Source organism: Callorhinchus milii, unplaced genomic scaffold, assembly GCF_018977255.1.
Source record: "Callorhinchus milii isolate IMCB2004 unplaced genomic scaffold, IMCB_Cmil_1.0 Scaffold21, whole genome shotgun sequence".
In the NCBI taxonomy this organism is placed as follows: Eukaryota; Metazoa; Chordata; class Chondrichthyes; order Chimaeriformes; family Callorhinchidae; genus Callorhinchus; species Callorhinchus milii.
In genome coordinates, this window is record NW_024704762.1 from 7,438,283 (window position 1) to 7,508,218 (window position 69,936).

Consider the following 69,936-nt stretch of genomic DNA (forward strand, 5'->3'; position numbering starts at 1 on the left):
CACACACATTGCTATAATGTCTGTCTGGCTCAGTCAAAAGCACTCTCACCCCTAGGCCATAATGTTGTGGGTTGAAGCCCCACATCGGGACTTGAGCTCAACATCTAGGCCTGACTCTCCATTGCAGCGCTGGGGGTAGCCCTACCTTGCTGAAGGCTTCGTCTTTTGGATGAGACGTTAAACCGAGGTCCCACCCAAAATACACAGTCAATCCACTTTACAGTGGTAAGACACTATATCAAATGCAAGAATCATTATTATCATTGTAAATGGTATATCACACGTAAGGATTATTTGAAAGCTGAGCTTTATCAATTGCTGATTAAATAGTTAAAGCCTGGGCAATGTACAAAAGTCTACTCAGATGAGGTGAAGAGACTGACTTAGTGCAAAGGTATGGCATGCAGCCAGCGACCAGCTGCTGAAGTCTGCTTTGTGTACTTGCATTGAGAACATAGTTAAATACTTCACAGAAAATGAGGTTTATTGTTAACCACTAAATAAGAACAGACTGCCACGCTGTCCAGTGAGAGCGTAGCAGACGGTATCTCCTGAAGCAGAAACACTTTTTTCCAGGATAGACCCGTTCACCCTCACATCTGAAATTCCAAGAAAGATTATTTTTATACGTTGCCAACTATGTCAGCAATGTCCTGCATGTACAAGACGTGGAAGGCTAGGTTGCAAGGCTAGACTCAAGGGTTTTCAGACTCTAGAGTCCTGGTTATAGCTTGTCTGCGATCTACTCCAGCAGCAATCTTATTTACTTAGAAGTTGTTTGAGATCCTGTAACTGCAGTCCAGTCAGGGTATTTGGCCTAGTGTGTGTGTAGGTGGTGGGGAGTTAGTCGTGTAATGCTGACTCCCCACAGTTTCCCCTTTCTACCAGACAGACTGGTCTTCTGGAGGCAGTGAGTCGTGTCATAGTTGTGGCTGCATAGGGCTTCTTCTCACAGATATCTCAGCCAAGATACCATTATTCATGCACAAGCCTAGCCAGTCAGTATTTATCGCCTGATATCAATTTATGAGATGGTTGACTGGTGCGCCCGTTTCTTCCTCCCCTCACCCCACTACCACCAACATCCTAATGCAGTTTTCAGCAAATTGGGGTATGGAGAGCGCTGGAATATCTGCTGCAGTGGAGTCATGTAGTGTAGTGGTTAGAGCACTCACCTCGCAAGCAAGAGGACCCGGGTTCGATTCTCAGGCAAAACCTTAGTCAAGTTTGCTTACTCCACACTCCTCTGTTTACCTAGCAGTAAGTAGGAACCCAGTTGTTAGTCGATTTGATGGATCACTCTCCGTGGGTAACGATCCTTCCAAATGTATATTCATTTCTGTATATTTACGTTTACAATATTTATTTACAATAAATAATCTAAATAAATAATTTTGTTACTCATTGAACAACTGTTTGTGGGACACTGCTGTGTGCAACTGGCTGCCACGTTTCACCCACAAAATACAGTCAATTAACTTAGCAGTATGTAAGTGAAGCGCTTTGAGACTTTTCAAAGTCGTGATGAAGCGCTGTATCAAACGCAAGGATTATTATTATTATAAATCATCAGGAGCTAGCCGAAGGGCATTGAAGTGAACTGTGGGGCCCTCCCTTGCCCCTCAACTATCCTGGCTGAAATTTAACACAATATCGAGCTGGGATTAAACCTCAGGATCTTAGTTGTCATTCTGGTCTTTGTGTGTTGTGGTTTTTCTTATTTAATAGAAAACAAAGCAAGTGTTCTCTTTGAAACGAGAATTTAATTGATATACAGAAGAGTTAAAACAAATCTTTTGATCGCTTTCATTTGGTTCTCTGCAGAGCTCAGCCGTATCGGCGCATACATCAACATGTCAGAGTGAGTCAGTGTGTGTGTGCGGGTGTATGACTGCATCCAGTGGAGAATTTGTGGTCAGTTTCCCACTTGGTGCTTCCCCTAGCAATGGGATCCTACACAAGTTAGAATCTTTAAGTGATCATCCCGCTACTTAAACAGGAGAATCGGGGTAAAAGCTGCAAGTGAAGGTATTATTATTATGTGATTACAGTTTAAGTCACCTTGTGGAGGTAATGTCTTAATGGTTTTCAGTGATGCGTCGCCTAGACCAATAGCACTGACACTTTACATCTGAATATTTTGCCCACAAAATACTACCAATAATAATAATAATCCTTGCATCTGATATAGTGCCTTATCATATCATTGAGACATCTCAAAACGCAACGCAGAATATACTGTAAAGTGGAGTGACTGTGTGTTTTGTGGGCAAATATGGCAGCCAATGGCGCACAGCAGTGTCCCACAAACAGTCGTGAATTAGAGCGACCGTATATTTTGTAAAGGCTTTGAGACACCTGCTATTCAGTTCGCCCCTTGGACAAATTTTGCAATAACTCAGAGAGTTTAAAAAACCGAACGCAGTTCACGCACCAGAGCATCATTGACAGCCCGAGAGCCAGCACATTGGTGATGGACACTTTGGTACTTTCTCAGACCTACAGTGTGAGAACCTGGTTTGTACAGCTGTGAGAGACTGAGGGAGATCTCTGCTGTTGGTTGATATCCAGAAGCTTCCCGCTCCCCCCCCACTCACCCCCGTCCCTGCCTCTCCCCCAACGACCCAGGAGAGAAGGTGTGAACTCACATGTTCCTGCATGGGAAAAGGCTTGTTTCTCACAGAATCCTGTGCTGGGCTGCCTGTGTTTATTCAGGGCATTTAATGGGGCAATTTAGGGGTCATAACTCACAGAGTAAAGCTCTGCATTGCCAATGACAGAGCCCAGAGGCTGGGTCATTACAGGAATCTTTAGCTCACCAATCAAACCCTGCTCATGGCTTGTGTTAGTAAGAGACCACTTTCTGGAAGATAACTCTCGGTTAGATTTCTTTTAAAGGTTTTATGACTGTTGGGAGCTGGCCAAGAGATTAGAACTTCCAGGAATCTGTGGACTGACTAATAGGGACTGAGTAACAAACCATTTAATTCAGAAAATATCACTTCTTGCTGCTACTGAAGTGGTTTCATTGATTTATCTCTCCTGCGCCCACGATTTCCTTCTCAAGCAGCTTCCTATCTCTCCGATCTGCTCTTAACTCACTCCTCAAGCAGCTTCCTATCTCTCCCATCTGCTCAGCTGTCCTCTGTGCTACATTGGCTGACCGAGTCATCGGTCAAGGTTCCCCAAATCTCAGGAACTCCCTACCTCTATAGCTTTGCCTTGCCCCCCCTCTCTATCTGTCCTTAAATCCCACTTTAAAACCTACTTTTTGTCCCCCGCCCCCCACAAAAAAAAATTTGATCACTCAACCACGACTGTTTGCGGGACGCTGCTGTGCACAATTGGCTACCACATTTCGCCCACAAACTACAGTCAATCCACTTCACAATATATGCTGTGAAGCGTTTTGAGACGTCTCAACGACATAAAGCACTTTATCAAATGCAAGGATTATTATTACCTTTTCGACTGCATCTATGTTCACTTCCCTCTTCCCCCTTCTCCCTAGCTCAGCATCCAACCCCACCCTAACCCAGAGGTCACTGAGGCCAACTGTAATGACACATTGTGCCCCAGTCGGCAACTTAGCTCTGAGCAGGATATGAACTTGGGACCTTCCTGCTTCTGTGCATTTCGGTGCTGCGTTTACCCATTCAAGCGACCCCCCCAAAAAATGCCAGACTCAGCAAAAAAAAATCAAGCGAGGATCAAGGAGTTAACGATCTTCAGCCTCGTCTCTTGTTCATTACGTGAGAACAATGGCAGCTCCTGCCTGCAGTCTGGGCTCTGAGCTGAGACTGGAAGTCACGAGAACGTGGGAAGAGTCCGATTTCCTCCAGAGAGAGAGGGGGAGAATGCTGGGAAAGCCACGGAACTTCCTCCACAGCGCACCGTCCTAGCACCAACCCCATTGTGTCCCTCTCACTCTCTGGGAAGCTCAGATATCTCAGCAATTGAATTGTAGAAACAATTCTCCTTTGTCTCTGGTTACAAAGGGAGATTTGCCATGAATTCCTTTTTTTTAAATATACATACACACACATTTATATATGCCCTTGATTATATTTACGAGACAATAAGTGGTGGTGGCTCCATTTGGCAACGAACCAAGGAAAGGTCAAAACAAATTACTTCTAATTTACGCGAGAATCTTTTTGCATTTGCTTCAGTGCCTGGAATATGAAACCAAAATGTGTTTTATCTGGAGGATTGCTGGCCAAGACCCTGTGAGAAACTCTGGGATGCTTAACGTCAACCTTTCATGAGGAAGGGGTTTGAATGATGGTCACAGATGACATTACGTAGTTCACTGGTGTCATACCTCAGAGCATGTGCTGGCACTTGAAAAATAATAATAATAATAATCCTTGCATTTGATATAATGCCTTATCACATCTTGGAGACGTCTCAAAACACTTCACGGGATGCACTATAAAGTGGAGTGACTGTATGTTTGTGGGCGAAACGCAGCAGCCAATTGCGCCCAGCTAGCATGAGCCTTCATTCCAGTTAACCAGTTATTTTTGTCTTCCCTTGATCAGCCTATTAGATCATTCTATTAGATCAGCCATGAGGGGCTGAATGGCCTACTCCTGTCCCCGTGTTCCCTGGGGTCTGATTTCTCAGATACTTTGCCCAAATGGCCATTTGTAGCCAAAGCATTGACGACTGGCTCTATGGATTAGACTGTTGTTATTTGTCAGGGCTTCTGCATCTTACACATGAGGATAATAATAATAATCCTTGCGTTTGATATGGGATCAGCCTTGGCCATGATGTTGCCCCTCCCCACAAACAGTCAAATGTACTACCAACACTTACTGTCAAAGTGACACACGTGTAACATTCAAACCAGGTTCTGGGTCTGCTCAGTGCCTGTGAACCGTCCTTAGTGGTGACACTACAAGACTGTGTGACGGAAGCTTTGTTTAGTCGGCTTACAGATGCCTCCACATATACAATAGTGAGCTCTGAGACCTGAGATCAAAATCACAACCTCACATACATGATTTTACAGCACATCTGCAATTTGCAAAACGTCTCTGCCAAATAATGGTTAACAAATGATAATGGTGGGGAGAGAGGCTGAGTAAATTCTCCTCTACCACCCGCCTCTAGCCCATACACCTACCTCTCCCCTCCCATCTTCTCTCCCCCCCGTTTAAGGAATAATTAAAAAAAAGTTCCAGCAATAGCCTTCTCAGCCCCCACCTGTGTAATTTACCCCTCACCCCCATCAGTAAAACATTCCCCTCCTATCACCTACCGACCCTGGCTGCAGGATTTCACCACTTGACAATAAATTTGCTCTAATTTCAAAACCTCTGTTTTTTCATTGTTCTTCAATCGAGAGCGAATGACAAATGGGAGGATTTTGTTTTTCCCCAGAAAACTGATGCCCGACCCTCCCAGAGTCTGGCTCTTGCCCAGTGTTCCTCAGTCAGAGTTCACGTGGGAAAGGCTGTTCCTGGCCTCCGATCCACTTGTTTCCTGGAAGAGAGAAATCCCTGATTTTTTTCCATTTGTCAGAAAACTTGTGGAAGCCTCCTTCAAGATTTCAACCACTTGGTGATTGACCACTTAATGACCACCCCCCCCACACACACACACACGCCGCCTATTCAATGGGAAAGGCTGCCTAGAAAAATCAATTTGCGGAAAATCAGCCACTGGGAGAGGAAATCCCCGGCTGGTACTGGAAACTTTGCAAGAGGTCAAGTTCCATTTTTCCTGGAAATGCTCAGGATTAACCAGAGAAGCGGAAAATAAAACCACCTCTCCCCCCCCCCCCCTCCCCCCACACAAAGGTTTCTCCACCAGCTAACCTTGTGTAACATTAACCCGGTGCCTCCTCAGTAAGAAAACGACTTGTTCTTTTAATGAACATCATCACGTCAAAATGCCTTAAAGGTAATTATTGTCAAGTGTAGTGACTGTTTTTTCGAGAGAAATGTTGCAGCTTTTTTTTTTTGCATCAGTAAACTTTCTCAAACAGCGATCGAGTGAATGAATGATTGTTATGAATCAGACCTTTCACAGAGAGGTTGATGAGAATATGTTAAGAAATGAATCAAGCTCTGGATGAGCATCAGCATAAAGATCCGCGTGTGCCTATGTGTGAGCCTGACTGTAGATCAAGTGGATGGCAGCCAGTAGCGATGAGATTCCCATGGACCCTCACATGGTTCTGTCATGTCCGTTCCAATTAAAAGCCTTAGTTTTGTCACATTCGGCCGAACAGAGGTGTGGGTGACCAGAATCCAGCCTGTGCCTTCAGTGTGTGACGTCCGCTTTCCACTCTTTCCTGACTCGGAAGGAACATTTCACAACAGGGCGCTTACTGCAAAGAGACACAGAAAAGTACCGAAGCAACACTTAAATTAGATGTGGAAACTCTTGCATGTCTTTACTTCCCGTTTTCTCCTCCTCCACACATTTCAGAGTGCCTGCCATCCAGTGTTTGTGTGTATTCCCTGTGTCTACACTTGTGTGTTTACTGCATGATAACAACTTGCATTCGTATAGCACTGCTCACCCAGGAGAGTGTCCCAGAGCCTTACAGGCCCGCATGGGTATGCATGTGTGAAAGTGTGCATGTACCTGTGTACGTGTGTGCATATCTGGGGAGGGGCAGTGGGAATAAGAACAAAACCTGCCCCTCACTTCACCCATGTCCACCTACGTGCACATTTCAGCAAAGGTCAGTGAAAGATAACTAAGAGCAAGAGCGCTGGCTGATTCTTCCTCTCCCTAGCCTAAGGGAGCCAATTACAACCCTAATATTGCTTTGCGCTGATCCAGTGGACAGCTTCTTAATCCAAGCAGCAACCTCTTGTCGTTGTTTAAGAGATGAACAGACGTGCAATTTCTTTTTTTTTTTGCTGAGTTCGCAAAGAGCGACTATTATTGGCTAAGTCACCTGTTCCTCCCAATTAATAACAATAGTAGTAATATTAATCCTTGTGTTTGATATAGCGCCTTATCACAAATTAATACAATACAAAATTACGTCCCATGGTGCTTCACAGAATGTACTTAATATTGGCCCTCACCCACCACGACCGGCTCTCCCAATAACACCACAACACCCTTCCTCTGACCCCCCCCTCCCCCACACTGTCCTACTCCGCCTGCCCCTTCCCCCCGATCACTACTCAGGTCAGCTCCAGTTTCCTGTTTGCAGCCAGCGAATTCAATGAGAATTGACAGGCAGTGCATTAGACCAAGGCACATTGTACAATATGTTTTTTTTTCTGTTGACACACATAAATCAACACCGTGTTGCTGCATTTCCCGCTTCACATGTCAAGCAAAGTCCAAACCTCTGACACCAACTATAAACTTCAAAAGATGTCAGTGGCTCCAGAACAAGGTGACCCAGACCAGATTAACCCGGTGATAAGAGCCAACGGTTTCTGGAGTCAGAACAACCCCGGTCCCATCTGCCAAGTACACCGACCAACCTTGTATTTTAGGCTTGTTTCAGCCACGTTGAACATCTCACTTCAAACCCCCAACTTGCTACCTCACTCGCGAATCGGGAGCTTTCTGCGGTGAGTGAGTTTTTCTACATTAGGCTTATTTTCTCTCATATATTTTTTGCCCTTAGTGAAGGTGTTTCCACCATTGGTGGCCGTGCCTTCAGCCACTATGCCCCGAAGCTCTGGAACTCTCTCCCCCATTCCCTTGTCCTCTCACTCCCCACTTTCAAAAGCCGCCTAAAGACCTTCCTTTTTGATCGTGCTTACGGGCACCTCCCCCCCTCCCCGTGAGTCGCATGAACAATATTTTTGTGTTTCCCTTCCACGAATGTGTAATAGCATTAAGCGCAAGGCGCCTTTTTTTTTCACGTCGGAAGGACGTCTCAAACCCCTCGACACTGTCAGCCGGGCACCCGACCCGGTGGTGGGAGTCGATGGAAGTGGGGTTGGCAAGGGAGGGGAGAAGATGACCTTACAAAACATTGGGTTGAAAAACACTTCATAAATTTCAGCAGCTTCGGTGCAAAAAGCTCTGGCAGAAACAATTGCATTGTGAGCTCAGCACTTTGTACTGTATCTGTAACATTGTGCTGAGGGCGGGAAGCAGAAGCAAAATCTGGTTCCAGTTAATTTCTGCAACTTGGCAATGTTCAACCTTGTTTGTTACAGTCGGCAATCAGTTACCATATGTGTGTGTATACAGTGGGCAAATATGCATGTATATATATATGTATGTATGTATACACGTATATGTGTGGGTATATATGTTTGTGTAGGACTTCAGATCATCTGTTCGGGTGATGTTAAACATTCCACAGCACTTTGAAAAACAGAAAGGTAGTTAGTGTCTCTCCATGACCTGAGATAATTCTTCAGTGAAAACAGTCAATCAGTTTGTGGCTATTCGTGGGAGTGACTGTTCTGTCTGTCTATAAAACAGCCTCTGCACGTGACAAAAATAATCTGCGAAGTACTCAATAATAATAATATTACTTTGGGACGTTTTGACATTCTGGGTGTCATTTGAAACGTAGGATTATTTTAGGTGTGTGTTTCTTTGTGAGTGAGGCAATGCTTTCTGAAACTCTGACCTGCAGCCACTGATGTGCGAAGAGGTGAGATGGTCCAAGTTCCCTTCTCTTTCCCTACAAAATACAAGTACAGTGAGTTCCAGAATCCTTTGTTCCTCTCCAACCGCACAGTTTGCACATTACCCACCAATAAATTCCAACACTGGATCACCCTGTGCTTTTTTACTTGCTGCCATTCCCTTTAAATGTCAAGCCAACTTTACCATTAACTTGACTTAAGAGCTCAACATTCAGGGATATAATGCAGCAGCTAATAGGGTTTATAGAGACTTGTGGGGACGAACAACAAGAATAGCTTGCATTTATATCGCGCCCTTCACGCAGGGCAGTGTCTCGGGAAGAGTCCCAGAGGCAGCCAGAAGCTGAACGGTTCCTTGCTCCAATGCTCTACTTGTTAGTTTTCGCTGAAGGCTGGCTGCACTTTCCAAACAGAACACACTGCTGTTTGCTCTACGTGTGGACGGTAGGACTTGGCTCCTTTCCCTCCGCTCCCCTAACCCCTGCCTTCGTTTCCCCCTCCCCCCACCCGGAGTTAACCTAATGCTGCTGCGTTTGCCTACAAACAGACAGACAGTCACTCCATTTCACAGCAATTCCTGTGAAGTGCTTTGGGACGTCCTTCCGACGTGATAAGGCGCTATATCTGCTGCTACCTTCCTACTGGCTATGCACTGAATGCACACTTCAGAGGCTGCTAGAGACTAACAGTCACACTGAGGAATATCAGCTGAACCCGCCCACACCCAAAATCATTCTTGCTTCAAGGGTGATGTAACTAAAGGCTGCACTTTGAACAAGATAAAGCAAGGTGACTGATGGTAGCATCCGTGGGTCGTGATGACAGATGCCTCTCACCCACCTTGCGCTTCTGCAAGTACAATTCTAACAGGGAGGGGGTTAGATTTAATTTCTAATATTAATAATAATCCTTGCATTTGATGCAGCGCCTTATCACGTTGTCGAGACGTCTCAAAGCGCTTTGCAGAATACACTGCAAAGTGAATTGACTGTACATTATGTGGACGAAATGCAGCAGCCAATTGCGCACAGCAGTGTCCCACAAACAGAACTTGGGGGCCAGATTCCTCTTTGATTATAACAATCTGACAGAACAGGAACAACGGCTGATGGTAGGAAACAATACGGCTGATTTGCAATGTAATATTTGCCGTTTTCCAGGCAGGTAATAACAGGAAAGAAAGCACTTTCCACCAGACAAGCTCCCCCCATTCTAACTTGGCCTCCAGCCTGTTGCTGACACTGAGCTCGCCCACTACACATGAGCAGTTAGCGGCCTTCTTACTGCCAGCCGCTCAGGCTGCACGGAAAGAGGAAGAATTTGCAGATATCCGTACGCATACATTTTGCCTTGGGGTACACACACACACACACACACTCAGACTCTGCACCGTTGAAGCCAGTCAGTCACCATGGTTGCAGTGTTTTGAAAATGCAAAGAGGGACCTGGCAATGTGCCATCGCGTGACAGCGCCAATGGATTACAAGTGTTTCAACACGTGTTTTATAGCACCATAAGCAATCAGGTTCTTAATATGTTAGCCAGTGAACTAGTCCTAAGACGGTTTGCTTAATAAGTCTTCAGTGAAAGCACAGGCTGCAGAGGACAGAGATGGGAGATGGCTGGACAGGACGGAGCAGTCATCAGGAGTCTGTTGAAGTTCCAAGGCCACTGCTTCACATACTCCCCCTTCTCCTTTCACCCCACTCCCCTTACCACCCCTCCCCCCCCAACCACCCCCCCCTCCACCACCTCATAAAGCACTGACTCACGGCTGCTGCCTTGTATGAATCAGTCCGAGGTGGGAAAGGGTAGCTAGGATGTGTAATGGAATATCAAGCTGAGTGTGTGCGATTGGAGCTTGAAGATAACTCTCGGTGCCTATCTCTTTTTTTGGCCAGCCGGGTGGCTCGCACATGGGGAAACCCATCGCCGTGCTTAAGAGTCTCCAAACCAAGCTGAGAAACCACGCATCGTGGAATCTTGTAGCTCAGTGGTTAGAGCGCTCGCCTCGCAAGCGAGAGACCTGGGTTCGATTCCCGGCAGGGCGAAACCTTGGGCAAGTTTCCTTAGTACACATGTCTGATAATAATCCCTCAAGAAAAAAAAGCAATAATAAATTGGTCACTTCAATCCACGATGCCGCTGTGCGCAATTAGCTGCCACGTTTCACCCACAAATATACGGTCAATTCACTTTACAGTATATTCTGTGAAGCGCTTTGAGACGTCTAGAAGACGTGAAAAGCGCTATATCAAACGCAAGGATCATTATTATTAATAATGGAAAACACTGACTGTTTTATCCTCAGTCCATCAAGTCAGCGGTAAAATATCTATATTCAGTCCGAGTATGGAGAAGGGGATGTCCCTCATTCAGTATCTATTACAATTTCTCACCAGCCTCAGAAATGTCAAGTGCTTCTCTCGCTTTCGTTTTGTTCCTTGGTTTCCTTTCGTTACCGCACAGTGACAGCGGATTCTCTTTCCTAGCACTCGCTATGGGCTGTACGTAATAGGTATTTTCTCTGGTCCACCAACTGGCTGTGTAGGAGCCCAGGCATTGAGCTTCAGTCAGCAGGAGGTATCACCATGGGAAGCATCGCAACCTGACTCAGGCCTCACACACTCGCTGTTCATTCAGCAGGAGGTTCTTGGAGGGAGATCAGAAACCGGAACCCCATCTGATTTTAATCTGAATAGCACACTGAGGCACACCTCCCAATCCTCTCCTGACTCAGATTAATTACCAGCGTAGACTGGAGATTGCACCTTCCTTTATTAATAATAATAATAATACCTTAATAATAGTAATAATCCTTGCATTTGATATAGCGCCTTATCACTCCATCGAGACTTCTCAAAGCATTTCACAGGATTTACTGCAAAGTGTAGTGACTGTGTGTATTTTGTGGGCAAAACGTCCCACAAAGAGCCATGGAGTGAGTGATCATTTTTATTTGCGGAGAATTGTTGGCCAAGAAACTAGGAGAGAGAAACTCCCTTCTCTTTTCAAACAGTCCCTTAATGTTCACCTGCACAGGATTGTAATTATAGCATATAATTGTATTTTTCTGATGTCAGATGTGGTGACTGTTGAACTGGTTGCTGGCAGAGCTCAGAGCTCGTGGCTGTTACTGAGCAAACACAACACTGAACCAGATCCGTTTCCTTACCGTGACTCCGCAAAGTTAATGCCAAACCCTAGGTCTAACCTGTTGCTCTCTTTCCCCATGACTCAACACTCAATTTCTGTAGACAACCGTGGCTCTCAGTCAAATGTTTTCCAAAAAAAAATGTAAAAGTTTTGCTCGTGAATTTCACAGAAATTTTAAACTGCCATCGATTTTTGTCAGCAGTTCTTTCCCCGGTTCTCCCCTCCCCTCACCCCCGCTTCTTGCCTCCCCCGTCTCTGCGTTTCCCACTGCCTCTTTCCCCCACCCCCGGTTCCAGTGGTCAAGGAATATTTTTTTTAGTCATCCGAGTGTGTGACACATGCAGAAACCCGCCACTATGCACAAGAGTATTCAAACTAGATTGAGAGCTCCACATGTGCATTTACCACTCTAGGTCCTGCTGACAAGCTAGGCTGGGCTGTTCTGTTGTGTCACCAGTACTGACGTGGGAGTGTTGTGGATCCAGCTGGCTCAGGATCCAGACAACTGGGACTATCGCAGGGGGTTAGCTCGACTCTGATGCTCTGTTGATGAGCGTATTGATCTGCGGATCGCTTTTCCAATCCCTTTAAAAGTGGTCACTTCAGTCCTCGACTGTTTGTGGGACGCTGCTGTGCGCAATTGGCTGCCACGTTCGGCCCACAAATACATACACTCAATTCACTTTACAGTATATTCTGCGAAGCGCTTTGAGACGTCTCAAAGACGTGATAATGCGCTGCATCAAATGCACGGATTATTGTTATATCACCTTTGAGCCAGCTCAGACCTAAGGAGACTCTGCTTACCTCCCCCTCCCCCCTGCTTCCAGTAAGACAGTTGAGGAAATAGAAAGGGCAATAAAAATTGCAACTATTTCAAAGTTGAAACTGAGCTTCTAGAAAAATGTTGGTATGCTTGGCAGAGGGAGGATTCAGCTGAGTGAGTTCCAGTTCACCTCCCCAGCTAGGGAGTCCTGATCTGCACGGGGAGGGACATGAAATAGCTGACGTACCAATACGAAATGCTGTGCAGTCCAATTGAACAGTTAATTTCTGATGCTGTGCATTCCAGAAACCCTCGGATTCTTGTGACCCTAGGTTTTTTTTTGCCATGAGTACTTTTCCACGAAAGATGCTCTTTAGAAGGTTTATCTTTGTTTAAACTGATCAGATCATCAGTGCGAAACCCTAACCACTGAGTGATTTGAGGGGGGGGGGCTGGGAGTATCACATCAGCCACTGCTTTCTGCAGAACTAATCAGCATTTTGCTGATTATGTTGGTTTGCTTGAATATGTTGAAAGATTTTCTGACTATTGTAGTGCACGTGTTCAAAATCAAGTCACTGCAGCAGGACAGCGAAGAAAGGTCGAACTTGGGAAGTTTAATTGTGCAGATAACTGTATTACAAGATGTGAGTTGGTCGAGTTTAAAACAAAACTGCTTGAAGTACTTATCCAGCTCCCTTTTCAAATTATTTTATTTACTCTTTGCGATAGATAATAATAAACCTTGCTTTTAATATAGGGCCTTATCATGTTTTTGAGACGTCTCAAAGCACTTCTAGATGTATTCCCTTTACAGGTTCATTACTTTGTAACCGAACCTATCTCAGTTAGTATTGATAATAAGCATTACTTGGCTGGACAGAACATTGTCAATTTCCTAAACTGAAATGAATTTTACTCGCGTCAACTTCTCACGACCCCCAGGTAAATGCATCCCTTCGACTCCTAAATGATGTGTAAAAGGGTCACGTAAACCAGCTGTTCTCACTACGTTGTGAGAATAGCAAGTTGGTTGCACCGACCAGACATTTAGACCAAACGTGTATTGTATTTCAACTTTAAAATGGTTTTATTGTGTCACTGCAAATGCAACAAGAAAGAAAGAGCATACAAGAAGCTAGAGAAAAAAAAACACACAAAATCAACAAGAAACCGAGGCACTATTCATAAACAAAACGCCCAGTTAAAAGACAATCCGACACAAGTATAGATGTTAAGTTGAAAATTGCACAGTCCAGTCTAGCTCTTGATAAAGTTTTTTTTATATATAGTTCGAGATTCAATGCAAGTAAGCGACGTCTTGCACTGAAACATACGGTGTTCATTTCAGGTCGAGTCCTTGACACAGTTACAAGTCTCCTCCAATGGGTAAAAACAATGCCGACAAGCTTCCGCCTTCAAAACAGCTTGACTCTCTCTCTCTCTCTCTCTCTCTCTCCGCCCGCTTCACACTGTTAACATTTCCTTCAGTTCAGTGGGCTTAAGGGCTCCTTTTGTTTGCTTGGCTCCACAACTCCTTTCCAGTCCTCGTAGCCACGACCGCAGTCCACTCCAGACACGCTTTCACCTCTCAACTCTGCTCTGAATCAGATCCAGGTTCTAGCACAAACCACTCTCCCTCTGTCCCTCTGCTGCTCAGCTCCCCGTCAGTCTGAGCGCCCGAATCCACAGCCTTCTCAAATCAGCCTTGATTTTTTTTTCTTAGCTTTGCAAACAACGATATTTCAACCCCATTCGCAATCTCTGCTTCGTGGGTCATTTTTTTTTTTGTGTGTGAGGGAAAAAAAACACAGCACTCTTTTCCGTCTTCAGCGCTCTTGCAGACACACAATAGGGACCCACTGGTTCTTGCTTCTGCTTTCTTCGCAGTAGCTTCCTACTTCTTCCAGAGCGTCGCATTTCCAGGCATCGGTGTGAGAATTCTGCAAATAGACAAAGACAAAAAAAATTCCGACGTTACAAACACGTCACGGTAATCACCACGTCAGTTCCAGTCAGTCAAGTCACAAGGCAAACCAGCTTTTAACTGAGCACACTGTTCCACGCCTGCAAAACCATTAACCCATCAACCACCACCACTACTACTATTATTAAAACCTTCAACCCACCACTAAAATAAATCAATGTAAATTAATAATAAAGTATTGCGGCTTTGCTTTATTTCCCCTCAACCCGCTTCGTTTTATTCGGTATTAATAATAATTTGGTAATAATAATAATAATAATAATCCTTGCATTGGACATAACGCCTTATTGCCAGCGTTGCGACTTCCTCCAAGCGCTTCGCCGGAGTCTAAAATGCATTGGTCTCGAATTCATTTTGTGGGCGAACACCGCAAGACGTTTGAAATTTAAATAGGAAATTCTTTGGGTGTCTTTTTTTAAAAAAAAGATCATTTGCAGATCAAATGCAATTATTATTTATCGCAGTATGAGGATGATTTTTTTTTGTTTGCAACGATTGCATTAGAATTGCACCCCATAAGTAATAATAATAATAATAATTATCCTGCAAGCTAAGAGGACAGGGAGAGATTCTCACCGTGACAAGGATGCAATGCATGTCCCTGGGTTCAGAACCCTCTTCCCCGACCCCCAACAGCTCCTCCAAACGAGTGACTCCTCGCAACCGCACGATGTTGATGTCGTTATCGCAGCAGAAAGCCTGGATCAGGGTGAAGTGGATCTGCAAAGCGATGTCCCCTTCGTCCTCCTCATCAGCCGCCAGCAAACACAGCACAACACTGTCAGGATCTCTGCAGAGACAGGGTGGGTGGTGAGGAGAGATCTGTTAGACAACCATTCACTTTATTAATGATGGGTTGCAATTTGCTATTGCTTTTTTTTTTGCACTCCCTCTCTCTCCCTCTCTCTCTCTCTCTCCCTCTCTCCAAAGTTGCATAATACTTACACATTCATTAACTTGGCTGATTCGTACACCCCGACTGTGAGACAGTCCTGTCGTTGAGCAGCGACCAGCAATTCTTCCAAAGCTTGATCAATGGTCTGCATCCTGGAGAGAGAGAGAGAGAGAGGCAATGCATTAGAAATCCTGGTGAGATAACACTTGGAAACATACTCACACACACACAGCTTAAAAGCTGCAAACACTCCACACACACACTCCACACTCCACACACTGTGTGAGTTACCCCACACTGAACCAGTCTTAAACCCCAGTTTGCATCCATCCACCAAAATAAAATAAAAAAATACCCCTTTGGTCCAAAAGAAACAGCATCTTTTATCTTCCCCCCACAAAAAAAACACTCTTAACTTACTTTTTGCTTGTGTTGTCAGTCCCAGTGATTTCCTCCAGAGTCATGTTTGGGAGCAAGTAAATCCAAATAGGTTCTCTTCTTTTTTTCTTTGGAAAAAAATATTTTTTTTTAAAAAAAAGAGAGATGAGGAACAAAACAGACACGTTGAGTTCTCGTTGTGCAAAGGAAACAAGTGAGTAACAATCCCCAGTTCGAGAAGAGAAGAATCCAAAGGGTTTCTGGTGTGAGATCTGAAGCTTTGTATCTTTATCTGTAGTTTGAGTCAAAGCTGCATCTCCTTTTATACCTTCCAGACTGTGAACGCCCCCTCATTAGAAATTTACCCTGCAATTGGTTAAGGCATTGGTAATGTGTGTTAATTTATGCCTCCCCCCCCCCACACACACACCCACATACACACCCACACACATACACACTGTTACATGACTGCCTGTTTTGCCTTGACTGGGAAATTCCTTGTTTCTCTCTTTTTTTTCTTTTTTCGCAGAATCATCTTGGCCGGTGGGGTGAAGTTGGTGGTAGGGGAAGGTTTGCAGCTCGCGATACTGACTGAGCAGATAAACCTCCCCCACGCAGCCTTGCCAGTCCGGTCCCTGCAAATAACCCAATGGTTGTAATAATCTGTAATTGCATTTGATATCATTACGCCTCATCGCGTCTTCGGGACGTCTCAAAGCGACTGTGCATTTTGTGGGCAAACCGCGGCAGCCGATTGCGCACAACGGCGTCCCGCAAACAGTCGTGGGTTGAGTGACCAAATTGTAGTGATTATAATAGTCGTCCTTACGTTTCATACAGTGCCTTTCATGTCGGAGGGACACATCAAAGCGCTTCACAGGGATGTGCTGTAAAGTGTAGTGACTGGTGTTTTACAGGCTTAAGTTTGGGATGTGGTTTAAATGGCTTTCAAACATCCCAACCCACCTTCCCCCCCCCCAAAAAAAAACAACAACTATCTCCTTTGTGCTGATTCTAAGTGAGCCAGATTTTGTCTGGCAAGGCAGCAGCCAAAATGTCCTTTCTGCAACCCTAAACTGGAATGGTTGCTATCTGTATTGGGAATTTGAATGAGTGCTTTGCATTGGATTGCACAGATATTACCGCAGGGGAACATCCAGGCAGTGTTATTTTCCAGAATGTAACCTTGACTCGAAGCCACGCACATATTTTTAAACATTAAATAATGTTCCAAGATCCCCAAACCCATTCAGAAAGTTTTTTTTCTTCTCTCTCTCTCTCCCTTTGCGTTGATTGAACGAGACTGATAGCAGTGAGTCGATGTAAGTAGGAATAAACAGTAGCAATAATTCGCTGGGGGCTTTGATATTAAGGGGAAAGTAGGTGAAACTAAAATATTAAAACTTTTGCAATCGTTTCCTGGCAGGAGCCAGATACTTTTGCTACCTGTGGTACAAAGCGGTACTGGATGTACTTCAACCCTTTAACAGTACACAGTGTATGTTTGTTTGTTTCAGAAAGAAAAAACACAATGAGCTCGAAAAATAATCATTGGCTGTTTCTTTTATTCACAGCAGCTCTGGGTTCGGGTAAACTCCATCTGCTGTAGTATCTTAGAATCGCATCTGCCACATAAACAGAAACACATGCAAAGGACATTTCTTTTAAAAAGTTTGCAGGGAAGGGAATTATCCTTTCTGCAAAATCTACAGGGAGGGAAGGGAGAGGGAGGGAGAATAATTGGAATGACTTTAGTCAGAAAGGGAGTTATGTTTTTTTTTCTATGGTTTCGCCCACAAACCACACAGTCGATTCCCTTTACAAATATATTCTGCGAAGTGCCTTTGAGACGTCTCAACGCCGTGATAATGCACTATATCAAATGCAAGGATTATTATTATTATTATCGTGAACTCCCCATGTTGGCATTTGAATAAGCGGCTCTGTAATGCACACTGTCACATGTTGCACACTGTATGTTTACAACTTAAGTTACAAGTATAGGGTATCCTTACCCTTTAAAGTGTAAATCTGTAGGGGGCTAAATCACACAAAAGTTTCTGAAAGTTCCCACAGGAAATCTGACAAATTCCTATCATCTGTTGTATTTCTGATCTTGCACACAATTTAATTTACATCTTGTATTATATATCGTCCTGTTGCATATATATTGTATATATATTTATATAGCAAATGTTCTGCGCATTTTTGTAATCTGTAATAGGGCGAAACCTTGGGCAAGTTTCCTTACTCCACACAGAGCCTAATAATAATCCCTCCAAAGAAAAACAATAATAAATTGGTCATTTTCAATCTACGACTGTTTGTGGGACATTGCTGTGCGCAATTGGCTGCTGCGTTCGCCCACAAAATATACAGTCAATTCACTCTACAGTATATTCTGTGAAGCGCTTTGGGACGTCTAGAAGACATGAAAAGCGCTATATCAAGTGCAAGGATTATTATTATATTTATCTGTTATAATATATTCTGTGTACATATCTGTTACCGATATTCCGCATCTAGGTGTTCATTGTGCGCAAGGACTGTATATAAAAAAACTGTTTAGGTTTCACAGAGAACTCACAAGAAGCTCCAATAGCCGTTAAAGTGTTTGGACTCAGTTATAAACAAATTTCATAAGTCAATACAGTACAAAGGGAAACCGAAAACACGTATCAAACGCCGCCCCCTACTGGTCGAGGTCAACATTTGTCCCGCTATCAGCTCGTTGGTTCCATCTGGGGGTAAAGGGAAGAAAACCCCAAGGTTCTGGGTCACTGTTAGGGAAGCAGAGCGATGCGTTTTCTCAGGTGAATTTACCTGGAGGTGCGCTCAGATGTCTGCAACTCCATTCCGCGGCCAAAAGCATAGTTAGTGCAGAAGCGCAAATTGCCTGCGCCCACAGACAACCGCAACAACTTGCACTTAAGTAGCAGAGGAGCGTCCCAAAGTGCTTGAACCTTGGCAGAGCGTGCACGACGCCAAGCTGAGGGGGGGGGGATTGTAGGCATGGTTGAAGAGGAACGACCTGAAGATGGGGAAGGAGTGAGCAAGGCAGAGGGATACAGGGAGAGTAGGCAGTTTATATACAGGGTATACACTCTACAGAAACATTATGAAGCACTTTGAGATAATTCCTGACATTTATAGTTAAATGCAAGGATTGTTATTTTATTTTGCACTGCAGCAATAATGGTGTCTTATTCCCCCCACCCTCCTCCCTCCAAATCCCAGAGGTATCAAGGCCAATCGAAGCACCCTTACTGCTGTTCCTACTGAGAGCAAGCTAAAAGAATCGTACTTGTAATTAATGAAAGAGAGGAAGCAGCAATGCGTAAGATACCGGAACATACTATCAAAGAAGATTTCAAAATTATTTGGGGTCAGAAGGTACATATCGTGTGGCTTCCTGAAGGGTAGGCTGTGCTGAACCAATGCCTTGGAGCGTGTGGAGATAGTCCGGGTGAAGGTAATGTGGCTGATATCAAATATCTTGAATTTCACAGGCATTTTACAAAGTCCTTGACTGATAATAACTGTGTTCACTTCAGTTCCACCCTCCTGTAAACACAGGAAACTGTTGATAAACAGTCAAAGATGGTCAGCTTGTCTAATGGCTCAGTAGGTATGGTGTGCCACTGGCCTAAAGTTTCCTGCCTTGGTTCCTAGGTGGCATAATAATAATAATAATCCTTGTATTTGATACAGCGCTTTATCACATAGTTGAGGCGTCTCAAAGCGCTTCACAGAATACACTGTAAAGTGAATTGACTGCATATTTTGTGGACAAAATGTATCAACCACATGCTCAATTAAAGCAACAGGCAGGAGTGATAGTCACTGCAGTTTAAACATTAAGGTTTATGTTTTTATTTTGAGATGCATGAAATACTTTGTGCATCTGGATTCGTTTTCAATTTGACTCAATAATAACGCGGTTCTATCGCTCCTTCCTCTAGCAGCAATTGACCGGTTGGAGACCCCAGGTTTAATTTAGGCCATTGTTGGACAGGTTAGTTTTACCCTATTATATTGTATTTTTTTGTGTTGTATTGTATTGAAGCTTTCTTCTATTCTTGTTATCTGTGTAATTTACAAGCAGCAAACAGCACCACCTCATAGCCAGATGGTAGTACTGCAGCCAAATGTCCTGTTGTTTTTGATCAGCCAGGGTTTGGCACACATGGAAACCCATCACCAACCCATCACCACGCTTAGCAGTATCCCAACCAGTTACTGAAAGTTGTACATATTCATTGATATGTTGGGAGCGAGTGGGATTCAATTCAATTCAATTGATCAGACTGCTCCTTCCAGGCTTGCTGCCGAGCCAGGCTGGTTGGTCCTTCATTAACAGTGCCTTATGCCTTGCCGTACGTACTGTACACTGCCTGGTTCAGGAACCAGACCACCTCGGAGACTTGCCTTGATTCCACTATTCCATTGCCAGGCATGATTATCTTTAGCCAGCTCATCCCAGCCACATAGAGACACCTCTCCCTAAAACCCAGGACGTAGTGAGCGCTAATGATTCCCCTACAGTCTGAGTTAGTTGCCTCAAACCAGCAACATTTAGATCGCGATACCCTGTCTGACTGATTTGCTCTAACCTTTGCTCAGGTGTGACAATTGTAGCCCCGAACGGCTGCTTACAGCTGAGATGTGTAATTCTTAACATGAGGGAATGAAACAAAAACAACTTGCATTTTTAGGTGTTTTTTGCCCCCAAAATATGCAGTCAATTCACTTTGAAGTATATTCTGCGAAGGGCTTTGAGACATCTCGAAGACGTGATAACAACAACAAAATTACATTTGTATAGTGCCTTTCACGTCCTAAGGACATCCCAAGCCACTGAGGTGCTACATCAAATGCAAGGATTATTATATTTATTAGCAGGACCACAGGCCTCACCACAGGTGAAAGCTGGAAAGAAAACTTATTTTTTGACCATAATCACTGTAATTGTTCTGTTTTTCTACATGCTGAAGATAAGTGATTCAGGTCCAGGTGACTGAGAGGAAGGACAGACTGTTTCTCGGATACAAGGTCATTAGTGTTGTATTAGCTGTTGCTAGAAACGCTGTATTTTTATTTTCTGCTTGCAAAACAAGTAGTCACCAAGCCTCGACTGGCTAAGAGCTGGACTGCTTAGAAGCCACCAATGTTATTTCCCCCCCCCCCCCCCTTTGTATCTCCAGTGTTTGCCTCTTTTTTCCTTTCACCAGGGCAAGGATCTAAGGGTCCCATCTTGTGTCTCAACAAGTGTATCATCTTCCTGTGTGAGTCGCAGAAATCAGGTCCTGTTCAACTGTTCAGGTGGAGGTTGAGGATCCCGTGGGCTCGATTGGAAAAGAAAAGGGAGTTTCCTCTGGTGTCCCGCCGACAATTCTCCAGGTACCTCATTCCTTCTCATCTGTTTGTGGGACACTGCTGGGCCATATTTGCCCACAAATACACAGTCACTACACGTCACAGAAACCTCTGTGAAGCCCTCCGAGATGTTTTGATGACGTGTTAAGGCGCAGTATCAAATGCTGGGATAATTATTATTATTATGTATCTGTTTGGCTCAGTCTCACTAGGGATTTTACCTAAGTCGGGGGGATTTCATTTTATTTCCAAAGGGAGAATGAATTAAATTCATAGCTTGGAAGAGCTGAAGGTCCATACAGATTAGGAAGGTCCCAGGTTACAATCCACAGGACATGTTTCATTTGCTCATCTTAACTAGGGCACTAGTCAGGGGTACAAATTGGTCATAGTGTCCTTAAGAGCAAATCAGTCAGATCCCTATCCACTGATTCACTGAGGAGGAAAGTGTGAGTGTGGGCTGTGTTTGTGAACAAATTGTCTCTGATGTCCTCCTCTGTCAAACAGGATCAACAGCAACAACTTGCATTTAGAAAGAGTCCTTCACCCGGGGTAGTATCTTGGAGCACTTGACAGTGTCGGAGTCTGACCTCAAGCCAGGCAGAGAGGGAGAAGGGAGATGCCAAAATCACCTGCACCCCAACCCAAGTCAGCACCGCACCTTCATGATAACAGGCAGAGTCCTAACATTGCACTTGAATCCATATCTTCTGACCTGGTAGTTACAACACATCCATTTTTTGCAGTATACAGTATATGTATCTGCTTTATTATTCGGCCTCGAGATAGGATGCTGCGCCGTTTGCTGAGGTTGGCAGCACAGAACTATATGAACATTCCTGGCGTATGTTCGCTGTGTTCCTTGTTCTGGCAGCTTGTGCAGTTTAAAATCTAGAAACACAAAACGTTTTGAAATGTTCAGATAAATTATTCTATGAATGTATTTGAGCAACAACCATTTAATACTGCTGACTGATAAAGGATTTCACCATCTGACAGTATTGTATGTCTGTCTGTCTATGTATGTAGGTATGTATCTTTGTGAGTGAGAGCCACAATTGCAGTAGTTAGTAGCATTTGAAGGCTGTTGAAACCTGATATTCTTGTTCCATTTAGTGTATCAATAATAATATGACTAAAAGAGTCTGTAAGTCCTCTCTGGATTTTAAAGACCAGACCCTCCATACAAACTTCATACAAAGGCATCCTTTATAGCACAATGTGTTGATACCCAAAGACAACCTGACAGTGTTAATTAAACAAGCCCAGATTGTTGTGTACAGAGCGACCACCACCGACCAGAAGCAATACAACATCATGTTTCAGAGAACAGATCATTATTGCTTTCTAAGTACTCTGAACTCTATGCTTATTTTACACTGAAGGGAATTTGTACAAAAGAATTTCATGCAAACATATGGGAGGGCGAGGGGGGTGGGATGGGTGCCAATGTGAACTGTGTCTAAGACCATAAGATGCAGGAGCAGGAGTAGGCCATTTGGCCCCTCGAGCCTGTCCCGCCATTTAATAAGATCATGGCTGATCTTCTAACCTAATTCCATTTACCTGCCCAATCTCCATATCCCTTAATCCCTCTATCCTTTAGAAATCTATCAACCTCAGTCCTGCATATATTCAAGGACTGAGCATCTACATCCTTCTGGGGTAGAGAATTCCATAAACTCACTACTCTTTGAGTGAAGAAGTGTTTCCTCAACTCTGTTCGGAAGGGCTGTCCCTTAATCTTTAATTCTAGATTCTCCTACCAGGGGAAATAGTCTTGCACTGTCTACTCTATCAAACCCCATAAGAATCTTATATGTTTCTAGAAGATCACCCCTAATTCTTCTATATTCTAGAGAATATAGGCCTAGTTTGCTCAACCTATCCTCCTAGGTCAAACCCCTCATCCCAGGAACTAACTTAGTGAATCTACACTGCACCCCCTCTAAGGCGAGTGTGTCCTTTCTTAAATAAGGAGACCAAAACTGCACGTAATATTCTAGGTGCTGTCTCACCAAGACCTTATACAATTGCAGCAAGACTTCCCTACTCTTGTATTCTAACCCTTTTGCAATAAACGCCAACATGCCATTAGCCTTCCTAGTTGCTTGCTGTACCTGCAAACTAACTTTTTGTGACCTGTGTACAAGGACACTCAAATCCCTCTGAACACTAACACTATCTAGTCTCTCCCCTTCTAGAAAATAATCTGCTTTTCTGTTTTTACTACCTAGGTGAATAATTTAATTCTTCCCCACATTATATTCCATCTGTCACCTTCTTGCCCACTCACCTAGCCTATCTATATCCCTTTGCAATCTTTTTGTGTCATCCTCAGAGCTTGCTCTCCTACCTAGCTTAGTACCATCCGAGAATTTAGATATTTTAAGTTCTATGTCCTCGTCCAGATCATTGATATAGATTATAAATATTTGAGGCCAAGCACTGATCCTTGTGGCACTCCACTCATCACATCCCACCAATCTGAGAAGGACCCATTTATCCCTACTCTCTGTTTTCTTCCCGTTAGCCACTCTTCGATCCATGCTAATACATTGCCTTTAGTTCCATGTGCCCTAATCTTGTGTAGCAGCCTTTTATGTGGCACTTTGTCGAATGCCTTCTGAAAATCTAAATATACTACATCTACTGGTTTCCCCCCTATCTAATCTGCTAGTTACATCCTCAAAAAACTCTAAAAGATTTGTTAAGCATGACTTCCCTTTTGTAAAGCCATGTTGACTCTGCCTAATCATATTATGGTCCTAAGTACCCCACTACAACGTCCCTAATTAAGGATTCTAGAATTTTCCCTACCACCAAGGTCAGACTGACTGGTCTATAATTCGCCATCTTCTCTCTCCCACCCTTCCTAAATAGTGGTGTTACGTTTGCGACCTTCCAATCAATGGGAACCATTCCAGAATCCAAGATCAATTTTGCAAGATCAAAAACAAAGCATCTGCTATCTCTACAACCACCTCTTTTAAAACCCGAGGATGCAGGCCATCAGGTCCAGGGGGATTTATTGTTTTTTAATCCTATCAATGTTTCTAGTACTATTGCTTTACTAATGTTCATTTCTTTACGTTCCTCACTAATATTAGCCTTCAGATTCCCCTCTATTTTCGGTAAGTTTTCAGTGTCCTCTAACGTGACGACAGAAGCAAAATAATCATTTAATGACTCTGCCATTTCTTTATTCCCCATTGTAATTTATCCTGTCTCTGCCTGCAATGGACCCACATTCACTTTTGGTAGTCTCTTTCTCTTTATGTGCTTGTAAAAACTCTTACAATCTGTCTTTATGTTCCTAGCTAGTTTACTCTCATATTCCATTTTCTCCCTCTTAATCAGTTTCTTGGTTTTCCTTTGATGTTCTTTAAAGCCCTGCCAGTCCTCAGGTTTACTGCTCTTTTTGGCAGTATTATAGGACTTTTTTTNAATTTTATACTTTCCCTAACTTCTCTAGTTAGCCAAGGTTGAACCACTTTTCCCGTGTTTTTTTCCAATGGAATATGTGATCACTGGGAATTATGTATTATATCTTTAAACGCTTGTCATTGCTGGTCTACCGTCATATTTTTAAATCTAATTTCCTAGTCTATTTTAGCCAAATCTTCTCTCATACGACAAAATTCAACAACAACAAAATTACATTTATAGAGCGCCTTTGACGTCGGGAGGATGTCCCAAAGCACTGGAGGGATCATGTCCAAATTACTTGGAGGGATCATACCTGCAAAGTTGGCTTTATTTAGATTTAAAACCCTGGCTTCAGATTCAACCATATTACTCTCTAACTTAATGTTAAATTCCATCATGTAAGAGTCACTCTGCCCTAGAGGAGCCTTAGCTTTCAGATTACTGATTAGCCCTATTTCACTACACAAGACAAGATGCAGGATAGTGTTTGTGAATAAATCTTCTGTCACATCCTCCTCTGTCACGTAGGCTCACAGTTGTCCAAAGCACCTGGGTCGTGGCGATGCACCACATCCGAAATCAGCACCTTCAAGAGAACAGGAGGAGAAATAAGATAATAATAATAATAATCTTTGCATTTGATATAGCTAACACCTTATCACATAGTTGAGACATCTCAAAGCGCTTCACAGAACATACTGTGAAGTGAATTGACTGCATACTTTGTGGGCAAAACGCGGCAGCCAGTCACGCACAACAACAACAACTTGGATATATATATATATTTGTGTGTATATATATATATTTATGTGCACACAGCAGTGGCCCACAAACAGTTGTGGATTGAGCGATCAAATTATTATTATTATTACTTGGAGGGATTATTACCCCCGGAAAAGCTTCACAACAACTCGTGCTCACGCAGAGCCACTTGCAATGCATGCAAGTCTCAGAGCTGTATTGACATTACAACAAATGGCCTTCACATGTTTTACCCACAGTACGATCAGCCTTGTTGATAAAGCAAATCCAACAGATACTCACTGCTGCAAATCAGATTAAACCTGCTCCCTTTTCAGCTGCTTTTAGTCAAAATACCAAAGTCTCTGCTTTCTCCCTGTCATCTCACAAGCTGTGTATTTAAATTTTCTCCCCTCCCTCCGTCCCTCACACACAAAAACAATGAGTGTGTCATGAATGAGAGTAAATGTATCTCGCTTTATAATTTACTCATGTCAAATTAAACGAAGTTAGTTCTGTTTAAAAATAATCAATCTCCAATGTTTTACCACTGTCTCTTAGTTTTGGGAATAAGTGGTTTACTTCACACTAATTTGTTTTTTCCCCTATTTAAAGGTTGTATAACTCCTGCTGCTGTGGTTATAGACAGGGATAGAGAGAAAAACAGAAAGCAAGAGAGAGCACACTGGGCACGTGTTGGAACACATATTGCTCCTCAGAGAATTTAACATTAGCTCCACACGTGGCAATGTGTGTCAGACTGGCTAGGTTGCAAGCACTCTTGCCTCTGATTCAGAAGATTGTGGGTTCAAGCCCCACATCAGCTTCGAACTCACACAGTCTAAGCTGCCACTCCAATGCAGTGCTGGGGTGGGTGTTGCATTGTCAGAGGTGCCGTCCTTCGGATGAGATGATAAACCGAGCCCCTGCCCAGTCTGGCTGTTCAGGTGGACATTGAAGATCCCACATCACTACTCGAAAAGAGAAAGAGTTTCTCCTAGTGTTCTGGCCAACAATCCCCCAAATAAAATTGATCATTCACTTCATGGCTGTTTGTGGGACAATGCTGGGCGCAAACTGGCCGCTGGGTTCACCCACAAACTACGAAGTCACGGCACTTTACTTCTATATCCTATCAAGCACTTTGGGATGTCCTCATGCTGTGAAAGGCGCTAAACCAAATGTGAGGATTATTACTATTATGAATGGATACCCGCCGTGACATTGGCTGAAACAGAACCTTGTTACACAAGGAACCCTTGGGGTCGGAGGAGGGAATTTGCCTAACACATAGTTTTTATCAACTGTATATTACCAATAAAGGAGTAATAAAAAATTGCAATTTTTTTAGCAATAGTCGTGAGATAGGCTCCCAGTGACAGTCAGTCTCCCTTCAAATCTTTCTGTTACTACTACTAAGGTAGGTACCTACAGCCCTTCTGTTACCCATTCATTACAAGTAAAATGATTATTCATTTAGTCTTAAGTGCACTTAAACAGGCAGGTGCTGAACTCAGTCCCTGGTCTGTGCTAAATTAGCTAATCTCAGAGAAGGTAATCTTAAATTTTATGACCGAATTGTCCCAAGGCTAAAACAAAGAGTAATTTCAGGCTGCCAAGGTCATATAATTAATTAATCGCTGCAATGATCCACTCTCCTGAAAGTGTGGGTATAAGTGCTTGAATGTCAACATCTTGTATCCAACACTTCATTGGAGAGCAGATGGAGCCACAGACGTTAATATTAAAGCAAATATAGTAACATGGGCTCATTCATCATTCATCTTTCACAAGGACAGGTTGTTTGTGGCTCCTCTCACAGTAGCCTGACATGGTATCTATCCATTTAGTAGCAATGACAACCAACACAAACACATTGAGTGGCTTTGAAGCAACCCCAAACCTCAGTCTTATCTGGGAACAATCAGAAGGTTATTAATCCTTCACTGCATCACCTTGTCATTGAACCCTGTGGTGTCTGAGGCAGGTTAGATTTAACTCTTTGTGCACTCAATGTCTTCTGCAGCTTTTCTGTTTGTGAGTATTTTTCCTAAACTACAACATGATGTGAAATTGGTTGGCATGGATTATTGGATTTTGTGGTTAAGATCCTGCCTCACCTGATCTGGTATTCCAGCTGTTTAATAGTCACTGGGGACATGAAAGGTTTGTCTTCAACTTCTCTTGTTGGGACCCTGCATTACATTTACACTGAAATTCAACCCAAGTGTCAGTGCATGAATCATCCAATACTGCTGTCTGTCCTTTGTGGAATGTGGATTCTTTTGTAGGTATTGCAATAAACTCATATACAAAATAATGAGCCTGTCCATTGAGAAAAGGATTGAACAGCAGGGTGTGCAGTGTTGGGGAAATTGTAATGAGTTGGATGGCATTTGAGTAAAGTTGGAGTTGGATGGAGTTTAGATGGGAGTTTAGATGAAGTTGGATGGAGTTTGGATGGAGTTGGATGGAATTTAAATGGAGTTGGATGGAGTTTAGATGAAGTTGGATGGAGTTTAGATGAAGTTGGATGGAGTTTAGATGAAGTTGGATGGAGTTGGATGGAGTTGGATGGAGTGGATGGAATTTGGATGGAGTTGGATGGAGTTTGGATGGAGTTGGATTGAATTTAGATGAAGTTGGTTGGAGTTCAGATGAAGTTGGATGGAATCAGTGGGAGCTGGAGCCGCGCGTGCGCAGTTGTGTGGTGGCGGGGAGGGAGGGCGGGGCTTCTGCGCGCGCACGACGGTTGCTGTGTGGGAGGAGTCGCGACTGAGAGTGAGAGGGGTGTTGGGGGGGGGGGGATGGTTCCCATGGCACTACCCCTTGGTCCGGGGCTGGAGAGGTGGGGGTGGGGACTGTTGATGGGTGGTAGGAGTGTTGATGGGTGGGGGGGGGCTGTTGATGGGTGGGGGGGGGGTGTTGATGGGTGGGGGGGGTGTTGATGGGTGGGTGGGTGGGGGGTGTTGATGGGTGGTGGGGGGTGTTGATGGGTGGGGGGGGTGTTGATGGGTGGGGGGGGTGTTGATGGGTGGGGGGGGTGTTGATGGGTGGGGGGGGTGTTGATGGGTGGGGGGGTGTTGATGGGTGGGGGGGTTGATGGGGGGGGTGTTGATGGGTGGGTGGGGGGTGTTGATGGGTGGCGGGGGGTGTTGATGGGTGGGGGGGGTATTGTTGATGGGTGGGTGGGGGGTGTTGATTGGTGGTGGAACAGGGTACAGTCAGGAAAGTGAGTTCCGCACTGTCAAATTAGTATGGGCAAAACTTTAGATTCAGATTGTATTGTGGAATAGTTCCACGAGCGGCCTGACTGGTAGCCTCTCTATTGGTGTTTGTAGCCCTTTAATGATTTGCTCAATTTGTTACGTGAGTGTGAGCACACAGATCAACCATGGGGGACATTTCATTCTCACTTGACATGCAAGGATGCGCTGTTTTCAGCACTAGGTTAACCATTCCACCCCACTTTCTTTAGTTGAGGAGCGTTGAGATTGATTGTTGCTTTTCAAATGTTGTTCCAGTTGACATGAGCGTCTTCAACACAAGTTGTAACTCACTTGCCTGCCAAAGCCTCTGTTGTATTCTGTTATCTGAAAGCTGTATTCTGTCCAGCGTCTTGGGACGTCCTCTCGACGTGAAAGGCGCTATGCAAATGTAATCTTGTTGTTGTTGTATTTACATTTTCTCCTCAGTTTAACATCTCATCCAAAGCACTGCAACCCTGACAATGCAGCACTTCTGAAGCGAGGCTACAAACTGAGCCAGACTGACACTTTACCTGGTGTGAGCAATACCAGTGCAAATCTAGCCTGTGTTGTACACAAATGGCGGAGGGAGGATAATGTGTTAGCTTCATCCAAAGCCAAATCTTGCAGATATCCAAATGGTCTCTGATCAACCTTGCTGATCTTGTGCTGGTCTTAGCTATGAGCTATGAACGATTAGATAAGCAAGAGTTCTTCAGCCTTGAAAGATATATCTCTGAGGGGACCTTGAAGAGGTGTATATGATTTTAAATGGGATTGAGAGAGTAAAGCCACAACAATAGTTTCAGATACATCAAGAACAGGAGAGCACAAGTCCAGGGTAAGTTAGGGAAACTTAAGTAGGATAATAATAATCCCTGCATTTGATATAGCGCCTTATCACGTCTTCGAGATGTCCCAAAGCAGGATATACCATAAAGTGAATTGACTGTATATTTTGTGGGCGAAACAAAATGATGAGACTAAATGGACTCCAAGACCTTTTACATCTGAATCCATCTTGTGATTTGTTTTTTCAAAGAGCCGCAGTTTTCCAAGATTTGTGCAATGCCGAGATGGGAATAATATTGTGGATGGAGATACCAAACTCATTAAATGTGCCTAAGGTTAAGACTGTAGAGACCTCATCAAGAAGCTGAGAAGATGGCGGGGGGAACGAGAAGTGTGAAAACAAGAAATCCTTGCAGGTGTGACTTGGCAAGGAACTGCTCGATCCAGCTTCATTCATAATTCTGAGTGAGAGAATTGCTGACAGTTGAGTTTAAGGTAATGCATCCTTTGAAACCTCTGGTTTCATTTCATTTCACATATTCTTTATGGTTTCTTGTGCCCTTCGGGAAGGATTCAAACTGCTGAGATACTTAGAACAAATAGAGAGTCAAGTGTGGGTTCGACTGAGGCTGGGCTGGACGCCTTACACAGACTGTTCTGAAGTGTGGTTTTACATGATACATGTATTGTGATGGGTTCTGTCCTTCTTGCTCTTATCAGTGCAAATAGCGTTGGGTTATTGTTATTCGTGGGCATTTCTTCCTAAAGTGGCAGAATCTTTCCTCTGTAATTGGGAGGTCCTGTGCAGATACAACAATTTGCATTTGTATAGCACCCTTGAAGCGAGGTAAAGTCTCGGAGCGTTAGTCAAGATTTCTTGCAGCAGATTAGCGAGTATTGAATTAGGTACCAGCTAGCCATTGAGCAATGAAGTACACTGAAGCCAACCATTGACTCCTGGTAATCAGTGTTGGAGGAGTTTGCCTTTTAATCTGTGATCGCTTAAAAAGAAACAACGAGGTGGTGGTGGAGCCAAAGAGAACAGAGGAAATTTGATGAGAATTGGGGTTGAGTAAGAACTGGGCTAGCCTTCAGGTAAATTACTCAGTTGTGGTTTGTTGAATTTTTCAAAGGGATAATAATAAAAAAAATTGTTCCTTGCATTGAACTGTACCTTCAATGTACCTTCTACTGTACCTTTCATGTCCATACACATTCTGGTGTCCCCAAGCCTTGGCTCTTGCTAACCTGCTACCCTCCAGAAGTAGGTAAGCAAGGCGTGTCCTGCCAGGAGAGAGAGAGAGAAGTAGAAAAGCAAGATGTGTCCTGCTAGGAGAGAGCAGAGAGAGAGTGCATGTGTGGGTGACATACATTTGGAAGGCTCAGTCTGGTTTGCATATTTTTAATTGTGTTAATTCTGCAAAGGTCAAACACCCGATTCTCTTTTAAGTTTTAAGAGATCGTTGCATAAAAGTAATCTCCGAAGGTAGAGTCTGAAAATGTGCTCGTCCAAAACACACAAAACTGCTGTATTCCTGTGTGTTCATCTGTTTGTTGAACATCTTCTGCATTCTCAAGCCTCTGTCCTGGACTCTACACCTAGACGATCTGTAAATTATAAAGGTAAGATGTTTGTGGTGTTTTTTCCAACCACAATTTCAGAGAGAGAGAGAGAGAAAAAGAGAATTTACTCCTCTAATATGTAGTATTTTGCAATGTGACTGTAACTTACATTATTGCTGTAACTACTTTTGCAGATGCAAAGTTGAAAACTTTCACCGAAAAAGGACTGTCCAATGTTTCATCACTGCTGCTCAGTGAGGAGCACAAGCTGCTGATTGTTGGTGCCAGAGATGCTATCTTTGCACTCAACATTGAGGATATTTCAAAGACTATTTCACAAGTAAGCATTGTTGTGATAATAATAATAATAATAATAATCCTTGCATTTGATATAGCGCTTTTCACGTCGGGAGGACGTCCCAAAGCGCTTCACAGAACACACTGTAAAGTGAATTGACTGTATATTTGTGGGCGAACGCGGCAGCCAATTGCGCACAGCAATGTCCCACAAACAGTCGCAGATTGAAAATGACCAATTTATTATTGTTTTTGGTTTTGGAGGGATTAATATTAGGCTCTGTGTGGAGTAAGGAAATTTGCCCAAGGTTTCGCCCTGACCTGCCTGGAATTGTACTCAGGTCTCTCAACCATCACACAACCATCTGAATCCACACTGAGCGGTGTACAATCTCAAAATTGTACTTGCCTCGCAAGTGAGAGGACTCAGGTTTGGTTCCTGGGCAGGGCGAAACCTTAGGGATGTTTTCCTTATTCCACACACCTGTTTACCTAGCAGTAAGTTGTATCCCAGTGTTAATTGACTGGTGGATCGCTTTCCGGGGTAATAATCCCTTCAATTAAAAAATGATGATTTGCTCACTCAATCCACGACTGTTTTTGAGACACTGCTATGCCCAATCGCAGTCACGTTTCTCCCACGAAAATATACAGTCAATTAATTTACAGTTTGTTCTGTGAAGCGCTTTGAGACGTCTCGACGACGTGATCTGGCGCTATATCAAATGCAAGGATTATTATTATTAATATTAAAATGAAGACTGGCCACTTGGGACAAAAGACTAGGAAAGTCTTTCAGGAAAGGGGTACATTTAATGTAGCTGAGAAGAGTAAAAGATCGGAGGGAGGACTGGAGTTACTGCAGAATTTGATTTAAAATTCTCTGGCTTCTCTTCCAAGTACAAAATAAAAGCAGCCATCTCCGCAGTTTTATGCATTTGTAGCTCTCTTCCTTTTTCTAGGAAGCATGGCCAGCCCCTGAAGCGAATAGCAGCGAGTGTGAGAAGAAAGGGAAATCTCGAAACGTACGTACATGTCGCAAGTAGCCAGAAGTCTCTCAAGATAATCTGCCGCCCTCTCTTATTCCCTTAGAAGTTTAGCAGGTTTAGCATTAACTTAAAAGAGATCAATTTACCGTAAAGCACCCTTACTGGCACTCGCTGTAGCCCTGTTCATCTCAATTTCGCCAGTTGAGCATTCAAAGAAAAAAAATCGCTTCTCTCAGAAATCTGACACCCTAGACAGTGATCTAGTACCAATTCCTAAAGCGGCCCCAGACCGGAGAGGCCAGTTTCTGGAGGCTTACAGTCAAACGTGAAGATAATTGAAGCTGAAACTGAACGAATGAAAGCAGAGTGCAGTCAGCTCAGATTCTACTGCAGTGGACATCATCCTATCAACCACTAGATTTCATGCGGTTAAACAGAATCGTAGCATTTCCCAGCACAGAAGGAGGCCATTAGGTCCATCTTGGTCATTCCAGCTCTCTGACCTACTTAACAGCCCTTCTCTGACCCAATACTCATTCAGAAGATCCTAATAAGAACAATAGTTACACAATACACTACACATTTACATTGATTTACAGTGCCTTTCACATTGGGTAGGACATCTCAAAGTGGTCATTATGCGAAAGAGTATCCGTCAAAAAAGAATTATATTTATGTTTTTTTCATTGCAGGAAGACTGCCGTAACTACATTGTTGGCATCCACAGGGTAACTGAAAACAATTTGTACGTTTGTGGGACACATGCGTTTCATCCAATGTGCGATTACATGGTGAGTATACAGTGGCTCTGGGGATCAAGTGATCCACAGAGGTAATAGCGTGCTGGACTGAGATTTGTATCTCATTTCACAAATGAAGTAAGGCTCCAGGTATTGAGGTCTATTCATATCCAACATGTTGATAAATGTGTTGTTTTTTCTATTTTATTATACCATGTAACTGTAGCGAATCCAAGTAAGAAATTGATATTGGATTTATCTCCAGGAAGGGTGGTTGAGACCAGGATATTCAACCTTAATTTAAGAAACAGCTCAATACTGTAATGGGAAGACTGTACAGTTGATGTTCTAGGGAATGAGGGGGTGGGGTGGTGGGGGGGGAGAGATTAAATGGGTAGAAGGTTCTGCTTCATCCCAACCTCTCTTGTGATCTACGTAAAGTCACCCATGCTTCTTAGTGGTTTCAGGTAGATTTTACCATCAGCTGATCTAGTTCTTATTATATTAGAAAACTACATGCACGCACGACACAGGGTATCGATAAGTATACTGGTTGCTCTCAAAATGAAGGTGTAACACAACCGATTCATTTTGCTTTTGTCAAGATCATGATGATAAATTCTCAGAGTGTATGAGTTACTCAGGTTCTGTTTGACAGACTGTTGACAATGGTAAAATCCAACTGAAGAGGCAACCGAAATTCAGCAAGGGAAAGGCACCGTATGACCCGAAGTACACTTACACCTCCATCGTGGTCGGTATGTCATTCAATTCAAGTTGACCACTTTGTTCTCCAAAAAATAATAGTTTCCAGCGTTACAGTTTGTAGTTCTTGCACTGTGCAAAAGAAGAGTTGCAGAGAATGAAACGATTTTAATTCATCTGCAGAAATTGAGACGTCTTGACGACGTGATAAGGCGCTATATCAAATGCAAGAATTATTGTTGAATATGTTCTGTTTGGAAAAGACTGACGGAAAAAACTTGCACGTTGTCTGAATGAACAGTCTATTCCATCTTATTTACACTGAATCCTTTTTACTGTAATTTGGACTGGAATTCAATTGAGGTATCGTTCTAGTCATTACAGTGTGTTTAAAAAAAGCTGAACTAAAGAGACCAATAATCCAGTAACACCCAATCTTTGTAAATTGCAATAATAATAATTTAACAAGAACCTTTGTGTTTGATATAGCTGTCTGAAAGTACTTGTAGTGATTGTACCTTGTAGGCAAATCCATCTGTTGACCATAACGAAAGCCCTTGTGTTTAATTCAACCTTAGTGTTAGGATATAATAATAATTCTTGCATTTGATATTGCGCCTTATGACATCGTTGAGATTTCTCAAAGTGCTTTACAGAATATAATCTAAAGTGGAGTGACTTTGAGTTTTGCGTGCAGCCAATTGCGCACTGTAGTGTCCTACAAACAGTTGTTTATAATATTTAGATATTATCGTTTTAATGCAGTTCATAGTTAAATGACTTTTCACTCTACTTTCATCAACCAACTGTGATTCATCTTCTGGTTGTTATGTGTTTCAATGCATTTTAGACGGAGAGCTTTATTCGGCAACAGAAAACAATTTCCTTGGCTCTCAGCCGATTTTCCAACGCAGCCTTAAGGACAGTAGCCTGAGAACAGAGAACATTGGTTGCTGGCTGAAAAGTGCGTACATCCTGTGTGTAACAGTGGAAGGTTCCAGGAACTCCTTTCTCTCATCCAGCATGTTTTGGAGTCGGGTTATGTTTTGATCTGACCTTTGAATTGAAACCAAACAGACCCTCCTCCCGCACTATCACCCAACCATACCAGATTCACAAGCTTTGACATCATTGGGTTTGATTCCTTCACTAGAGTCTTCTCCTGTTATTTATGCCTTCCCCTGTCTTTTATGTCCTGGTTCCTCCTCCCAATGCATACTTGAGTTTGAGTATGCCTGAACTCAACTGATAACATAGCCCAGAATCCTGTTTACCCTTGTTTATTGCTGCTGCGTTCTGCTTTGACAAGATGAGTGATGTGTCAATTGACATCCCTAGGTATCGTTCAGTTCCCCTTCCCCCTTCCCGCTCCCCAGCAGTTTCTCTTAACTGTTCGCAGAACAGTACTGATGTGAGCAAATCTACCGTAGATTTGCTCTGTGCAGTCATTCTGAATATCAATGCATTTTATTTTGACAGATCCCAATTTTGTTTATGTGGACGTGGTGCGGGAGAGTGAAGACAGCCCCGAGGGTGACGAAGATAAGATTTACCTTTTTTTCAGTGAGGTGGCCATTGAGTATAATTTCAAATCTGAAGTACTGATCTCAAGAGTTGCCCGAGTGTGTAAGGTGAGTGCTCCGTGATGGGATGCCTTTGGTCTTGCTTTATAAATCAAACGTGGTGAGTCAAGTCACTTCACAAACATCTTTATATCTTATCTACTGTGTGGGCCTGCAGTGGGGATTCAGCCTGCGTAATTATATAATCGCCTTGCAACAGCAGAGCGCACAAGTGCACTACTTAAGTTGCACAACTTAAGTAGCTGAAGAGACAAAAGGCAAAACATTTCAACCATTGAGGAGGTGCAGCTAATCATTGCCTGGATTGTCCCAAGGCGCTGGATGTATTCATTGTAGGGACTGTGTATTCTGGAGGGAAATGTGGTGGACAATTTGCTGAGAGTCACGTCCCAGAGAGAGTATCAGATAAGCCCCAGAACAGTAACAATATGTGATAAAAGGAAAGAACTGGAATGTGGGATTAATAACAAAGGATGATAAAATAGTCCATGGCACAGACACAATGGACCAAATAGCCTTCTTCTGTGACAAAACTTTGTAGGTTTCTTCACTATAGGATGGTGCAGAACCATTGGATTCGGAGCTACTGTTGTAAGTTGGAATATTATTATTATTATCATTATTATTAAAATTGATATTATTAATATATAATGTATTTTTGTTCATGTTTGTTCCGATGAGTCCAGGGGGATAAGGGTGGCCAACGGATTTTGCAGAGGAAGTGGAGCTCCTTTGTGAAGGCTGGACTTGAGTGCAATTTTCCTAAGTCAAACTATCCATTTAATGTCATTCAGGATGTTTTTTTATTGAGGGCACCCAAATGGAGAGATAATATTTTCTACGCCACCTTCACATCACAGTGGTAAGCCAAAAAAAAGACATTAAAACAAAATGTTTGAAGGTCAACCGCGTGAATAAAAGTATACAAGCATTTCCACCTAATGCGAGTGGAAGCTGCTTTAAGCGGACGCCAGTTAAACTTTGGACGGCGGGTAAATTGGACAAAACGCCCGGTCCCGACTCATTTATATTCTTACCCGTTTTAAAAATGGCTTCTGACTCCGTTCAGCCACCAGTGGAAGCTGGTTTTGGAAGCTGCCCGCTGAGGCAAACTAATGTTACTCACACAGGAGCCTGCAGAACAACTCCGCAGTCTGTACTTTCACTATGGCGGCGATTCAAAAAGTATTTAACGAAGGAAACTTCAAAACATTTGATATAATTCATCACAAGATGATGGAGTCCATAAAACCAAATCCTGTGCCCCGTCCTGGAACTGTAAGTACAAGAACTTTCCAAACACAAAACAAAATCTGCACAACAATTAGAGGCTGCTTTTCTTTCTGCATAAAATGGAATACATGTTTACTTCCAGCCTGTATTTTTTGTTATGGAGAACGATCCTTGTATTTGATATGGTGACATTACTGTTGAAATAGCCAGTGTTGTAATAACAATAAATAATCCTATGATATAATAATCCTTGCATTTGATATAATAATAATCCTTGCATTTGATATAATAATAATCCTTGCATTTGATATAATAATAATCCTTGCATTTGATATAGCGTTTTTCACGTCTTCTAGACGTCTCAAAGCGCTTAACAGAATATACTGTAAACTGAAATGACTGTATATTTGTGGGAGAAACGCGGCAGCCAATTGTGCACAGCAGCGTCCCACAAGCAGTCGTGGATTGAAGTGACCAATTTTATCATTGTTTTTTTCTTGAGGGATTATTATCAGGCAAGGAAAGTTGCCCAAGGTTTCGCCCGGCCAGGAATCAAACCCAGGTCTCTCGCTTGCGAGGCGAATGTTCTACCACTGAGCTACAGGACACCTAGCAATTAATCACGTCTTTGAGACGTCTCAAAGAGCTTCACAGAATATACTGCAGAGAGAATTGACTGTATATTTTGTGGGCAAAATATTGTATATATAAATGTATGTGAGATGTACAATTGCAGGAGTTAGTAGCATTTGAAGGCTGTTGAAATCTGGTATTCTTGTTCTATCTAGTGTATCAATAATAATCTGACTAAGAGCGGCTATAAGACCTCTCTGGATCTGCCGGATCAAACCCTTCTGTTTCTACAAACGCATCCCTTGTTGAATGATGTGGTGATGCCTAAAGACAACCAGCCGGTGTTAGTAAAACAAGCCACTATTTACACCCAGATAGTTGTGCATAGAGTGACTGCCACCGACCAGAAGCAATACAACGTCATTTTCTTGGGAACAGGTAATTTGTACTCTGAAATATGTGCTTACTTTACACTGAAGGAAATTTACACCAAAAGATCTGATTTAAGCTTTCTAAGTGTCCTTTTTAAAAGTGGACATCATACAAAGAAAGGTACAAATGCAGGAACATTGTACGTAACCAAATATAGGCATTTCTCTGGATGTGTATGACTAATATGTAACCCGCAGTGAGTGAATGGCTTGCTGTTATAAGCAAATAATTATCTGTGAGAGTGAAGCTTGAGCAGTTTAAAGGCTTCAATAAAAATCAGAGCTCATGGCAGTGATACAAGTTCCCTGCTGCTGGCCACTGGTGTTTGTTCTCATCAAAATGAGAGACGTCTATAGTATTCGAGTGAATCTTTAGGAGTTTCCGGGAGAAACTCCCTTGTCTTTTTGAAGAGGGCAATTAATGTCCACATGAACAGGCAGTGAGGACTTTGGTTGAAACATCTCAAGCCTTCTGAGAAAGTTTTTCTGTGGAATATTTTGGGCCTGGTTGATGACTTTGCACCAGAGAAACAAAATGTGGCCATTCAGAACCTGTAACATTAAACCTGGATGTTCACTCTTTTTTTTCAGACAAAGGATACTTGCATAAGGCACTGAGTATAACTGGGAAGATGTTCATTGTTGAAGAGGTACAGATCTTTCCTTCTGAGGAACCTGTGAAAAATCTGCAGATTTCACCAACCAGGGTAAAATAATAATAATATTTGATATAGCCCCTTATCACGTCTTTGAGACGTCTCAAAGCCCTTCACAGAATATACTGTAAAGTGAATTGACTGTATTTTTGTGGGCGAAAAATAGTTTACAACAATGTGAATGCTGGGTGTAATTAATGTGTGGGGAGAATAGAATTTTTTTTCTTATGATGATAGCTTTCATTGATGTAAAATTGTTTTGCTTCCCAGGGTCAGTTGTACATCAGCTCCCCATCTCAGGTGGTACAAGTGCCTGTAGCTGTCTGCAGTCAGCACAAGACCTGCTGGGACTGTGTGTTGGCAAGGGATCCTTACTGTGCCTGGGATACAATGTCAAGACAATGCCTCAACATTGCAAGCAAAGACAGCAAGTGAGTACCGAGCCTCCTCTGCATGTATGTTCCTAGTGTAGTGGGAAACCCTGCCTGCATATACTGGGTATGACTTTGGTTCTGTAAATCCAGATCAACTAAGGCCATTGTTGATGTGTTTCCCAGTTGGGTCTCATCTCAGCTGGGTTGGTCAGCACTCTTGCCTCTGGTTCAGAAGCCACACACATCAGGCCTTTAGTTTGTCATGGTCCAGGCTGAAACGCCAGTGAGGTATTGGGGGGCAGGTGGTGGGGAGGGAATGAGAACATAAGAAATCAGGAACAAGTTCATTTGGCTCTGCCACAGATCATTCCGTGGCCCATGCACCACAACCTTCCTTAAACCCACCTCCCTGCCATATCCCCTAAAATATTTACTCTCTAAGTAAGTCTTTGTCTGATCTTGCTGTACACAAATTGCCTGCCACATTTGCCCACAAATGAGCTTTTTTCCCCCAAACCAGAGGATGGATCCAGAACGTGGAGAACGGAGACGCTTCGGAATGCCCCAGTCCAAGTACGTACCCTGCGAGCAGCTTTCTGCAAAATCATCAATTAAAAGGTCTTCTGGACTAAAGCTAGGTGCAATTTCAGACGTGGACTGGACTTTCCTGTTCACCCCTCTTGCCCCTGAGCTGAAGTCAACTGTAGTACCCTTACTATCGACCTGGCTCCGATCTAATACTGATAATCCTTATATTTAATATAGCGGTTTATCACGTTGTCAAAACGTCTCAAAGCGCTTGACAGAATACACTGTAAAGTGGTTTCATCATTATGATGATCTACCTGAGATCCACTGAAAGCACAAATCAAGGATCCAACTCTCAGTTGTTCCTTGGGTTACAGTAAGGAGCCAAGTATCTGCACTAATTGGCTCTGGCCCCATCATAGATAAGCAAACAGAGTGGATAATTGAGTGTCAAATAAATTACAAATTAGCTATAGCGCTAACTAAAATATTGTTGCATTGGGCATTATCATAGTACAACACAGAATCAGCCTTCTATGCAGACAGACAATGCTACTGCTTTGGTATCTTTAAAAGATCTGGAAGCATGTCAGTTCTTCTGTAATTTTGTTTATAATACAGTTTAATACAATATTTTGATGGAATTGGTCATATTAAATCAAGCACAAATTCTCCTCTCTTCAGGAAGGGCTTCGCTACAATATCAAGTGATTATTCTGAAACATAGCGATTTTTTGAAATGCCATTCGACATCTAACCTCGCTCAGAAGGAGTGGCTCCTCAATGGAGAGAAGCTTCCAACAGATAATTCAAAGTACATCCATATCAAGGATGGATTATTAATACTTAACCTCTCTAGAAATGACAAGGGTCAGTATGACTGCCAGGCTGTTGAAATGACTAATGGGAAAAAATTCACTCACATCCTGGCAAGTTATTCCCTGTTGCTCCGTGAATCTAGATCAGTTCATCTCTCTCGTCCTGCCATGTTTGAGCAACCGAATTGGGCTCCGAATCATAAATCTGGAGTTCTCTCCACCGCAAAGCGTGACATTTCTACCTTTGGTGCCCGGCAGCCTAATCTTTTGGTGACACAAAGAGACCTGCGGGCTAACGTTACAGTTCAGAGTTTCCTGGTTCTGTTTGTCATCATGTTTGGGCTTCTCCTGACGTGGAACATTTGGAAAGGCCATGTGCCTTTTCAGTGGATGAAGTGCATCCCTTCGAGCCATGTCAGCATCAAGCAGTCGCCAGCCAGCCTCCTCAAGAGCTCCGTGCAAAAGCTAGGAACAAAGATGCCACTGCAGAGGAAGCTGGTGACACCGGGAAACCAGCAACAGCCGAGGAACAACCTACAGCTTATGACCATCGCGAGCGAGAACTCATTCAGGGGCAACTGCACCAGTAGCACCACCCTGGTAGACACAGCAAACTCCAGCTGTTCTAGGCCACTTTTTATTCTAGACGACCAGGAATACTTTGACGCAGAGGAGCCTGAATCAAACGTGTAGGCTTTGAGTGAAGCATACCATTGCTTGAGGATGAATAGTATGTACATGAGTCCTCCAGTGATCTCATATTCTTCCCACCTCTGCATTTGTATTTTTAAGGCTTTTAACTTTAGCATTTGTTGAAATTTTACCAAATATTTTCTCCACCTTCCCCCCCCCCCCCCCCCCCCCCAAGAACAAGATTCTTGTATGGGAAAAGTGATTAAATGAGATTATTTTATGGTTTCTTCCTTGTGCCAGAGATTTCTTGTTCTGCATTTTTTTTCGGGGTGATTGGGGGTTGGCAATCAATGATGGTGAATAACCCATTATTGTATCACTAATTTTAACCCCAAATTAAGGGAAGGTTGCTATCACCCACAAAATAGCCCTTACCTTTCATAATACACTCTGTGAAGTGCTTTGAGACGACAGCAACAATAAATTACATTTGTATAGCATCTTTCGCCTTGGGAGGATGTCCCAAAGAGCTGGACGGTCAAGGATTACACCTAAGCTGGATAAGGAGGGGTAGAAGGCAAGGAGGGTGGTGGTAGGAGGGTAACCGAAGCCCCTTGAGAAGCCCTCCCACCACAAAATGAGCTGCATCAAAATGTAGGTATTATTAACAATGAGATGCTTTGCAGTATCCTCCTCACTTTATTAAGGACCCCATTCCTGTTCTTGTTAGTGGCTGCACCAGCATCCCGCCAGAAGTGAGAATTCTTTGGTGTCAGGAAAAAAAAGAATAGTAATCCTTGCATTTGATGTAGTGCCTTATCATGTCATTGAGAATTCATAGCGCTTCACGGAATATACTGTAAAGTGAATTGACCGTATATTTTGTGGGCAAAATGCGGCAGCCAATTGCGCACGGCAGTGTCCCACAAATGGTCACCAACATTTCACCAATTCTTTCCAATTAATCTCAATTTATCAAGCACTTTTGACACGTTTCATGACAAATGCACCTGATCCAAATATAATAATAATTATATTATTATTATTATTATATTGTTAGTTTTATTATTATATTACAACAACACATTACATTTGTATAGCACCTTTCATCGTCGGGAGGATGTCCAAAAGTGCTGAAATTATATACTATAATTACTATAACTATAATTATTATTCTTATTATTATATAATAAAATAATAATTATACCAATAATATGACAATATATTATAATTGTTATAATATAAAATAATAATCATACCAATAATATAATAATTATTATAATAACAATACAATATATTATATCACTTTTATTATATTATGATATAATAATAATAAGTATTGTTATATTATAATAACAATTAGTCTCCCTGTGACGTCACTCAGAGCCAGTGCGCCTGCGCGGATTGTGCGGGCGGTGGGAGGGGCGGCGCGAGGTGGAGAAAGGGGGCGGGAGCTTCTTCGTCACTTCCTGTGCCACGCGTCCCGCTTCCGGAAAGGTGGGAGAGGAAGATGGCGGCCACCCAGTCGGAGGGAGATCCCCTCTTCGACGTGAAGAACAATTTCTACATCGGCAGCTTCCAGCAGTGCATCAACGAGGCGCAGAAGATCAAGGTGGGTCCCGGGGAGACATGGAATGACAGGGGGGGGAGAGGAGCTGGGGCTGGGGTCCCGGGGGGGCTGGGCCCCAGGGGGCTGGGGCCCTGCAGGGAGGGGGCTGGGGCCCCAGGGGGGAGGGGGCTGGGGCCCCAGGGGGGAGGGGGCTGGGGCCCTGCAGGGAGGGGGCTGAGGCCCCTGCAGGGAGGGGGCTGGGGCCCTGGAGGGAGGGGGCTGGGCCCCTGCAGGGAGGGGGCTGAGGCCCCTGGAGGGAGGGGGCTGGGGCCCTGGAGGGAGGGGGCTGGGCCCCTGGGGGGGGGCTGAGGCCCCTGGAGGGAGGGGGCTGGGGCCCCAGGGGGGGGGGCTGGGCCCCTGGAGGGAGGGGGCTGGGGCCCCGGGGGGGGGGGGGGGGGGGGCTGGGCCCCTGGAGGGAGGGGGCTGGGGAGGGGACCCCGGGGAGATATAGAACGACAGGGGACTCCGGGGGTAGGAGGCTGGGCCCCGGGCTATATAAACGGAGGAGGGGGCTCCAACTGCGGCAGTGAAACATTTCCCTGCATTTCGTTGGTTTAATTCTTAATTGTTTGGGATGTGTTTTATCTTCCAGCTCTCCAGACCAGAGAAGGAAGTTGAGAGAGATGTGTTCCTGTACAGAGCTTACATTGCACAGGTAATAATAATAATAATGATGATGATAATGATAATCCTTGTGTTTGACATAGCGCCTCATCACATCGTCGCCAGGTCTCAAGGGGCTTCACAGGTGAGACTGTGAACTTCCCGTGTCGTAGCCACTGTTTTGAGGTGGCAGCCAATCTGCACCAGCAGCATCTTGCACTCAGTGACACGAAAGACACCCTCCCAACAACAACACCTAACATTTATATAGCGTCCTTCATGCGGGATAGCTTCCCAGAGCACTTGAAATAAGCGCTCAGTACTGTACAATCCACCCCCCCCCCCCCCAATATTACCCAGAAGCTTTATTGTACTCTAGCGCTGCTCAAAAGTGAATGTTGATCAGTGATGTATTTTTGTTTTCTCCCTCTCTCCCCACCCATCAGAGAAAATATGGCGTGGTATTGGATGATATCAAACCAAGCTCTTCCGCAGAATTACAGGCTGTCAGAATGTTTGCCGAATATTTAGCCAGTGAGGAACGAAGGTGGGTGTCTTTAATCTTACTGTCGAGGTGCAGCATATAGACTGTGAGCGAGTTGCAGTGTTTTGCTGAACAGTTTTAGTTAGTTTCGTATTTCATTTACAGCTTTTGGTGTGAATATTTGTTTTGTTTTTTAGTGACTAATTAGATGAATGTCTTCTGAGAGCAAACCTGTTCAACAGTATTTTCCGATGAACTGTCATTTTCCCGATGTAGATTCCTTCGGTGGTGTTCCTGTGTAATGTACTGACCGGATCGCTGCTCTAAGAGATCTGTTCAGAATCTGATGTGGACTCATCAGAAATATATATTACCTTTACACTTAAAATAAATGTCTTGTAGTACTTTGGAATGTAATCTACGAGGAGAGCTCAAGGGGTTGCTTTATCGTGCAGAGATGGCATCACGGCCGAACTGGACAAGAAAATGGCAAAGAGTGTTGATGTCAGCAACACCACCTTCCTCTTGATGGCTGCCTCCATATATTTACACGCGGAAAACACTGATGCTGCGTTCCGTACACTGCACCAAGGGGACAGCCTGGAATGGTGAGTCTCTTTCACTAACGCCCGCACCGTATTAGATTATGGCAGAGCTCAGATGTGTCTGCTTTCAGCCAGGACCCACAAAACCTGGAACCTTATGCTCCCACATTTGCTGCTCAGTAAAGACTGAGCTGCCCCTGAGCAGTTTGTTGTCTGCGTGGAAGAACAAGGCTGATGATCCCTTTTCGCTCTCTCCACAGCATGGCAATGTCCATCCAGATCTTCCTGAAGCTTGACAGGCTGGACCTGGCTCGGTAAGCTGCTGAGTCGCCACATGGAAATGATTTTGTTCCAGTAAACCTATATGCACATCGTCCAGAACAATCGAGTCATAAAATAAAAACCACTTTATAATAATCCGTGCATTTGATACAGGTAGCTCAGACCTCCTGTCCCATTGCAGTATCACTGACTTGATGCATTTTCTCAGGAAAGAGCTGAAGAAGATGCAGGAGCAGGATGAGGACGCGACTCTGACACAGCTAGGCACGGCCTGGGTCAACCTGGGAATGGTGAGTGACAGCAGTTGGTGCTAGCTGGCTGGCATAGCAAACACGCGTTATTCATCCTGAGGAAAGATCACAGCTATAACATTAGTTCTCTGCTTCCAAGTATCGTGCCTCTTTGATCGTGGCCCATCGTGCCTGTGGTGGCTCTTTGATAGACCTACCCAACTAGTCCCGTTCCCTGCTTTCCCTCAGTTTATATTTCTATTTTTCAGCTTTCGTGTATTTTGCTCTCTCTCTCTCCCCCCCCCCCCCCCACCCAATGGTGAGAGTTTGATTGGAAGCTCACGGCATTCATCAGCCCTGGTAACTTGCAGGCACCTCGGCTCTACAACTGCGAGCACGGCTGTGATTATAGAAACCCATGCGGAGAGGCTTCAGTTCCTAAAGGTGTTTTAATAATATAGTGGAGATCCATGGGGTGTGTGTATGGATACTGTTGTGTTTACTGTGTGACTCTTCAGCGCTGGGTGCAGGTAAGCTGCTTAGTGATGTACGTTCCCCACCCCCCCCCCCCCTCACCACCACCACACTAACCACTGTTTAACCTGCTCGCAGGGTGGAGACCGGCTCCAAGACGCTTACTACATCTTCCAAGAAATGGCCGACAAGTACACAGCCACCCTGCTGCTCCTGAACGGCCAGGCAGCCTGTCACATGGCACAGGGCAAGTGGGACGACGCGGAGGGAGTACTTCAGGAGGCGCTGGACAAGGTAGGGAGGGGGCCGGAGACAGGATCGACTCTGTAAAGCAGTGATTGCACTTTTCAGGAGAAATAACTCGAGAAATACTGGGCTAAGTCAGACCTAGGCTCAGAGAGCGCAGCCTGAGATATCCTGGCAGCTCTTATCAGAGAGTTATCAACTATTGACTGCCTGGTATACCTTCACAAACAGACATTAAGTCTGGGTTTGGATGGTCAGAAGTGTTGGTGCTCCTGAGAGAGACAACTGATGTTCTTCCTTATTTACAATTTCATGGATGTTACTCAGCTTCCCAAACCCTGTGTGCAAAACCAGATGTGCTGCCACTTTGTGGCCGAACGAAGAATTGAAGCGCATCAAATCAGTGCATTGAACCTTGGAAAATTTGCAGAACAGGAGGAGTGCTTTTGGCTTCTGATTGTATTGATTTGAGTTTGAGAGGTTTGTGTGCTGCACGGCTGTGACCCCTGTTTGTGGATGAGTATGTGCTTGTCAGCCTTTGGCTGTTGGTCAGTTTTAATCTGGGTGTCCAGTCATTGGGCTTTGCTCCCCTCACAGCTCCCTCCCTACTTACTCGAGTCACAAAGGAAGAATGCCACTTGGGGTGTATTAACAGAGTGTAGGACAGCTCCATAACCCAGCACAAGTCAGTGCCTTTGGAGGAGTGAATTACCTCAAAGAGATAAATAATAATAATAATCCTGGCATTTGATATAGCCCCTTATCACGTCTTCTAGACGTCTCAAAGTGCTTCACAGAATATACTGCAAAGTGAATTGACTGATATTTGCGAGATAAGAAGAAACTGAAGACTTTTAGCTTCAAACATTCCACAATCTGCAAAATCTGCCACATCTTTGACCTCCCACACAAGTGGATGTGACGTTTTATGCACACGTCTCCTGGACTGTGTCCTTGAATAATTATGAGTTATTGTGATTGTTGTTTCCTCTCCCCTCAGGACAGCAGCCACCCCGAGACTCTGATCAACCTCATTGTTCTCTCGCAGCACCTGGGAAAGGCTCCCGAGGTAATGTTCTGGAACCTTCCGTCCGACTGTGGGTGTGTGGGTGCAGAGTGAGCCAAGTGCTTGACCTGTGTTGTGCTGAATGTTTCTGGTTGGAATTGAGCTTGGCCTCATAATTGGAATACTTTGTTTATCACTGGCAGTTCATATTCCGTTTGTGACGACTTCCACCGGAGATAACATCTGACCCGAATGTTGTTGTTTTCAACGAGACATTCATTTGAAAGGAATTTGTTGTGGTATTTGTGGCCGGAATGTTAGACTGGCAAAATCACCGGATTTCTGCTCTGCCTCGCTCCACATGAATTGGTTGAAGAGAAATGCTCACCCCCTTTTTAAAAGCAAAGCAAATGGGGCTGGTCTTGTGTTGAAGCAACTTTGCTGCACCTTTTATAATGACATTTTAAAGTGAGCCACTTAATGAGGGAATCCAGATACATTCATATTCGTAATGGGATGGAGCAATGATGCCAGGCTAACTCTCTGTTTTTTTTTGTGTGTGTACAGGTTAGCAATCGCTACCTATCTCAGCTGAAGGATGGACACCGGACCCACCCATTTGTAAAAGAATACATGGCCAAGGTATGTCGTGCTTCTCTGTCAGTACATCCGTCTCCAGTAATACCAACAAGTACCCTCCGCACCCCCAACTCTGGTCTCTCTTATCTGCCGGTTTGAAACATCGAGATTTTCATGTGTAATTTGGCTTGTGCTGAAGTTGAGAACTAAATCATAAAAGCTTTTTAACTGTATTTTAAATCTGCTGTTGTAATGGGTGATTCTAATCCCTCCGCGCAGGAACACGAATTTGATCGCTTGGTGCTACAGTATGCTCCCAGTGCGTGAGAGGGTTCGGAGCGAAGACTGAACACTTCAGCCCTGTCTCTTCAACCTATGAGCAGTGGGTCTATCAGCAATTGTCACCTTGCAAAATTGTCGCCCGCCTGAGATTCCCATGTTAATTATTATAAACTTTATACCAATTCTCTCCAGAGACCAATTTGGATGGTTATACGTGATAAATCTTTACCAATGATGCATTCCTAATAAAATTATTGTCAGTGTGTTCTGTGACTTTGTGATTAAATCGATGCTCTTCCTTTGTGCTGGAGGTAATGTTAGTAACATGATGTGAGCCTTGCTCTGATAGCTTTTAATATCGGGCAAAGAGGATTGATGTAATTCCTGGGGGGTGGGGGGTTGAGAGAGTATTCACCATCAATTTCCCAGGGGCACTAAAGGCAATTTCAGAGCTGCCTACCACTCCCTTAACTGAAATTTGTTGACAGTGCTGCAAGGGGAGGGCAAAGGGAGAGAAGATATTTTAACTAATTATCTGGGCATTTCTTTATGGAACAAGGTTAAGTAATGACTTGATGCGTTCTTTGGAAGCTCCTTGAAATTCCTACTACCAGTAGCTGGTTTGTCAATAGAGCCAGAGATTGGTGGAAGGGAAATTTTGAAGTATTTTTCTTTGAGGGGCGTGGGGCTGGGGAAGAATGATTATTTTACGTGAGTTCTGATCTCAGGCATGATTCCGCCTGGGGAGGGAGGGTGTGGAGATTAACAGCTTCTCACCAAAGCTCCCCGAACTATAAAAGATTGCCTTTCATGTCCTGACCTGTCACTGGTGTTTTGTCTTTCCCCTAATCAATTGATGTCAACTCACAGCTTTGATTTCAAATGAGCATTGACATGACAGATTGTCAATTACTGTCAAAAATGCTAACATCACTGTTGAGAAGACATTATCTGAGGTTCCCATTCCCCTCTGCAGGTAAATGTTAAAAAGATGCTTTGGTACTATTTGGAAGAAGAGTGGGGAGTTTCTTCCGGTGTCCTCCCTTGTCCAAAAATTATTATTAAAAAAANCGGTCGTTCACATGAATGGGACAAGACAAGTGAAGTAACCCACGGAGATTCATTCCTCTTCTGGTGGGTGTAAAAGTGACGGATTCTTCTTGCTTCACAGCAGAAGGTTGTTCCCAGGATTTTCCAAATTGACAAGAAATTCACTCACCTTTCCGGTTGGTGTCAGAAACTTCCATCCAACAGGTTGCACCTGCCTTTGGAATCGCAGGCAAATCTCAGCCAGGTGATATTTCAGCCACTTATATTGATGCATTAACCCCATGAGCACCGGATCAGTTTCATACACAAGAAGTCTAAGACTAGAGTTGGTAACGGGAATAAAATGGATAGAGGTGAATATTCTCCAATTTATAATTAAGCATCATTCTCACAGCCAGGAGAACAGGAGCCTTCTCTGATTCATTAAATTGTTGAAATTCCAAAGGGATCCAGTGCAGGAAGGGTTACATTTATAAATAGGAGAAAAAAAACTCCACTGGGAAAGAAGAAAGCTGGGAGTTTTACTGTGAGAGAAGGTGAGTGAGGAACATTGTTGTTTTATTCTGACGATTTGAATATTGTGGGATGTTTGAAGCTCGAGCTTGGAAACAGCAAAACGTATGTATTGCACCCAGTGTCAGTGTCCAGCACCAACTTTATAATGTGGTTTAAATACAGAGTAAAACTTTCTTACAAGATGCTTTAAATTGTAGAATATATCTCTCCACTCCAGTTTAATACAAAGTAATATAAACTTCAGAAAAGCGCCCTCTTGTGCATCCTTGTGATAGTTTCCACTCCTGCCTCTTTTATAATAATAATTCTTGCATTTGATATAGCGCCTTATCAAATCGTTGAGACCTCTTAATGCTACATCAAGTTTGTGCTGAATTCTGAACATCATTAGTGAGGATTTGGCTCATTTTATCATTTTATCGGCTCATGTTTTGTGGACTTGAACCTCGATCAGAACGGTTCTTGGTGTCTCTGGCCTGGAAAAAGATCAGAGGTGAATGGGCAGTTTTCACCTGTCCTCACGGAACTATTCTGCTCTGTTTGCAAACAGCTGCTCTCGTGTGCAGAGGTTGTGAGGGAGATTCCCAAGAACAGTGGCATGGATTAGTAAATATGGCTCAATGTGTTAGTTACTAATCTGTAGATCTTCATACACCTGAAGCTATGGAACTTTCTTCCTCTACCCCTCCACCTTTGGCTTTCATCAGATCGCACCTGAAGCCCTTAAAAAAAAACAATAATAATAATTTGTCTCAATCCAGGACTGTCTGTGGGACACTGCTGCGCCCAATTGACTGCCGTGTTTCGCCCACAAAATACACAGTTTTGTCCTCTTTACAGCATATTCTGTGATGCGCTTTGAGGCGTCTCAATACTTGATAAGGCGCTATATCAATTGCAAGGATCATTATTATTAGTAACCGAAGGAGCAAGCCTCTGATCAGCTATCTGTTGTGTTGCTGGACTCTGTGCATTTTGTCCTTTGTTCTCAGATGGATCCGAGCTACAGAATGAATCTGCGTTCTTCCAAAGCCCTGTCTTTGGACCCTCAGACCCTTGACTACAGCCAGACGTGCAGCAAATCCCCACGTCAACGAGGGCGAGGAAAGGTATCGAAGATGCTGTGCTGCACAAGAGAAAAACGTACAACAGCGAAACCCTCCAAGGAAGGGAATAAAAGGATTGGGCATCATTTGGACAGTAAACATCCAACAAAAAGGGTGAGAATTAGTTTCTGTGTCACTGGGCTAGAGAGATAAAAGATCAAGCAGGATTCTTGCACCTGATCACCACACTGTTTCATTTGGCAACTCTCGTGCGATATTTAATTGAGCTCAAGATTTTTAAAGGGAACAAAAATTTCTTTGCTTGTTTTCTGAGACAGTCTTGGTTGGTTATAGAATCGTAGCATCTTACAGCACAGAAGGAGGCCATTCAGCCTATCATGCCTGTGTCGGCTCTTTGAAAGGAGCTATCCAATTATTCCCTCTCCCCCGCTCTTACCCTATAACCCTGCATATTTTTCCTTTTCAAGTACATTTTGCCCACACGTTTCGCCCATAAAATGTAGTCAATCCACTTTGCAGTGTATTCTGTGAAGCGCTTTGAGATGTTGCGAAGACGTGATAAGGCGCTATATCAAATGCGAGGATTATTATTATCATTATTATTATTGCATATCCAATTCCCTTTAAAGGGCTCACATTGACATTTTTAATTTTTTAAATTTTAAAATGTAAGGTCTGTGATTTGCCTTTTCTTGCTGTTGTCACAGGCTAAAGGAGACACAGGAGCTCCAGACAAACAACCTGATGGATACGATTCACACACAACTACCCCCAGAGCCACGAGGCTGGCAGCAAAGCGCTGGTGGGACCCACCACTGAACAGCACCGGTAGAGACTTCATTGTCTGCTCCGTGATCCATGTAATGTCAGAAGCGCTGAGCGACGTCTCGAAGACGTGATCAGGCGCTATATCAAATGCAAGGATTAATATTAATATTATTAATGTTCGTTAGCACGGTAACAGCAGCATTCAGGAGGCATTTCAAACAGACGGGCATTGGTCTTAAAAGATCTGCCAAGATGTAATGACACCTGGGTTTGGTTTTTGGTTCATTTCAGGGTGGCAAGTTGTTTTACTAAATTCCTTTCTCCGCACCCCTCCCCCCCACCACCCCTTCCCCACCCCTTAGATTTGCAGAGTCTGGAGTATGAAGAGGATATGGAGTCTATGGAGATGCCTTTATCTGTCTATTTTTCAATGCCCTCATCTTGGCACTTGGAGGAAAAAAGCGAAGTGCTTAAGCAGTAAGTACCTGAGCTGGCTGACTCGACTGTCCAGACAACCTGAAGATGGGGAAGGAGGAGGCAAGATGGAGGGATTGAGGGCGAGTGTTTGCAATAAGTTACAGTTGGGGCATATTATTAGGGTATTGTTGGGGAAGTTTCACTCTGCATCTTGTCTGTATGACGTGTTGCTTTGGGAGGAATGAATACATAATTAATATATTTTTGTTGGAAGTTCAATTTGTTTAAAACTTCCTTCAGACACAAATTCATCGAACGACTAATATCCTCATCAGAGCAGCATCCACCATCTCAGAAACCCAGCCTTCCCGTCCAGACTCGCAGTGTTCCCAGTCACACCCTGGTTCTGGGGCTGGTGAGTACAACTACAACAACTTGAATTTATCTAGTGCGCTTAATACGGGTAATGAAAGGGATTATTACCCCCTGGAAAGCGATCCGCTAATCGACTTAACAATCAGGTTCCTACTTACTGTTAGGTAAACAGAGTAAGGAAGTAAGTGTGGAGTATGGAACGTGCCTCAGATTGCACCCTCCCCAAGAATCGAATCTGGGTCCTCTTGCTTGCTAACCATTAACCTGCGGGACTCCAGAATATTTACAATCCAGGAGGCCATTTGCGTTAGCATTTCTCCTTGTTCACCCCACTGGACCTCTCCACTCTAATCCCATTTCACTAACTGCCTGTTAATCCAGTCTCTGTCTCTCTGATCCCCAGGATGAGACTCTTGTTCATTGCGAGCTGGTTCCAATGGAGAAAGTAGAATTCCAGTTCCCAGTCCATTTTCAGGATAACAATTACCAGGTTTGCCTTTGTCAATTTAATAAAAATGGGGGGAACTTTATGATCGATTTGGTTACTTGTTGTGTGGCCACAACAGTAATGCCCTGTTAGTCTGGCACTTACAGCAGAGGGGGCGAGGGGGATATATCTGCTAAAGAATCTGTGAATGAACTGTTTGAGACAGCATCAGCCTCAGTGCATCTCTCTCTCTCTCTCTCTGTCATGTCTTTGTTCTTTAAACACAGCCCCAGTGTGCAAGGCCCTTTTCAGTTCCCTCCCTCTCCCTCTGGGATGTCTGTGGGTTTATCCAGTGAGCAGCTGTTCATGTAGATAGAGGGGCAGCAAGTTCAGCCGTGATCTAATAGAATGGCGGAATAGACTTGAGTGGCTGAATGGCCTATAATAATAATAATCCTTACATTTGATATAGCGCTTTTCACGTCGGGAGGACGTCCCAAAGCGCTTCACAGAACACACTGTAAAGTGAATTGACTGTATATTTGTGGGCGAACGCGGCAGCCAATTGCGCACAGCAATGTCCCACAAACAGTCGCGGATTGAAAACGACCAATTTATTATTGGTTTTGGTTTTGGAGGGATTATTATTAGGCCTACCCCTCAGATGGAAAAATTAGTCATCGTTCCTGTTCCTGGTAACCAAATCTTCTCAACATTGGCTGTAAATTCGAGATCATTCAAAAATCTGAGAAGTGTTTAAATTCAGTAGTCATTTTGAAAGTCGGTTTTCCACAGTTCTGCAAAAGAAACCGGCTTCCAAATTAGGACCGGGTTTAAGAATTTCTCCCAGTTCTGCTCGCTCGCAAATTTTTAAGGTGGATTTATTTTAAATGCCTCATTTAATTTATTTCCTCGCCTCCACCCTGTCACGCTGGTTTGCCTTTCAGGTCTACATGCAATTGAGGCCTCACTGCAGGACCTTCCTGGAGAGCTTATCCCAGATCTACGAGGTAAGGAGCGGAAAGTCACCCCTTTTCTTATGTTGGATATGACACACCAGCCTCATCTCAATAGGTGACACCTGAGAATTGAGCTGAAGCTTTTTGTCTTGGTCTCTGATCCAGTATCTAATAGAGTCAGCATGTTGCCACCTGTCCAAAGTCTCGGACAAGGGACTCACTTGCCCACTTTGTTTTCCCGTCAGATCATCGTGTTCACTTCCGCCACGAAGGATTACACGGACAAATTGGTGGATATCCTTGACCCAAACAGGCGGCTGATCAGGCAAGTATTGATACCGGTGCGAAAGCTCCACCCTCGAAACACAGGAGGTGCCTGCTGTTTGAAAAGAGAAGCAATTTCCAACCCCCTAACCGCCCACCCCACTGGTGTCTTGCGTGGCTTTTTCACTGAACTGTTAAGATCACAGTTGGTTGCACCGTATAGAAGAGGGAGTGAAATGTAGAAGTGGTTGATTGATCTGGTTGATCGATCAGTTGGCTGCCGCATTACGCCCACAAAATGCACCGCCACCACACTTTACAATATAGTCTGTGAAACGCCTCGAGAACGTCTCAACGACATGATAAGGCCCTACGACAAATGCGAGAATTATGATTATAATTATTATTATCTAATATAATGTCTCTAATATCACATTTCTCCCCTCCCCCCCCACATACATACACACCGGCTGCAGACACTGTCTCTTCAGGAAACACTGCCGATGCGTGCAAGGAAGCTATGTCCGGGAGCTGAGTGTCCTCGGGAGAGACTTAGCAAAGACTGTGGTTGTGGACAGTTCCCATGAGGCTTACGCATTTCAGGTACAATGAGAGGTGCTTTGTAATTGTGATATCCACTGTGGTCAAATACCGTCAACACTCACTGTCTGGGCTCACACAGAAAGTGCCCACTTTTGGTTAGATACCAAAGGTAACCCCTATGACCGTCTCCAACACCGTCAGGAGAGGAAAGGGTTAGAGAAGATTGTCACCCACTAACCCTTCCTAAGCCTACAGCCTCTCTTCCTAGATCACAAACGGAATTCAAGTCAAGAGCTGGTTTGAGGATCGCAGAGACCAGGAGCTCCTTAAGCTGCTGCCTTTCCTGCGTCTGTTGACTGAATTGGTGAGTCCTTGACTTGACTGTGTCTCAGAGAACGAGGTTCCCAGGAGGGGGGATTAAGGAAGAGTAACTCTTCCTTATGTTCTTGGTGGGAGGGAGGGAACAAATGATTTTGTTTATTTACATCATTTACAGGCCCATTGCCTAAGGGGAAGTTCCCACCCCCCTCCAAACCACCCCTTTTTTTTGCTAAGCATACTGTTATATAATAATAATCCTTGCATTTGATACAGAGCTTTATCGTGTCGTCGAGATGTCTCAAAGCGCTTCACAGGATATACTGTAAAGTGGAGTGACTGTGTATTTTGTGGGTGAAACGCGGCAGTCAGTTGCACACAGCAGCGTCCCACAAACAGCCATGGAGAGTGAGTGACTGATTTATTTGGGGAGAAGATATTGGCCACAACACTGGGAGAAATTACCTTCCCTTTTTAAATGTGCCCCAAAACTCTGGGACACTCTCCCTCAATCTCTCCGCCTTCCACCCCTCTCTCCCCTCTTTTAAGTCCCTCCTGAAGACTTTACTGTTCGTCCGTGCTTACGACCACCTCCCCTCTCCCCGGCTCGGAATCAGATTCCGCCACTGTTAAGCGCTCTGAGATGCTACCCTGCGTGGAGGGTGGGGGGCTATTTAAGTGTAAGTTGTTGTTGTTGTGCCATGGGATCTTTAATGTCCACCTGAACAAGCAGACGGGGACCTCGGTTTAATGTCTCACCTCATATATTGCCTGTGATACATAACTTCCTGGTTCATTTAGTTCTGTGGGGGGCGGTGGGGTCAAAATTAGCTCAGAGGAGGGGGTTGCTGGGGGGAACTCTTCTAAAACCTAAGGGGGGATGATTCCCAATTGAAGGCATGAGATGTCTCGGAGTTCAGTAACTTATCTCGTGCCTTCAATTTCTAAATAGCGCAAGTTCTCCCGTTTCTTGGCCTCTAGAGTGTCCTTGGGCCAAGTCTCAGGGTTAGGATTCCCACCACCCCATGTCCTCTGTTATCATTGGCGAGGAGCTCCGCTTCGAAACCTGACACGGTCCTCATATAACTTGCTCCAGGTTCAGCTGTTTAAACTCCACCTGAACCCCAAAATAAACCACTTCCCGAAGAGTTCAGATGTCAATGATCAGTGAGTCCTCAATCCTGTGAGGTCCCTGTGAGGTAGCGTAATGGTTAGAGCACTCGCATCGCAAGCAGGAGGCCCCGGGTTCGATTCCCGGACAGGGCTGGGCGAAACCTACGGCAAGTTTCCTTACACACACACACACACTCCTCTACTGACAGTAAGCAGGAACCCGGTTGCTGGTCGATTAGTGGATCACTCTCTGAGGATGATTATCCTTCCAAAAAAGAAACAAAAAGTGGTCACTCAATCCACGACTGTTTGTGGGACACCGCTGTGCCCAATTGGCTGCTGCATTTCGCCCACAAATACACAGTCAATCCACTTTACAGTATAATCTGTGAAAACACTTTGAGACGTTTCGACGACATAAAGCGCTATATCAAATGCGAGGATTATCATTATTATTTGAATGTTAGTGAATTGGGATTGCGATCTCCTCCCCCACCTTTCCCCCCGCGCTCTCTTCCCCCCTACCCCACCCACTTTCCCCCACCCCCTCTTTTCCCCCCTTTTCCTTGTATTCAATTAATAAACTCTTCCTAATCTCCACAGAGTGACGTCCGGCCTGCGATCAACCAGAGCCAACGGCTCTAGGGAGCTTTTCCCAGGACTGAGAACCTGTCAGCTCGAGATTAGCTCCGGTTCCATTTCAGCCCCCCGGCCTCCGGTCCCTACAGTTGATGTCTCGTTCCTTTCTGTCTCGCAGCTAATTTGTTCTAAGTTGATGCCTGTTCCCTGAGAAACAATAAAGATTTATTATTTTAATACTTTGACCGATGCCCGGCGTGCAGTTTTCATGTAGTGTATATGTAATTACATATAATTTAATGTGATGTGTCTTGTCACGCCTTCGAGACATCTCAAAGCGCTTCACAGAATGTACTGTAGAGTGAATTGTCATTTTGCAGGCGAAACCGTGTAATGTGCTGTTATTGTTAATTTAGGACATTCACAGCTCCCTCCCCCCCACCCCACCCACCCACCCACCAGCCCCCAGCCTCCGGCACGCATTCTAGGGCGGGGAGCAAGTGTGACATGTTACGTCGGGCATTTTATGCTGTGATCAATTAGGTCTTGTACTGTTTAATACCAGCCTGCGGAGAGAGAGCGAGAGAGAGATGGGGGGTGGGGGGGGGGGGGGGGAGAGAGCTGTGCGGAAAGAGAGGTGGGTGGTGAGAGCTACTCACAGTTGAATGAACCAAACGGATGACGAGATCCACAACCCTTGACAGCCCATAATATACGGGCTGGGGAATGGTGCAGTGGAGGCGCTATTTATTTGTGTGTGTGTGAGAGAGGAGAGAGGGAGAGAGAGAGGGCTGAACCTTTGTAAGATGCCCTTGTCCTCTCTCTCTCTCTGTGTGTGTGTGCGTGTCACACACATTACACAGTGCGACAAAAGATCCGGCCACATATTAACGCTGCTAATAAAAGAGGTGACGATCAGGGAGGAGGGGAGGGAGGGAGTGGAGGGGGGGGAGAATGCAGAACGTGCGTAATTATTTATATTAGGGGGGAGATTAGCGAGTGACAGGCGAACCAAGAGCTGCAGAGACACAGAGAGAGAGAGAGAGAGAGAGAGTGTTGATTTGCGCTGTATTTGTCTCTCTGACTGTGTCGCACTGTGGGAGGTTCCTGTGCGACGGGAAACGTGATCTAACTTTAAGATCAGCTCGTGCTTTGGGGTGGTGGGGGGGGGGGAACAACAACGACGACAAGGTTACCTTTGTACAGCGCCGGGAGGACGTCCCAAGGCGCTGAAACTCAACGACAGAACAGCCTGGTCCTGTCGCTTTTCCTTTAACACGATCCCCTCCTTCTCTCCCCTTCCTCCCTCCTTCCTTCCTTCCTTCCTTCCTTGCTCCCCTCTCTCTCGCTCTCTCTCTCTCGCTGTTCCGACCTCTTGTGAACAATCTCGAACCGTGAGGTTTTGGAGGCTGTAAAGGAAGGGGATGATTGGGGGGGGGGGGGGGGGAAGGAGAGGGGGGGGGGGGGGGAGGAAAAAAAACTTGACAACCTTTTTGCGCCACCAACCGGAGATGGAGAGAGGAGAGAGAGAGAAAAAAAACCTTTTCAGCTGAAATTGACATGAAAATGGACAAGTGGTGAATACACATCAACCTTTCTCTCTCTCTCTATTCCCTTTGAGGACAGTGAGACACAGTGTTTTTTTTTTTTGGGGGGGGGGGGGGTACCCCAGGACACAACTTACTTAACCATTTAAATCATCTCTTTTTTTCTGAATGAACTGGGGGGGGAATTAAAGGAGGAGGGAGGAGGGATTTGAGATCAATCCAGGGTTTTGAATCTGCTAAAGCTTTATCCATTGCACTCCCCCCCACACACACCCCCTCCACTCCTCCTCCCCCCCCACACACACACCCCCCCCCCCCCCCCACACACACACCCTCCCCCCCACACACACCCCCTCCACTCCTCCTCCCCCCCCCCCCACACCCCCCCCCCCCACACACACACACACCCTCCCCCCCCACACACACCCCCTCCACTCCTCCTCCCCCCCCCACACACCCCCCCCCCCCCCACACACACACACACCCTCCCCCCCCACACACACCCCTCCACTCCTCCTCCCCCCCCCACACACCCCCCCCCCCCCCCCACACACACACACCCTCCCTCCCCCACACACACCCCCTCCACTCCTCCTCCCCCCCCCCACACACACCCCCTCCACTCCCCCCCCCCACACACACACACCCCCCCCACACCCCTCCCCCCCACACACACCCCCTCCCCTCCTCCCCCCACACACACCCCCCTCCCCTCCCCCCCCCCCCACCCCCTCCCTCCCCCACACACACACACCCTCCCTCCCCCTCCACCCCTCCCCCCCCCCCCCCCACACACCCCTCCTCCCCCCCCACGTGTCGGGCGGTGATTAGGAATCTTAAAACCTACGAAGGTCTAAAGGTCTTCTCTGTGATCATCAGCGGCGACAGAGAGAGAGAGAGAGATTGTGTCTAATAATAGGGGGAGTGTGTGTGTGTGTGTGAGGTGTGAGGGTGAGGTGTGAGGGGTTTGGGGGGTGTGAGGGGTTTGAGGGGGGAACAAAAAATAAGGGGATCGATCAGATCAGACGGTCGGTGTCGGTGTCGGGACACAGACGGTTTGTTACGCGGTGCCTTTTCCTCCCGCGTTTCGTCGCCGTTTTCTCTCCTCCTCTCTCCTTCTTTTTCTTTTCTCTTTCGCTTTCCTTTTCTTCAATCCCTCTCTCTCTCTCTCTCTTTCTTTTCTTTTCACTTCTTCTTCTCCTCTTATTCGTATTTACGCGACTTTTTATTTATTTTGCGTCGAAATTCGAGACACCGCGTCGGAGAGAGGAGAGATTTTAAAAATATTTTTTAAAAAACAGTGTTATTGTATTTATTACGAAATAATGATGTAAAAATCTCTTCATATCATCTCTCTCTCTCCCCTCTCCCCCCCAAAAAAATAATATATACCCCCCCCCCCCCCCCCCGGGAGGAGGGGGTGTGAGGGGCTGTTTGTTACCCCATCGGACAGAGCTTTATTGCTCAATCGCAGCGAAATACCTCATCGTCTGCGTCTCTCTCTCTCTGTGTCTCTCTCTCTCTCTCTCTCTGTATATATATATATATACACAAAAAAAAGAGTTAATTTCCGGGTCTCTCTTTATTTCCGTATCCTTTCTTCTGATTTTTTTTCTCTCTCTCTCTCTCTCTCTTCTGATCGGCGCTCTCGAACCACACTCTCACGGCGACGAGAGAGAGAGAGGGAAAAAAAATAATTTGAGGGGGTGAGAGAGGGGGTGAGGGGAGAGGGTGAGGGAGGGGGAGAGAGGGTGGTGGTGGGGTTCTCCCTTGTATTAAGGCACCCATTTTTTTTTGGGTGGGGGGGGAGAAGAAGGGGGTGAGGGGGGGGGTTGGGTTGGGGGGTTGGTTGGGGGGTGGAGTGGGGGGGGTGTGTGTGTGTGTAAAGGGGGTGTTTCGTGGCTGTGAATGGCGATCAGGGATCCGGGGCAGGAGGAAGATGCCAAGAGGCTGGTGATGATGATGATGATGGTGAAGGAGGGGGTACAGCAGCAGCAGCAGCAGCAGCAGCAACAGGGGGTGGTGGGGGTGGGGTTGGGGGGTGTCCAGGGGGGTGTCGAGGAGATGCCCGGCTACGCCGAGATGCTGGCCAAGAGCTTGGGCTCGCTGACCGCGGCGTGCGTGGAGTGCCGGGGCTGCGGCTTCGACCTGACCCGCCGGACCTTCGTCCAGCACTGCTGCCTGTCCGCCACCGACGCCCTCCTCTTCGTGCTCTGCGCCGTGACTTGGACTTTACTCCGCAAAGCCACCACCAGCTGCTTCTTCCAGGTCGGTTTTGTGGCTTCTTTTCCCCCTTTCCACCCCACCCCCCCCCCCCCACCCCACACACTACCACCCACCCCCACCACCGCCGCCCCCACCCACACCCCCACCACCCGGCGTCTTTTTTTTAAATGAATAATTCGTTAATTATTAACAACAATAATAATCCTTGCATTTTGGATCCCCACCCACTCCCCCTATTGGGTCTTCGAGACGTCTCAAAAGCCCGCAGCGGGTGAAGCGTTAAGCTTCGGGGTAGGGTTTTTTTTTTGCGGGGGCCGGGGGGGGGGGTTTCAGGGTTTTTTTGGGGGTGTTTGCGGCGGCAGGGGGAGTAGGGGGTGGGCAGGGGAAATCGAATAAAATTCAATCTTCTCATTTTTATTTATTTTTGGACATTCAGTTGTTTCCGCTCCGGGAGGGAGGGAGAGAGAGAGAGAGAGAGAGAGACCGCATTCCATTCCGGCAATCTTATCTGCAGGATTTCCATGTGTCGGTGGGATGCGCGGGATTCTCGGTTTGGTTTGGAGACTCTCAAAAGAACGGTGATGGGTTTCCGTGTGTGTCAGACATGCTGCCCGACCTAAAAAAAAATATGTGTATATGTATGTATATATATATATATATATATAGTATCGTCGATCAGCAGAGAGAAAGAGAAAGAGAAACGTACACAAAGTCACGTCTCAAATCCCCAAACCTCCCCCCAACGCTGTCAGTCTGTGAAATGTTAAAAGCCGTTGTTTATCGTATTTACTCTTAATCATTTTATATATATATATATATATGTGTGATGTTGCATCATGCCTAACCTGTGAAAATATGATGAATAATGCGTAGCCCTAAACTGCTGTTGCTGCTTGCTTGCCTCCCGCTGGGAGATGCCTCCTGTGCCCTTGGGTGCTTTGCCCGAGATGCGGTGGTTTCTGCTGTTGTGCCCTGATGGTTAGTGTCAGTGACCGCAGATGTCCACCTACGTGCGCTTCCCCTGGCTGGAGATCAGCAGCCGGGACCGGTTGGTGTGGGCAGCAAGAGTGGGAGGGACAGCCTCAACACAGACATAACGGGAAGGGAGCAGGGAATTGGGATTAGGGTAGGAATAATAATAATAATCCCTGCATTTGATAACAGCGCCTTATCACATCATCGAGACGTCTCAAAGCACTTCACTGCATATGCTCTGAAGTGGATTGACTGTGTATTTTGTGGGTCAAACGCGGCAGCCAGTGTCCCACACACAGCCATGGATTAAGTGACTAATTTTATTTGGGGGCAATGTTGGCCAGGACACCGGGAAGAGGAACTCCCTTCTCTTTTTGAACAGCGCCATGGGATCTTTAACTGTCCACGTGAACAGACAGATGGGACCTCGGGTTCAACGTATTATCCGAAGGGCTGGTGCTGCAGCGGGGGAAAGCGACTATCAGTACTTTTGTGTTGCAAACCATACCGGGAGATCAACAAAATCAATGTCCAGTTACCTTTTGACTGCATCGGTTTTGTTAATCATTAACACATAACAGGAGAACTTTGTTATCCTGCTCAGTGGTGGTGGGAGGCGGAGGGGTGGGGGGGGAGTTGGGACATGCAGAGCGGGCCAAGTGGGTTCATTCTCACTTGACAATGTTCTAATGCAGAATCATTTAGATATGTACTGTATAATTTAGTTAATTTTCCCATATTAAAAAAGAAACACAGATAATGTTGACCTTGGTACATCTCTGCCATAAATACCCGCTTGTTTCGTTTAAAAATGACAAGAGCCAAGTCTGATTTGTGGGAAGAGTCGGTTGGGAATTCAAACCGGCCATCAGCTCCCCAGATATGCCATTCTACCCCCTCCCCCATCGACACGCTGAGGAATAATGGCCCTCTTCACCATTTGTTACATTCCCCACATATTTATTGTGACATTTCACAACTGCATTCGTTTTCCGACAAGACAAAAAAAACGTTTAGCTTTTTGCAAATCCTATATTCATCACTGAAAGACTGGATTAACCTTTACTTAATTCTCTTTTTATGATAATATAATAATAATGATCCTTGTATTTGATATAACAGCTTATCGCATTGTGTTGAGACACCTCAAAGTGCTTCACAGGATATACTGTAAAGTGAATTGACTGCGATCCATTTCTCACGCTCTCAAAATTCCTTGAGGACGAGAGAAAATGAACGGCTCCCATTCAGGTTGTTCCGATCATCCTGGGAAACAGGTTTGGACGAAACACCCAAATGTTTACAAGACTTCTTGTGCTTTGGCAACAGTTTTCATTCACGTGGTGCTGAAACTCACACACGTTTGTTAACTTTAGAGATCACAGAGGTATTGAACTTTAGAGGTATTCTAACTTAGTCTCCTCACCAGAAGTTGCTGACTGGTGCTGGCGACCACTTGAGACCTCAATCGAGTGGCTATTGGAGGTTGAGGGCAAACACTAGACAGAGGCATATTGTGCACGTGACGTGAGAGCTCAGAATGGGTCAGTGTAGAGGAAGCTTTGCTCTGCATCTACCCCATTCTGTACTTGACCTGAGGAATTCTTGTTGTTGCAACTTGCTTTACAGATAAACTTCTAGTAATAACAAAAAACAACAAATTACATTTGTATTGTGTCTTTCACATAGGGAGGACGTCCCAAGGCGCTGGACAGTCAGGGATTTGGACCCCGAGCTGGGGGTTGGGATTAGGAGAGGGGTGGAGAGTTGGGAGGATAGGGTAGGAGACTGACCAAAGGCTCATTCGAAGAGGAGGGTCTTGAGACAGGCCTTGAAGGAGGCACGGGAGGGGGCAAGGTGAAGTGGCTGGGAACTGGTTCCAAAGGCGATAATAATAGTAACAATAATCTTTAGGTTGGTAATAATGCCTTATCACCCCGTTGCAATGTCTCAAAACTCTTCACAAGATGTTACTTATTTTGAGATGTGATTGGCAATTTGTGGCTTTTTTCCCAGGAATCGCAGCCCAGTACGGAGAGCGCTCCTTCTCCCCGCCGGCCATCCCTTCTGTTAGTTTCCTGGGATCCACGCAGGAGGTCTGTGTCTTACGGTCCAGGTGCTGAGCTTATTCTTTGTCTCTTTCAGCCACTGGGCCGGTGGTGTCGCCTCCATCCCAGAGATGCAGCTAAGATGCCAGAGAGCGCCTGGAAGCTGTTGTTCTACACCGGGTCCTGGTCCTACAGCACCTATCTCCTCTTCTGCACCCACTATCCTTTCTTCCACCACCCGCCCTCCGTCTTTCATGGTGAGCAACGCAGTTTGAGCCACATTTGCTGTGTATTTAATACAGCACCTCTCGCATAAGGATGCACAAAGGGCCCTCAACAGAGGTTATGAGGAGCTCTTAATCCTACAGCGCCTTAATCACGACTTCGAGACGTCTCAAAGCGATTCACACAGTACACTGACTGCAGAGTGAATTGACTGTATATTTTGTGGGCGAAATGCGGCTGCCAATCGCCACACGGCAGCGTGCCATGAACGGTCATGGACGTTGGCGAACAAAAGGGTTAAGAGATGTTAATCAGAAGGGTTTGAAAGCAGGGGGAGACGGTTCAAAGTGAAGAGAGAGTTCAGGAGAGAAGTGGAGCGGTGGGTGGGGGTGGGGGGAGAATATACCTGTCGCCCCTCACGCGGGGTAGCATCCCAGAGCGCTTGATGGTGGCGGAGCATGGCGCTGGGCCAGTCAGAGAGGTAGGGATGTGCCAGGGTGTGAAGGGATTTGAAGACGAGTGTGAGGAGGTTGAAATTGATGTAGCTTGAGGATGGAATTCGGGAGCGCTGGGTTTGCGAGGCTCAACATTGTACCTAGAGGTGCATTGCTCGTGTCCTCTTATCGCCGCAGATTGGAAGTCGGGGATGGAAGTTCCGAGAGATATCGCCATCGCGTATCTCATCCAGGCCAGCTTCTACGGTCACGCTATCTATGCCGCCTTCTACATGGACACCTGGAGGAAAGACTCTATCGTGATGTTAGTCCATCACATTATAACTCTGGTCCTCATCTCCTTCTCCTACGCCTTCAGGTGAGAGAGAGAGAGAATCTTGTACCAGCCATTTGCTGAAGCGCTCTGGGACGCTACCCTGTGTGAGTGTGGGTGGGGGTGCGGGGGTCTATGTAAATGCAAGTTGTTGTTGTTGCTGCTGTGGATTGTCGCTACAATCTAAAACGTTGGTCCCCAAAAAACGGGAAGAATGATGGGTCATTGGGCCCGTCAAGGTCGCACCTCACGCCAAGTCCATTCTACTCATTAACCTCTCTCTGTGTATGTCTCTCTGGCTTTCTCCGACACCTCTTACTTCCTTTTGCCTGTTTTATTCCCCAACCCTCCCCCCCCTCTCCCTTCCGCTCTCTCAGGTATCACAACATTGGAATCCTGGTGCTTTTCTTGCACGACATCAACGATATTCAGCTGGAATTCACCAAACTCAACGTTTACTTCAAAAACCGAGGTGGTGTGTACCACAGACTGAATGACGTGGTATCCAACATTGGCTGTGGCTCCTTTGCCGTGAGCTGGTAAGAAACTCCCCATTGTTAAGAGCTTCGGGATTGAGGGAATCACAGCAGATCCCATTAGCTGATCATAGGGTCCTGTAGTATATTGGTTAGAGCACTCACCTTGCAAGTGAGAGGACCCGGGTTTGATTTCCGGGCAGGGCAAACCTCAGGCAAGTTTCCTTGGCTGCCCACAAAATATACAGTCAATTCACTACGGTATATTCTGTGAAGCGCTTTGAGACGTCTCAACAACGTGATAAAGCGCTATATCAAATGCAAGTACTATTATTATTATGTCAATGACCTGAAGCCCTTAATCACTATTAAGCATAACAGAGACTGTGTGAGTCTCCTTCCTTTCTCTCTGTCTTACTCTCTGTTTCTCTTAGGTTCTGGTTCCGACTTTATTGGTTTCCCCTCAAGGTGTTGTACGCGTCCTGTCACTCCAGTCTGCAGTCTGTTCCCAATATTCCTTTCTACTTTTTCTTCAACATTCTCCTGCTTACCCTGACTCTGATGAATATCTATTGGTTTCTGGTGAGTAATTTGGACTCGGTCTATCTGCTTCTCCCCTTCTGTTCTGTCTCATGTCATCACACTGTGCTCTCTTCCCTGGCTTTTTGTGGCAGAGATGTGCTTTGCAGTCAACAAAGGTTTGTGTGTTCACATACGTGTGAGTGTATGTGTTCGTGTGCGTGCGTGTGTGTTCACGTGCGCGTGTGTGTGTTCACGTGTGTATGTTCACGTGTGTGTGTGTTCGGGCGGGAGGGGGCGTACCTGATTCCCACTTATGTCCAACCACAGAGCCTGGCTCTGTTGGACGTTTCTCTGTCTGCTCATAGATAAGGAAGTTGGGAGGGAGCCAGGGCCCTGTTCAGAGTTTATCTCGACAACTTACTGGGGAGAACAAGTCGTCCATTTGTACGACTGGGGATTGCTTATTGAGGAATTGGTGAAGAAATACAACAAACTCAGACCAACCCCAGCGCTCTAAAGCTTTTGCCTTCACTCCCAATGTCTTTTGCAAAACGTTTCAGTGTCTGCAAAATGCATGTGGTTCAGTTTATCCAAATACTTGGCTCAAACTACACGCATGTGTTACTTCCCAATTCGACCAAACTCTATAACACCACGTCCGTTATTCACACCTCCCCCTCTCCCATTCTCATCAGTTTCCCTGGTTACACATTCATTGACTTGAACATCCAAATTGCTTCACTCTTTCACTTTCCCTGCCAATACCATCTCCCTCCAGCCCTGTATTCTTCCTGTCTGTTCCCACCATTCCCCCAACTCCCCCAACTAGTTTACAGCTAGTTCGTCCACAAAATATATTCAATCAATTTGGTCACTTCAATCCACGACAGTGTGGGATACTGCTGTGCGCAATTGGCTGCTGCGTTTTGCCCACAAAATATACAGTCAATTCACCTTAAAAGTATATCCTGTGAAGCTCTTTGAGATGTGTCAACAACATGATAAGGCGCTGTATAAAATGCAAGGATTATTATTACTAGTTCCTCATTGCTTCCAGCCTCTATCAATCGCCTTCACTCCTCTGAAGCTCACTCCAAAAATACCTTTGCTTTGCTTCTCTCTCTCTTTATCCCTCTCTGCTTTCAAAACCTTTTAAGGTTCCTTTACCCACTGCTTGCCAATGTCTCTGAGTGCTCGTAAACCTGTACGTATCCGATATGAAAGGCACTGTGTAAAGTCCACGTTGCTTTTGCTCATGGCTCATCTACTATGCTTGTTTTTTCTCTGTGAGCCACATCCAACCTCAACCCAATTGCCTTGTTCTCCCGCAGTACATTGTCCTCCTAGCGCTGAAAGTGCTGACTGGTCAAATGAACGAGGTAAACGACGTCCGAGAATACGACATCGATGAGAGTCAGCCCGAGGATGAGGGTCAGCCTGTGGTCCCAGACAAGAAAAGCCCCGACCTTCACTCCAAGAACTGTTACAAAGAAGGGTACGAGGTTTCACAAGGCAAACCAAAGGAGTATTTTTTTTTACAGAGAAAAAGCCTAAAATTCAAGTCTATAACACGTGTGAATAGATTTGTTATTTGATTCAAGCTTGGGAGGTTAAAAAAATAAGGAAAATCTCCTTCCCGCAATTGTTTTGTCTACTTACCCGACGCACCAGCTTTGGCTGAAAGACCGACCACTGTCTGTCTGTGCAGCAGCCACTGGGAGATACATAAGAGCACTGCCCTGCAGGGCACCTCAAGATTTATTTTGAAATCGATTCTAATTCTGTTACCGTTGCACTTTTTTTATGTGAAAAAAAACTTACGTTTGATACAAAAGGTAGATAGAGCTGCAGCTAATGGACCAGGAGTAACATGGTTTTGGATCCCAGTCTGTGCTGAGTTTGCTGGACGGGATGGGGGGTAGCTAAACTGGTCATCCACTGCCAGAGCCTTTACCGTACAGCTGGGTCAAGAGTCGTTTTCGCTCTTCGGGATTTACTTTCCTGATCGGATGGGAACACTGACGTGATTTCCCGCTGTGTTTGTCCCCGCAGGAAACACCTAAGGAACGGGATTGTCAAGAGCAAGAGGCTATAACGCAGAGCCACCTTTCCAAGGACCTCGCTGCCATCTGGCTTTGGTGGTGAATCAAGCGGCTCAGTCTGATTCCAACTTCCCTTCATTCATTTCGGATTGAAACTCTGAAACATCGACCGAAGGCTGATGCTGCAACGTCCAACTTCCTTAGGAATCCTGGAGCTCCTGCTTTTCCAGTTCATTTCCCATCTTCCTTCTCTAACGCAATTTTTAGTTTGCTGCTTTCTACCGTAGGATTACAGAGTGGCCACATTCCCTGCTTGTCGAGACCATTATTGTTTCCGTTGCTTTGCCCGTTTTCCCTTGAAATCTGAGCGTGTCCCGGTTTTAGGGGGAAATACTTCTTTTCAGTTACCCTCCAGGAGCTGAGAACAATCCTCATCTCAAATCACTGCAATCAAATCCCCCCACTCTCTCTCCCCACCCTCTCTTCCCCCTCCTCCCACTCTAGCATGTTGCGAACTGCATCTTTCTGCGCCTTTTCACTTAACTAAACATTCCTCACTTCTGTACCCAGAACCCAGCAACCTGCGTTACATTCAGACACTGAGAGTAAACAAAGGAGAACAGGAATATGAGAGGCCAATTGAACCTGTTCTGAAAGATTATTAGTTCATAGCAGATTTTTTAATTCCACTTAATCCTCCTCTTAAGAATCTATCTTGCCTTTTAAATTGATTCTGCTTCTACTGGGGAAGTGTGTTGCTCTGTAGGCTACTTATTCATAAAATAGAATATAAATTAATGAGTGAAGCTAAAGAGATGGGGCTAGAGAAGGATCTTAAATGAATGTGCAACAGAAGAGGTATGTGCTGGACATACAGAGGATCACAGCATATGGAGAAGGCAGCGGATTACAGCCTTATCTCTCCCCCCACTCCCGACCCTGTCACCTTGAGGATAGACAGGGAATCAGCAGCCTCGCACTTCTTGAAATCCATCTGCTTGGGAGTTTAGGGTTTGACTCATCTGAAACGCACTGGCTAAAAGGGAGGGGGAAGCAGATTCGATAGTAACTTTCAAAAGGGATATATTGGATATATACTTGAAAAGATTTTTAAAAAGCTGTAAGGCTTTGGGGAAAGAGCATGAGAGTGGGACTAATTGAATTGTTCTTTCAAAGAGCCACGATGGGCCGAATGGCCTCCTGTGTTGTAGGATTCTGTCATTCGATGATCTAATGGCAAATTCCTGGCAAGAATCCTTAGGCTAAATTTTGGAATCTTTTCCATAAAATCCTTAAACGTTGGTGAACAGAAACAGACCCTTCTCTGCCTGTTTCCAGCCAGGCTGCATATGTGCGAAGATATAGGAAGAATGTTGGAGCGGTTTGTTTCAACCTGTGCAATTTGACCGACTCAGTATTCAGTTTCTGCTTCACCCACTCGTCTGCTCGCTGCTGATCAGATCCCAAACGTATGGGAGCAGGTCCCAGGACAGAAACAACCATATTCTCTCGTCTTCAAAGCACATTGTGAGGATTCACGTAAGCTTACGCACACTCTCCAGATCAGGACTGGCCTATGGTTACATCCTGCACCATTGCATTTGCAGCAACTGTTGTTCGGCCACACAACTGATGCAATGCGATTTATCTTTACATATAACGTCTTTCACGTCGGGAGGACGTCTTGAGGCGCTTTATACAGCTGGCTGGACACTCGAACTGGGGTGTTGGGGGAGGGAGGGAAGTGGGCGGGAAGAATACAGAATGTGTAATCAGCGTTATAAGGCGGATTTAAAAAGGGGGGGGGTTAAATTTAATAACATGGCATTCAGCGACCTGTCAATCAAAATCCATGAGTATTATCAGCCAGTGGAAGAAAGATATAGAATAATGTGCTGTTCGGCGAATCTATTTATTCTCTGTGCCATAATTGCATGAACTCCCGAACTCGTCCTCTGGGCTATCAGCAACCGAAATAGATGAATGAATTTTTTTTAAAAAAATGAGCCATGAGAACGCAACCCGATTTGGGATCAGGACGGAATTTTATCATATGGGCTTCCTCCACTTAAAGGACCCGCATGCCTCGGTCCTTTTAACACACGCAATCATCCTTATATACTGCCAAAATCATCGGAAAAACGTGTTAATAATCCTGCACTATTTAAAAATCAGCAATGTGTTATTCTGGAATTTTAAGGTGACTTAAGTGTTTAGTGGATTGACAGGCTGCAGGAAAATTCCAGTCAGTATTTCCTGTGTTCTTTGCTATATTGATGTATCTCCTTCCACTTTTTAAACTTTTGTTCTTCCCCCACAGATTTTTTTAAAAAAGGAATGTGACTTTTTTGATGTTAAGTGTTAAGCGACCAGCCAACTGCATCTTGCTTTTCTGTGTATGAGATTTTCTCCTTGTGTGTGAGTTTTTTTAAAAAAAATGACACTTGTTAATCCCATAGCTAGGGAAGGAATAGTATTAATATGTCTCATCATCAGGACCCTAATTAACTAATTCAATTAGTTAGCTTGCCCAATAAACATTAGTAATAATTCTTGCGTTTGATATAGCGCCTGTAATATCTCAAAGTGTTTCACTAAAGTTACTGTGAAGTGGATTTGTAGGTGAATGCAGCATTCAATTTGCACACAGCATTGTCCCACAAACAATCATGAAGTGAATGGCCAATTTTACCAAGGGGTTTGTTGGCCAGGACACTGAGACAAATTCCTTCTCTTTGCCGATAGTGCCATTTAATATCCATCTGAACAGTAAAATGGGACTTCAGTTTAGTACTACTCGCCCCAACACTGCATTAGAGCATCGGCCTCAAATTTCCAATATGGGGGGCTTGAAGTCATAACCTTAAGACATCAGCGAGGAATCCAACTCTTGATCGCGGTCTAGTGACCCCTCTCCCCTCTCTGCTGGAAGGTCATGGGTGGATGTTGGGTGAGGACAGGATCAAAGCTGTGATGATGATGGGGGGGTGGGGAGTGCTGGGAGGGTCCTGATTCTGAGATATTCCTTTGTCAAAATCAAAGTCTTCAAGCACTGTCTAAAGAAAAGAAGTGAATTGAGAAATAGAACAATCGTCAGAAACACTGTATTTTTTTTAATGAAAGATTACTTATTCCTTGTTATTCTACGGACGAGAGTGACCAGGATACATTCCCAGAGTCTTCTGCACCTGGAAGAAGGAGTGAGATAGAAACCAGTGAGGCTGGTTCACTTTTACCTAATGATGTTCTGCAGCACAACTGGTCTGGCGAGCTGTTAATATACAGCATAACTGTCGCCAACACCTGATCAACCAGCTCCTGTTCCCTGGCTGGTGAGAGTTTATTCTCTTTATGTGTGAAATAGGCCAGGTTGTGACTGAGGGACTAAAGGGTTGTATCTCCGTGTGAAGAACAATGAACCATTCTGTGATCTCTGCAGCTTCTCTCTAGACCTCTCGATGGTAGATATGAATCGGGTTTAGATCCAGTGGTTTAGATATACATATTGTCTTCTACCAGTATTAAAGAACTGAAGGAAAGCACATAATAGCAAGTGGGGGGGGGGGCGGTTTCTCCTTCAGTGCACTATGCCGGGGTGGGGGAGAACTCAAGGTTAATGTCTGTGAATCTCTTAATTGCGAGCATGATATGGTGGTATGAGCGGGAGGGTATGGTGCAAGGGGGAAGAAATTCTCCAGGTGACTCTCCCCATTGACTCTGTGAAATCACAAGTCCGAAATGGAGTTGGACATTACTGCGCCAAGATTGTGGCAGACTCTTTAAGTTCAGTCTTAATTTGGAAGCCTTTCCGCAGCCCTTAAAAGCAAACTGGCTTCCAAATTAAGTGCACATTTTAAGAATTCTCCAAAACGTCTCTTAAACTTTA

The 69,936-nt window shown here is 44.8% G+C and overlaps 5 protein-coding genes and 1 long non-coding RNA gene across 6 annotated transcripts; 5 read left to right on the plus strand and 1 right to left on the minus strand.

Annotated features, from left to right (window-relative positions):
• Positions 1 to 14,240: 14,240 nt before the first annotated feature.
• On the minus strand, positions 14,241 to 16,079 carry gadd45b (growth arrest and DNA damage inducible beta; the record flags this gene model as incomplete). Its single annotated transcript, NM_001292590.1, is given in 4 exon segments — positions 14,241 to 14,459; positions 15,080 to 15,293; positions 15,449 to 15,550; positions 15,819 to 16,079. Coding segments are annotated over 4 exon segments (474 nt in total). The 3' UTR covers positions 14,241 to 14,345.
• An 11,989-nt stretch (positions 16,080 to 28,068) lies between these two features.
• On the plus strand, positions 28,069 to 30,852 carry LOC121850553. Its single transcript, XR_006085649.1, has 3 exons — positions 28,069 to 28,103; positions 29,613 to 29,857; positions 30,813 to 30,852. It is a non-coding gene; the product is annotated as an uncharacterized LOC121850553 (long non-coding RNA).
• On the plus strand, positions 30,847 to 40,709 carry LOC103181961 (semaphorin-4E). Its single transcript, XM_007898775.2, has 14 exons — positions 30,847 to 30,985; positions 31,120 to 31,265; positions 32,185 to 32,247; positions 32,904 to 33,002; positions 33,610 to 33,709; positions 34,507 to 34,620; positions 35,136 to 35,287; positions 35,926 to 36,101; positions 36,370 to 36,517; positions 37,261 to 37,483; positions 38,068 to 38,183; positions 38,403 to 38,563; positions 39,027 to 39,079; positions 39,719 to 40,709. Exons 1-14 carry the CDS (start codon positions 30,862 to 30,864, stop codon positions 40,543 to 40,545), a joined length of 2,502 nt encoding a protein of 833 aa, XP_007896966.1. The 5' UTR covers positions 30,847 to 30,861; the 3' UTR covers positions 40,546 to 40,709.
• A 1,263-nt stretch (positions 40,710 to 41,972) lies between these two features.
• cope (COPI coat complex subunit epsilon) lies at positions 41,973 to 47,090 on the plus strand. Its single transcript, NM_001292602.1, is given in 10 exon segments — positions 41,973 to 42,097; positions 42,687 to 42,749; positions 43,144 to 43,244; positions 43,637 to 43,789; positions 43,987 to 44,040; positions 44,217 to 44,298; positions 44,851 to 45,006; positions 45,959 to 46,027; positions 46,532 to 46,606; positions 46,823 to 47,090. Coding segments are annotated over 10 exon segments (903 nt in total). The 5' UTR covers positions 41,973 to 41,995; the 3' UTR covers positions 46,871 to 47,090.
• Positions 47,091 to 49,311: 2,221 nt separating this feature from the next.
• On the plus strand, positions 49,312 to 55,470 carry LOC103181963 (CTD small phosphatase-like protein 3). The gene is made up of 10 exons (XM_007898780.2): positions 49,312 to 49,611; positions 50,166 to 50,286; positions 50,589 to 50,703; positions 50,944 to 51,058; positions 51,422 to 51,508; positions 52,393 to 52,455; positions 52,650 to 52,729; positions 53,145 to 53,271; positions 53,480 to 53,575; positions 55,246 to 55,470. The coding sequence occupies exons 1-10, from the start codon at positions 49,384 to 49,386 to the stop codon at positions 55,285 to 55,287; spliced, it is 1,074 nt and encodes a 357-aa protein (XP_007896971.1). The 5' UTR covers positions 49,312 to 49,383; the 3' UTR covers positions 55,288 to 55,470.
• Positions 55,471 to 58,778: 3,308 nt separating this feature from the next.
• On the plus strand, positions 58,779 to 67,128 carry cers1 (ceramide synthase 1; the record flags this gene model as incomplete). The annotated part of the gene is made up of 7 exons (XM_042342669.1): positions 58,779 to 59,036; positions 62,115 to 62,274; positions 62,875 to 63,055; positions 63,388 to 63,549; positions 63,921 to 64,068; positions 65,340 to 65,503; positions 66,061 to 67,128. Coding segments are annotated over 7 exons (1,116 nt in total), but the record flags the coding sequence as incomplete, so codon positions are not given.
• Positions 67,129 to 69,936: the final 2,808 nt, after the last annotated feature.

Excerpts from the sequence above, each read along its gene's own strand:
- LOC103181963 (XM_007898780.2), top strand. The coding sequence starts at position 49,384 with ATGGATCCGAGCTACAGAATGAATCTGCGTTCTTCCAAAGCCCTGTCT. Across the intron at positions 53,272-53,479 it reads ATGAGGCTTACGCATTTCAG|ATCACAAACGGAATTCAAGT; the intron begins GTACAATGAGAG and ends CTCTCTTCCTAG. Across the intron at positions 53,576-55,245 it reads TGCGTCTGTTGACTGAATTG|AGTGACGTCCGGCCTGCGAT; the intron begins GTGAGTCCTTGA and ends TAATCTCCACAG.
- LOC103181961 (XM_007898775.2), top strand. The coding sequence starts at position 30,862 with ATGTGCTCGTCCAAAACACACAAAACTGCTGTATTCCTGTGTGTTCAT. Across the intron at positions 34,621-35,135 it reads CATTGGTTGCTGGCTGAAAA|ATCCCAATTTTGTTTATGTG; the intron begins GTGCGTACATCC and ends TTATTTTGACAG. Across the intron at positions 35,288-35,925 it reads GAGTTGCCCGAGTGTGTAAG|GGGGATAAGGGTGGCCAACG; the intron begins GTGAGTGCTCCG and ends CGATGAGTCCAG.